The sequence below is a fragment of the Megalops cyprinoides genome, chromosome 9 (assembly GCF_013368585.1).
Source record: "Megalops cyprinoides isolate fMegCyp1 chromosome 9, fMegCyp1.pri, whole genome shotgun sequence".
Classification (NCBI taxonomy): Eukaryota; Metazoa; Chordata; class Actinopteri; order Elopiformes; family Megalopidae; genus Megalops; species Megalops cyprinoides.
The window spans coordinates 38,210,788-38,282,876 of record NC_050591.1 but is presented as its reverse complement, the minus strand read 5'-3'; the positions used below and the strand labels follow the sequence as shown (position 1 = coordinate 38,282,876).

At 46.4% G+C, this 72,089-nt stretch overlaps 2 protein-coding genes across 3 annotated transcripts in view; both read right to left on the bottom strand.

Annotated features, from left to right (window-relative positions):
* Positions 1-51,313: 51,313 nt before the first annotated feature.
* LOC118782554 (zinc finger and BTB domain-containing protein 44-like) lies at positions 51,314-67,219 on the bottom strand. Of its 2 annotated transcripts, none has more exons than XM_036535900.1 (6): positions 66,890-67,219; positions 59,057-60,051; positions 58,350-58,434; positions 57,647-57,798; positions 54,525-54,825; positions 51,314-51,887 (listed from the first exon to the last, which is right to left on the bottom strand). In XM_036535900.1, the coding sequence occupies exons 2-6, from the start codon at positions 60,006-60,008 to the stop codon at positions 51,575-51,577; spliced, it is 1,803 nt and encodes a 600-aa protein (XP_036391793.1). In that variant the 5' UTR covers positions 60,009-60,051; positions 66,890-67,219; the 3' UTR covers positions 51,314-51,574. The 2 variants fall into 2 exon arrangements, with proteins under 2 accessions (XP_036391793.1, XP_036391794.1); XM_036535901.1 differs by having other exon boundaries at positions 51,802-51,887; positions 54,742-54,825.
* A 3,950-nt stretch (positions 67,220-71,169) lies between these two features.
* LOC118782790 (A disintegrin and metalloproteinase with thrombospondin motifs 8-like) overlaps positions 71,170-72,089 on the bottom strand; it is a 13,742-nt gene continuing 12,822 nt past the window's right edge. Inside the window, exon 9 of the mRNA XM_036536350.1 lies at positions 71,170-72,067. Coding sequence (XP_036392243.1) covers positions 71,335-72,067 — 733 coding nt within the window. The 3' untranslated portion in view covers positions 71,170-71,334. The remainder of the gene's footprint in view (positions 72,068-72,089) is intronic.

The window sequence follows — 72,089 nt, the reverse complement described above, 5'->3', positions numbered from 1 at the left end:
GCTCATCTCGGGCTCCGGCCTTTGTTTGCTGTGTAAAGGAGGATCTGTTGGCCGTTGTGTTGTTTTCGATACAGTGCCGTAAAGCCAAAGCCTCTGGCCCTGTGAACAGCCCTGTGCTGCTGTGTGGTCTGCACAGGGAGAGGCTGCTGTCGATCAGGGCAGCCGGTGAGGAAGAGGAAGGACTGTTCCACACGGGCCCAAACCCCGGCCACATTCAGCATGCTGCGGGACTGTGCTCCCACACGTCCCTCTCACTCAGATTCATTCAGAATCAGTCTGCGTATCGATTGTGTAACGATGTTTGTGTAACGATGATTCATTCAGAATGGGTTTGTGTAACGATGATTCATTCGGAATGAGTGTGTAACGATGATTCATTTGGAATCAATTTGTATATGGTTGACATTAGATGTATTCATTTTTTGTGCTAGAGCATTACCATACGTGAATCTGACAGTATTCAGTGGTTTATTTATTGTTAATATTTGGTTTTACTGCTGCATCTAATTACATCTTAAAAATTTTAACATTTTTTGCAAAACACTTTTATTTCACCTGCATGTTTGCCATTTTGAAATGCATTTTGGGTAATTTCTCCCTTCCTTGGATTTAAGTACATAGTGACACATGTAATCTTTATTCAAGCAAAACGCTTTGACAAAACAGTTCTTTAAAATGTGTTTTGCCATTAGCCCTGAGACAAAAAGTGTTTTGCTGAGACAGACATCAGAATATGTTCATTTGAATAAAATTTGACAGAATTAAATACAATGTTTCTTTGATCATGAAAGCAGGAAGATAAAACGTGTAGGAATGCCAGATCTTGGCATATTGGTAAAGAGAATTATTGGACAGGGGAATATGTAAATACTGGTGTTTACTACAGGGCAGAGGAATCTGGCCGCGTGCCGGATAGGAAACGCTGCTACAACCCCGCCATTCACAAATTACATCCCAACGTGACAGGAAGGGCCAGCTCCACACAGAATGGAAGGATTCCTCGTACAAAAGGCAGAATAGCGAGGTGTTCCTGCACTCAGGTCAGGGCTCTCAGGGCAACAACACAATACCGACCTCTAGTGGACATATCTGAACAGCGTCATCCTCAACAGCGCTGGCAGTTGGTACGGTTTAACACATACAGTATAATGGCTTACAATAGGTGGCGAGCGATCAAAACGAAACTTCTGAGCTTAAATTTAACACGGCTTAGAATAGTAATATGTTTTTATAAATTATAAGTATTTATAAATATTTATTTTATTTGCTTGTTTATTTCGCTAAAAACAACTTTGTGAATTTTTGGAACACTGAACCAAGGATTTACATTAGAAATTAATTTTATTCATTTAAAGTAGTTTTTTTACAGTACAACATTAACAAAAATTTAAATGATATGAATGACAAATTATGGTGTTCAATTCCACATCGAGACTCTCCTTTAGATCCCTCCGAAGACTGGTGATAAGGCTCGTTTTGTTTGAACTGTGACGATTCCCGTTTAAATCCATAGGGGGCAGCAAAACACAGTCTGCGCAACTCGACAGCAAAAAACACGTCGCTTCCAAATTCAAACCCTTTCAGAATTATGGCCTTACAGGCAGTCAAATTACAATGACGACAGCCGAGGACGTTAAATTCTTATTTTTGAAATAACTTTGAGGAATGTTTTCATAATGAATTCATATGTTGATATATGAGCATCTTTACAATTTGCTTTTATAATGTTTCAAACAGCCTGAACATGGCTACTGTGGCTGTGTCACAATAATATGGAAATATACTGTCAGTAAATGAGGGGGCTAACGCAGCTCCCGTAACTACAGAGTTCCCAGCTGTGTTTGTCACATAAATTAAATCATTTTAAATGACATTATTATGACACCGAACACATTTTTGCATTCGTATGAGCCTTGTATAGTAATCTGCTAGATTGGTAGCGGGGGGGGGGGGGGGGGGGGGCGGATTGTGTCCAGATTCTCTGGGGCGGCTGACAGCTCCATTAATGGCGTTCGGCCCCTGCCACTTGTCTGTGTTTGAGCCGTCCCTCCATGGCCGGTACAGGCTGTGCACATTCCTGTCCGCTGTTTTTGAGGGAGATGCTCCTCTGGCAGAGACCCCGCAGCCTCCCCCGGCTCTAGTCTTACATAAAAGCAGTGTGTGTGGAGCCACACCTCGAACCCGGAGCCCGACCCACGTCTGAGGCCCCTGCCCCCTGACTCAGAGGTGTGTCAGACGTCTCCGCTCGGCTCTCTCGGTAAACCGCTAAAACAGACGTGCAGGAGACGGTGCAGGCCAGCTGTGAGGAAGCCCTGTGTCCGCCCTGCGCGCACGGCTGGCGTAGCGGCTGTCCGCCCCGCGCGCACGGCTGGCGTAGCGGCTGTCCAGTCAGCAGCCACCTCTGCTAAATCACACTCCGTGCCACTCCAAAGTCACTCTCTGTTATTTTTCTCTCAGTCACTCTCTGCAGTAACGCACTTATCACAATGTACTCTCTCAGCCAGCACAGCGGAATTTTCCAGAAGAGAGGGTGTCCCCGGAGCCACATGCCGATGGGCTTATGCTTGGAGGCTCATTTTGCAGGGCCGGGCAGGTGCCAAATTACTCAAGATTATCGCAAATTATTTCGATCTCAATTTCAATCCCCTGGTTAGTGGACAGTTAGTGTGACATATAATATTGACCGAAAATTTGACTGAAAACATTTCATGTGATATATATGCTGTATATAATATATTTGAGCTGTCCTCCGTGCTGTTTGTTGTGATGACCATCAGTAGTAATTTAAATATGTCATATTTCAGGAGGAGGGTGATAATGATGATGCTGATGGTGATGATAGTGATAATTGTCACTGAAATGTAGCCATTGACATGGCTACACCCATGCTGATTTGGTGAGTCTTCATGTAAACTCTGAATGCTCAGTTTTTACCCCAAAGCTCTGACTGGTGCTGGCAGCTGGGGTTGCACTGCTCTGCAGGAGCACCATGGACTGATCTCTGCAGCCCTGTCCCAGCCTGGGCCTCCTTTAAAAGGCTCTGGGAACCGAACACAGAGAAGACGTGCCCCTCACACTCAGAGCTGCCCCTGCCAGCCATCCTGCTGATCCCTGCGCAGGGGCAGCAGAGGGTCAGAGCTACCCTGGGACGTGGGGTGTGTGGTTAAGGGGTATTTCGGGGTGTTTTGGAGAGACACGTAGCAGACAAGGAGGAGTGATTTACAGGATGACAGAGCTTCTCAGAACCAAGATTTTATGCGCTGAGTCATTTTTTATTGGCAGCTTTTATCGCGGTTTCATGACTGATACAGCGCATTGTGTGTTTGTGAGAGAACAGCCACACCCAGACTGCTCTTCCGGTCTCTCAGGTGGACAGAAACCGCAGACCATTCCCACACTCCGCACACCGCTGCTCCACGGTGAGACTGCAGTCACAGGGCAGGGTGGGGGGGTGGGGGGGGTTGGGGGGGGGGGGGTGCGACCGTCTCCTCGGTCACAGTGAGCCCAGAACAGACCGGCCTTTGATGGGTGCTGTGTGGAGGTAGGCTGTCAGCACTCTTAATTAGACAGAGGAACCGGCACCCTGGCATGGGCCCCCACCGATGGCTATCAGCACAGGCAGGAAGCGGACCCAGACAGGCCTGTGACAGTGCCGGTGCTTTGAGGCCCGGCCCGCGCCCGGCGCTCACACAGATGACCTGGAGAGCACACCAAAGGGCCGTCGGTGGGGTGCACCCGAAATCTGCGTCCAAGTCCCTTTGTGTCTGTTCGGTTGGGGCAAGCGGGCGGCAAACTATGCGATTGTTTTACTTCCAAAAGCGGCAGATGAAAGCGGGTTTGAATTTGATCAGATGCGACATGAATAATAAAAATGTGTCATTTTTATCAGGGCATCGCTCTCTCACCCTGGTGTTTGATACTCTGTGATTGGATGATGGTGCGTGATGTCATAAGGGGCAGAGTGCGCGGCCCCTGGCTGGACAGGGCATCTGCGTTTGTGGTCTGTCTGTGCGTGTGGGGGTGTCCGGGGGTGGCCTGCGAGGGCCCCCCACCCTGATCCCTTTCACCCCGGCTCAAAGAGTGACAGGAGGAACGTGGGAACACCCCCTGCCCTCGGTGACAGTGTGGGAATGGCACCCACTCCCTGTGGCCGCTCGCACGCTCCGTCCCTCAGCCACTGAGCCCTGATTAGCGGATTAGGGGCGTGTCTGCGTGTCTCCCGCACAAACTGATGATCATATGGCCACAGATCTTCCTGCAGGTCACACAGGGGTAGATGCTCACTCTGGAGTGCTGCACTAGCGGCGGCACCCTGAGCAGCAGTCTGAGCAGCACAGTCACACGCTGCCCGCACAGCCCGGCTGCTCTGAGTATCAGATAAACTGCAGGGAGTACGTGTTCAAAGTGAAGTGGAGGGAGTTTCGCTGTGGTGTCAGAGGGGCTTGCAGAAGAATGCTAATGTTGGACAGGGAGTGGATGTTGTTTAGCTGGCCCTGCTCCAGTGAAAGCCTCCCTCTGTCTCTCTCTCCTGCAGGACAATGAGAGCCAAATTCCCGCCAACGCCAAGGGCTTGACCTGCCCACCCCTCGCCCACCGCGGTGTTACCACGGTGACCGAAGCGGCTGCTATGCATTTGCGTACGTGTGTGTGTGTGTGTGTGTGTGTGTGCGTGTGTGCGTGTGTGAGTACTACGTGGCAGCAGTGTGGTGTAGTGGTAAGGAGCAGGGCTTGTAACCTTAAGGTTGTCAGTTTGATTCTCTTGTGGGTCACTGCTCTTGTACCCTGGAGAAGCTTCTGTACTGTACTGCCTCAGTAAATATCCGTCTGTAGAAATGAAGCAGTCCCTCTGGATAAGCAAATGTGATTTGTGTGTGTTTGCGCACGAGTGTGTGTGCGTGTATTCGTGCCCCTCAGTCTTTAATGTGTGAAAGGCTGCTGTCTCCGTGGGCCTCCCTGACCCCCCCCACCCCCGCCCCACACCCTGTGACAGGGCAGTGTGGATGAATTTTGTATTCTTTCAGGCAGCCCTTTGAAGTGTCCATCATTCACGTGTGCGATGCAGAGAGCAGTGGAAGAATGAGAGGCTGAAAGAGCCAGCATTAATCCAGTCAGGCCACCCAGCTCCCAGCATCCCCGGCTCTAAAGAGGCCCGCAGGCCCTCACAGGGGCTTAGCTGCCACTTAGCAATGAATGATGGGAAAGCTTTAGGGCTGCCCAGCCGTCCCTAACGAGGCTCCCTCTCAGAGCGCTATTTAGGCCACACTGACAGGTTGAAACAATCTCTTTGCGAGGCCATGCAGCTGGATCTGAAATGCCAGGCCTTTGCATGTCACAGACATTATGAATGAGTGACTGATTACTGACACCTCATTAGGAAACATCCGGGACACCATTATGTCCTGTCTTTCCCATCAGGGCTACAAAAACACACCACTCTCACTCACTATATTCATTTATGGCCTCTGAAAGCATATATCGTGTATGTTCTGGATCTGAAGGAGGTCTGTTTCTCCAATTAGCTGGAATATGCCAGTCTGCTCACCTCACATAAACCTTTAAATTCTGATCCCTTCACTCTTACAGTCTGAGAGAAGTTTGAACCTTCAAATATATTCATTACTGAAATGGCACAGATATTCTAAAATACAATGAGAATTTTAGATTTTATAAGTTACAGGTATCGGGTTTCTCTATGTAACATTATAGATTTCTCTAAATACCTTTGTATCTTATGACACCTAATTTCTTATTTCAAAAACATTATTTTATAATCTATATTGTTTTTATTTAATCAAATAAACTCACGTTTCTCTCATTTGCCGACAACTGCAGTGCATGATGGGTATATCTCTGATCTTCGAAGATCATCTGACGTAGGCTAGCCATTTAGTTCAGACAGACAGAGACCGAACAGAGAGCAGTGATCGTGTGAAGCTGAACAATGTTTAAAAGCAAAAGTGGTGCTCAAAAAAGAAAGGAAAAGAAAGTTAAAGAGGAGGAAAAGTCCAAACTCCCAAAGTTGGACTCTTTTTTCATCGTGCCTACTCCCATTGAAACTTTCGATGATGCTTTGCCTTGCAATAGCAGAGGAGAGAATACTCAGGCTAGCGAAAGCCATGTAGGGGGGGGTGAGGAAAGGGATATAGCAAGCATAGTTCAGGGTGATCTCCCAGACCATGTTAATTTCCCTGAAAACATAAATGTGCCTACTCCTGCTGAAACGCACGATGACCATGCTTTGCCCTGTAGAGTAGAGGTTAACACTCAGGTCAGCGAAAATAATGTACAGGAGGGTGAGAAAGAACGTAGGGAACTAGCAAAAACAATTCCGAATGACTTCCCAACAGACCGTGCAAATTTCCCTGAAAACATAACAGATGCAAATGTTAAAAGGTACATCCTTAAAACTGGTCCATGTAAGTTTAAGGGTCCTTTTCCAGTTACGGGAAATCGAAGCTTTTCAGCCCATTATTTCATGTCCACCACTAAAGCTGGTATGAAATTGCCACGTAGCTGGTTGTGCTACTCCCCTAAACTTGACTGCGCATATTGCGAGCCATGCTGGCTCTTCGCAAATCGGCAAAGTCCCTCATATAACAATGCCTGGGTAAATGGAGTTCGAGATTGGAAACACATCTCTTCCAAAATCGCGGTCCATGAATCTACGCAGATTCATCTCAGTGCATGTGTTGTATATGAACAGTGGAAAGTTCATGGCACAATAGATGCTGATATGGAGAGAGACGTTCGTAATGCGGCTAACTTTTGGAGGCAAGTGTTAGAGCGCATTGTGAATGTCACCCTTACATTAGCGGCCTGCAACATGGCATTTAGGGGGTATCGAGAAACCATTGGACAGGGAAATGCAGGGAATTTTCTGTCCATAATTGAGCTTTTGGCCCGCTACGACCCTGTCTTGAAAGAATTGATCAGTCGACCAGAAGGATCCGTAAAATATCTGAGTCATGCAATTCAAGATGAGATCATTTACATATTATCACAGAGAGTTAAGAGCAACATAATAAATGGGATAAACGCATCCCCGTCATAGGCGGGGTTGGGGCCAGGGGGCCCTTGACCAATTTCTGCCCCAGGGCCCTTTGTAAAGTTGTTCCGCCACTGCGTCTGTGTATGTGTGTGTGTGTGTATGTGTATGTGTGTGTGCGTGTGTGTGTGTATGTGTGTGTGTGCACGCATGTGTACATGTGTATTCATGCATGTGTGCATGTGAGTGAGGTGTATGCATGTGCATTCATGTGAATGTGCATATGTGTTCATGCATGTGTGTGTGTGTGCATTTATTATAGGTGTGCATGTGTACATGTGGATTCATGCATGTGTGTGTATGTGTGTGTGTTGTGGGCGCAAGTGCCTCCCCATATGGTTCCTGGAAAGATGCTGTCAACACCACACAACCCTACAATGACTAAAATCTCCAAGAACAATGAAAAGCTTTTTGGTTAACATAGTTTCCTGATTGAATTATCTTAGCTAAAAGGATACATGTGTTTACTGACTAATACAGATGGGTTTAGGCATTTATTGGCAAGTATGTGTATTTATACTAATGCTAGTGGTTTTAGACATTTATTGTCATTATAGTGTAAATTATTAATCTAATTAATCTACCCTAAATGAATTACATTTTTGCATGTGTCAGAATATCTCAGGCATAAACACTCTTGTTTTAACTGCATTTATACTACTGTAGTTGTAAGAATACATGTTCTGAATTATTAGGGCTTGATTAACTTATTTTTGGGAAGAAGGATCACATGACATTCCACTCCTTGCAGCAGTCATTCTTGTACATAGCCCCCCCTTCCCAGCTCTGATTGGCTGTCACTGCCTCCCCCGCCCTTCCCAGCACCCCTCTCTTTCTCCTGATGGCCAGTGAGAATGCTCCTCTTTGAGGCTGTAAAAACCTCATGTGTTTGATCAGCTCACACCAGATATTACAGATATTATTATTAGCTGTAATTATATCATTATGTGTCATTAACTGGCTGTTTGATCTACTAAGCTAACACTATTGAAAAATAATTCATTACATTACATACCTTCTGCAACCACGGGGCAGCTGACGGTCCCATCCTAACAGGGTGGCTCCTCTCAGACACACACAGTTACTGTCTGTACTCGTCCCTCAGTGGTGGAATGAACTCCCCACTGGGGTCAGGACAGCAGAATCGCTGGCCATCTTCCGACGCAAGACCCACCTCTTCAGACTGCATATCGGTCCCACCTCAATCCTCACCCCCAAACACCTGCCGCCTCTGGTATTTGATGTTTAATTCACATGTAGTGCTGTGATGTATTTTATGTTCTGTGATCTAGGGACTGATGTACGGTAGTATACCTGGCTTCCGTTGCCTAGTCAGCTTGCACAGGTTAACTTGTGGTAGGGCTTGAATAGTGTCTGTGAGTGTTAGCCTGGTCTGACACTGTTGCTCATTTAACTTGAATGGTTACACTTCTGTTATATTGTGCTGGAGGTCACTCTGGATAAGAGCATCTGCTAAATGCATGTAATGTAATGTACATTCATTACAAATTCTTTATATACATAAATATGTATAAGTATATGCTCAGTGATTATGAGCATAGATAATATGCTAGAAGAAAGCCAGCCAAAGACAGTTGTGTTGCTAGCAACATTACCTACTTTTGGAAACAAGTAAATGGAAAAGGAAGCATCTTTTGCTGAGATGGCACATCTGCTGTGTGCAGCCGTGGGGGCATGTGGGAGACTCCCAGCCTGAGCCGTTCAGGTGGCTGCACCTGCGATCCTCCCACTCACAGACGCATCGCTGGGTGATTTCACCTCCCCGCCTCCTCGCAGAGCCCCGAGCGCTCTGCTACAGGTAAGCCTTTGTCTTCGGTGAGACACTGGGTGGACATGCCGCTAGGCTATGTTTACACACATTAGCGCTGGCTTTGTTCAGAGGCAGAAAGGCCTGAATGAGCATAATTCATAATCAGTAATTATAGATCATATATCTCTCCCGGAAAGAGAGTGAGCCATGCAACAACCACTTCTAAAAGCATTTTTGGCTCCGGGTTCCTGCCAGCTTCCAGGCCCTTAATTTATAGGTTCTGGTAATGTTTGTGTATTAAACTACTTTATATGTCACACATACAGTGTTTGTAACTTATGAGGTCAGGTTGAGGATATCTGAATAGTAAATAATGAATTGCCATTTTCTTTTTTTTCCTGTGTGTCAATGGACAGCTCTGTGTAGTCACACAAAAAGCATCACCTGCTTAACAGAGGGCCTTTTGTCTCCCTGCCACAACAAAGAGCTCGCAGGCAATAGGCGCTTTGTTCTCATTGGCTCCTGTCCAGGTTGCTAAGATACTCTTATGAGATGCTTAAGTCTTTCCTTATGAATGGAGACAGATGAGGCCTGGGCTACTGTAACTTTTCAAAGCTGACTTCTCCTTTTGATTTCATTAATCAGCACTCAGATCTGCCTTTTCTTTGATGGGTTCTGCTGTTGCTGATGTACATGCTCAAATCTGAGGTTTGTTTGTCAAATGTCACTTGTCAGTTTTTTATTCAGTAAGATGGCCATTGCTCTGGCATACTGCTGTAAAAAGTTTAATATTGTACAACAGTTAGGAATTGATTAAAATGACTCAGATATTGCTATGCAGTTGACCATATTCCATACTCCATTCCATCATTTCTGCACAGTAAATACGTGCACATTTGGTTTGCATACTTGGTGCATAAATAGCATGTCAGCTGGAAAAAGAGACTGTGCTGGGAGACATTACCAATGCCTTTTAGCTGTCTGCTGTGTTATACAGACTGGATGCTTTTCAGTGGGTTAAACAGGACCTTTGTCACGTCTGATTTGGCTTCGCTCTGTGACATGCAGTTCCATTTCTCTCTCTCTTTTTGTTCAGCTGAGGCTGAATTCAGTCAACGTCAAACTGTCATTTCCTGCAGTCCATATGGAAGAGATTGTGCCAGTACAGTTAGATATTTATTATGCTGTGGAACAATTGACATTTGCTCCATTGTTGCGTAATTTTCCCTAACAGAGCAGGTACTTTATGTGGCACGTTCTTCAGTTCGAAGAAGAACTTTTCCTTTTTAAAGCGCACATACAGCAAGACTTGTGCTGAGAGTCCCTTACATTTGAAAGAGTTTACCCTCCAATGTCTAAAAAGAGATGCTCAATCTAAATGTAATAAAGACCTGCTTTTAGCACGTTGCATATTTATAATATGGGACATAACAGGATATTAATATAGTGCAACATAATAAAAAAAATGTCATATCACATTTAATTTGTAATATGCTAGAGTGCATTCCACCTTATGTATGCATATAATACACCTCTGCACAGATGTAGGAGCACTCAGCTCCTCTGAGGTCTGTCTCAGGGCATAAAGAGGGATTTTAGGCACAGTGCTTCCTGGGGCTGTGAGGGTTGCCAGGTTTGGCTTTTGCAGCCAAATCGGCTGAATAGTCACTGATTTCACATGCACTGAAAATCCAGCTGGCATTTTGGCTTAGCCTGGCCCTTTTGATTGTCAGAAGTCACACCAGTTTAGCAAAAATGTGTACTTCGTGTTATAATCACAAGATAGCCTTGTTCCTGAGCAGATAGAGGTCTTTTGGCATGGTGTTTCCAAAGACAGCCATTACTGAGAAAGCTGGCTGTGTAGCGTCATGGTGTTGGCTCTGTTTGGCTGGAGGATGACATCACTTTGGCCTGGGGTGCCCTGATTGGGTTTCAATCTGCAGTGGGTTCCTGCGGTTACAACAGCATTTCCGTAAGCGTTGTTTTTAAATCATTATATTTTCACTGTTAGTGGGCAGAGCGTTTTAAAATATGGGATGAGAACATATTCAGAGGTGCTGTTAAATCCATGGTTTAATAAATTAAGGAAATGAGTACAGTATGTTCTGTGCTTATATCTGGGTCAGTCTCAGCCTTGGAGTTCAGTGTAGATATGGAGTCAGTGTGGAGTATATGTTGGATTATTCTGTCTGGATCTTGTAATTTTTGCTGTGACAGTTAGAGGTTACTAAAGGTTAACTGTGTTTAAAATACATTCTTATAATAGCAACACACCTCAGAGACATCAGATGACCACCATGTAAAGGAAACACCAAAATTATGAATATTTATTAACTAATTTCTTGTGGGATGTTGGATGATTATTCTAGAAGGAAAGCCTCTATGAGAGACGAAGAAGGTAGACATGCCAGAACTTCTCATAAAGGTTCAATGATCCTGTGATTGGGGAGGTGATGGGTAGTGTTTCACTTCATCCTGGTGTTCACCTCTGTGGTAATTTTTGAGGCTGTTGTCTTTTTGGCGACCTGGAACCACCGTTCCTCTTTTCTCATGTGGTTTTTCTTCGTTCAGCGTATGCCAACAGGATTTTTGATACTGTTCCCCTTGACACATTAAATATATACACCCTTACAGGAGCTAGCTTGCAGCTGGCCAACCTTCAGGGCTGTGCGTCATCATCAACAGCTGCTTCTTCGGCTGTTTCACAGGCTGACATCAGGCGAAGGTGCCAGTGCTGAACCCCAAATCCACCTTCAGGCGAAGGCCTGGCCAATCACACAGCCAAAGCCGCTGGTCGATGGGTGAGCGCTCCCCACTCAAACAGGACGTGAATGAAAGGATCCCCTGTGTGCCTGTGTGCAGAAGCACTGACGTCACTCCGCCGAACCCGTGTCTGAGGTGGTGGCAGAGCCCTGCAGAGTTCCAGAGTGCACAGGTGTGTGTATGTGTGAGAGAGGTGTGAGAGAGGTGTGTGTCTGTGAGGTGTTTGTATGAAGTGTGTGTGTGTGAGAGATGTGTCTGTGAGGTGTGTGTCTGTGAGGTGTGTGTATGAAGTGTGTGTGCGGGTGTGTGTGTGTGTGTGTGTGTGTATGAGTGAGAGTGTGTGTGTGTGTGTGTGTGTGTGTGTGTGTGTCTGTGTGTGTGTGTGTGTGTGGGGTGTGTGTGTGTGTGTGTGTATGAGTGAGAGTGTGTGTGTGCGTGTGTGTGCGTCTGTGTGCGTCTGTGTGTGTCTGTGTGTGTCTGTGTGTGTGTGTGTGTGTGTGTGTGTGTGTGTGTGTGTGTGTGTGTGTGTGTGTGAGAGAGAGGTGTGTCTGTGAGGTGTGTGTGTGAGAGGTGTGTGTCTGTGAGGTGTGTGTATGAAGTGTGTGTGCGGGTGTGTGTGTGTGTGTGTGTGTGTGTGTGTGTGTGTGTGTGTGTGTGTGTGTGGGGTGTGTGTGTGTTTGTATGAGGTGTGTCTGTGAGGTGTGTGTGTATGAAGTGTGTGTGCGGGTGTGTGTTTACCACGGCCGGGTTGCTATATGAACACTGTTTAACACCGACACAGCAGGTGCATTGAGTGTCAGTCTTACTCATATCATCTGTTCCATCAGCTCATCTGGCTTTGGGCAGATCCAGGGGGATGGGCTGGATGTGCGGTTTCACAGGGATACACAAACACACGTCACACGGGTTAACAATAGAAATGTCATCAGAAATCATGTCCAAACTGACTCATATCGAAACCCAGCTAATAATGCCTAATCAAATAACACACAATTTGTCATGTAGTTTATACATCACTGTTTCTTTAGACTCTGAAGATGCTGAACCTTTTACAGAACCTCACATCCCAGTTTGCTCTGCCCGTAGTGAGACCGAACTTTGTCCTCCTTCATAACGAACTCATTTCCTTTTCTGATCGATCATTTTCCAATTCAAGGTCCTGTAGTCACTCGCTTTCCAGACATCGCTGCAGGACAGTTACGGGTAGCTTCATGTGAAGGGCTCAGTGATGATGCAGAAAGAATTGTAGCAAACTGCGTCTTGCTCCATGGTATTCCTCCACAGCCACTCTCTGCCTCTCCACACCTCACTACACCTCCCTAAACCTCACTATGCCTCCCTAAACCTCACTGTGCCTCCCTAAGCCTCACTACACCTCCCTAAACCTCACTACACTTCCCTAAACCTCACTGCACCTCCCTGAACCTCACTGCACCTCCCTGAACCTCACTGTGCCTCCCTAAGCCTCACTGTGCCTCCCTAAGCCTCACTGTGCCTCTCCACACCTCACTGTGCCTCTCCACACCTCACTATGCCTCCCTAAGCCTCACTACGCCTCCCTAAACCTCACTACGCCTCTCCACACCTCACTACACCTCCCTAAACCTCACTACGCCTCCCTAAACCTCACTACACCTCCCTAAACCTCACTATGCCTCCCTAAACCTCACTACACCCCTCTAAGCCTCACTATGTGCTTTCCATAACTAATGTAAACTTTCTCTTCTGTTCTTTTTTCGGGTTTTATGGGTGCATTTATATAAAAGCTCATTGATATGACACATGGCATATGAAACCAGGAAAGCACATATACTATGCTACACTATGCTATGCTGTACTGTACTATACCTCGCTGTGCTATACTGGGTTTATTAATGTCTTTGCTTGTAAAATTAGGTGCATGCCAGTTCTGCCACCATGCCAGGAGTAGCCCTTCTGTGCGTTTCAGTGGTCCCATGTCTCACTTCCTGTTCCAGTTCAGCAAATCTTGGAGAAATGCATTTCCAAAGGTCACTTTGACACGGAATCATAAGTCAGAAATCATCTGTAAAACTCTCCAAACAACAAGCGTACACCAATCCAAGCTTTTAATCAACCCAACATGTATGTGTAGAGGAAGCTCTCTGAGTAACGGCTGCCGAGTGGTCACTGTCTCCCTGTTGCAGTGCAGCAGAGGCACAGCCGGAGCCACAACTGCGTGTGTCTGCAGAGTCAGGCTGCTGCGCGGCTACACTCACCTCAGTATCCATGACAACAGTCTGGTAAACACTGATGTCATCCTGCCGGAGGCGTCGCCCACCTAAAGCGCCACGCAGGTGCTGCGCCCTGCATTAGCAGCGCCCAGCAGGGGCCACCTGAGCTCTGCTGGGAAAGTGATAACCTGGCACAGCCACTGTTTGTGTATATGTGTTTATAATCTTATACCTCACTGGTGCAGGTGGGGATGGGGAAACAGAGCATAGTTATTCAGTGACCTCCACTGTGTCATTTCAGCTGCGAAGGCAAGCAGCAGCCAGCGTCAGGCCGACGGGCCCAGGCAGCAGCCAGCGTGAGGCCCAGGCAGCAGCCAGCGTGAGGCCGACGGGCCCAGGCAGCAGCCAGTGTGAGGCCGACGGGCCCAGGCAGCAGCCAGCGTGAGGCCCAGGCAGCAGCCAGCGTGAGGCCTAGGCAGCAGCCAGCGTGAGGCCGACGGGCCCAGGCAGCAGCCAGTGTGAGGCCGACGGGCCCAGGCAGCAGCCAGCGTGAGGCCCAGGCAGCAGCCAGCGTGAGACCGACGGGCCCAGGCAGCAGCCAGTGTGAGGCCGACGGGCCCAGGCAGCAGCCAGTGTGAGGCCAGCGTGAGGCCCAGGCGGCAGCCAGCGTGAGGCCCAGGCAGCAGCCAGCGTGAGGCCCAGGCAGCAGCCAGCGTGAGGCCAACGGGTCCAGGCAGCAGCCAGCATGAGGCCGACGGGCCCAGGCAGCAGCCAGCGTGAGGCCCAGGCGGTAGCCAGCGTGAGGCCGACGGGCCCAGGCGGTAGCCAGCGTGAGGCCCAGGCGGTAGCCAGCGTGAGGCCGACGGGCCCAGGCGGTAGCCAGCGTGAGGCCCAGGCGGTAGCCAGCGTGAGGCCGACGGGCCCAGGCGGTAGCCAGCGTGAGGCCCAGGCGGTAGCCAGCGTGAGGCCGACGGGTCCAGGCAGCAGGGCCCCATCCGTGACTCTCAGAATCTGCATGCTACGAACATAACAGCCTCTCACTGGAAGTCAGGGGACTTCTGCTTTATCTTATATAAGCATTGGCTGGAAGGATGCCACATTGCTGTGCTTTTTCCAGTTTAGTGATGAAAGCCGCATTTTGGCCAGTTGGCCACGACGCCAGAACTGCAATGTGTATAAATTAATGTATTGGAAGTTTTGCCAGGAAAAAGAGAATAGTATAATCTACTCATGTGTACAGCTCTAAATACCAAAGTTATGTACAGTTAAAAATATGGGTTTATGTATGTTCCCTTTGTGACCCCATCCCAGAGGAGGGCGGGTTAGAACACAATAAGCAGTTAGAAATATCTGCATTTAATAATCATTGAGTAATTACGTTTGTTTAAATCAGCGCATTACAAAGTGTGCATCTGCAAGGTATGTGCCTTTATAAGGCCTTCATAACATATAAATAACACTATTATGGAAATTATTTCAAATGTATAGGCATTTCTTCTGACTATAGATGTCTCCCAAAATAGTTGTGAGATAATCATAGTCAGAAAGTTGTCCACAATCAAACTCCATATTTTCTAACTAGTAAGTCCCCCCTACATAATACCTTCATTAACATGGCATTACCAGGTTATAAGGTAGTTATAAACAAATTTTTGGTTTTGTCTCAGCAGACATTGATGGATTTTCCTTAGAATGTTCAGTGGGCTATATGGACACACTGTGTAATTAGGTGAAATAAGTAAATATAAGGATAAGATATAAATACGGATTGGACAGTTTACCAATGGACTTTTTTATTGTATGATTTATATATTTTTGTGGGCTGTGAAGCATGTAGTAACCTCTGAATGTATTATGCAGCTGTTATGCGTAATGGGACTAATGGTAGTAGTAGTGTTACTATTAACAGTAATACTAATAATGATCTCTATGGGTGCTGTTCCTTGGTGCTTCTGGTTAGGCTGTCATCGTTGTTGTCTTTAGTCTCCTCCAAGAAAAGTGGAAATGATCTGATACAGGATTTTAAAGAGTTTATTTTTGGTTTGAAAGTGGGAGTTATCCGCAAGAGTAACTGAACTCTAGGAATTGATCTGACCAGCAAGGGATAGGATTTACTAAATCATGAATAAAATCTAGTTCATCGTGTGCTAGCGTTGGCATAAATCTGTGCTCAAATAAATCATTGTAATTATGCATTGAACTTGTTACCCCATTAATCCCTGAGAAAGCGGAAAGCACTTGATGTTTAAAGGAATATCAATCAGACCACATACCAGATCCCAGCTGGTGGGGTTAAGTTCATATTTTATTTAGACGTTAATACAAAGGTCAATGTCCTGTTCACACACTCCCCTCCACCCACACACACACACACACACACACACACACACACACACACACATGCGTGCACACGCACACAAAAATGTGGTGATCTCATCTCGAGGAATTCCAGTCATATTTCAGTGCATGTATTACTACAGCAGCCCAAAGATGGGCTAGAAGCCGGGGATTGGGGTGTCCGTGCAGTAGCCCATAGCTGGGGCTGACTGACCCGCAGTCAGTGACCAGCACTCCGTCAGCAGCTTGGCTCAGGGGCTGAGACAGGAGGTGAAATCAGGACATGAGGATGGGAGGAGATTCGGTTTCACCTCATCTTTCAAGCATGGATGAACCTCAGCTCCAAAACAATGGCTGCATTCATGCTCTGCCTCCCTCCCACCCCCACGGCCTTGTCCGTTTATTTGTCTCGAATGGCAGAGCGCTCGGTGCTGTAATCAGGTCTGTGCGAATGCGGCACCCACTCCGCTCTGAGCTGCACAGCTGCTGGTCCCTCTCTGCTGGAGCCCCTGATCTGGAATCAGCTCCCCTCCAGATGAGCCTTAAAGCACAGCCTTACGTAAGGGCTGCACCAGGACGGTACGGGGGAACAGCGAGTCTCTCTGCTCCGCTGTCATTTCAGGTCACGGTGGGTGAAATGGCCCCCAGGTTTTCAAATGGCATTTAAATTAACACTTGACAAAAGTGTCAGACAGAAATATATCAAGTTAAATGAGCTAACGTCACAAACTGAACTAACAACACAAATAAGCTAGGGTGACAAGCGAAGCGTGCTGACGTCTCAAGCTAGCATCATGAGCTGAACAGTTAATATGACAAGTTAAACCCAACAGTTCCACAGCCCACTTACAAAAATAAAATCTGAAGACCTGATAATGTTAAAAAGAAAAAAATATGCAATATACATGTCTCAGGAGTTAGTGAACGTCAATGAAAATGTGGTCTCAAGGGCCTCCTGACCACTGTAAGCTGCTCATTAAGACCACCAGAGAGTAGGTGTGTTCCAGTTGGTCATGAAGAGCACTTTGTTGGCCCACAGAAACACAGAGCCTAATTCATTAGCTGCATGAATACAGCTCCCATGAGCATGTATGAAAATGGCAGGCCAGTTTACCCCACTTCAGCTGCAGGGATCCTGTTTGTTTGATTGATGAAATGAAAACAGTGTCTGTGCTGAAACGCAGCAGTGTGAGGTGGCCTGACACACCTGTCTGGACCTGCCTTCTGTTTGCGCTGAACAGGTGCAGTAGCAACGGGCAGAATGGCCCATGCTGTTTGCTATGACATCATAGAGCTGGAGAGAAACCAAGAAGGGGATGACATCATCCACTTGTGTTTAAAATCTGTCTATTCACTGTTTCCTTTGGCGGTAAAATTCAATTTCACAAAAAGAACAGAGCTTAGAGTTTATTCAGAGGGAGGGAGAAAAGTGCTTTACCTGCTGCTGGAAAAAAAATGCTTTTCTGTATACACTGCAGACCTTCATCCTGGCAAGAGGCAGGCGAGACAGCATTTAAACACTGTACTGATAATCAGGAATGAAACGGGTCGATTAAAAAACCCAACAAATATTATGAACTCAAGTATATTCAGTGCAAAGTGCTGAAATTGTGATTTATTAAAAGTTAATATTTCGTTAAGCACATCTTTCCATCACAATTATCAGACAGTTTGAGTGAAATGAGGAGGAGGCTGCAGAAGTGATCAAAGGCAGTGTAACTGTGCAGGTGGGAGTGTCGTTAGTTTTCCTCTCTCTGCGGCTGATTTTGAGTTTAGTAACATAAGGAGGTGTCTTATTTACGACAGGAAAGCGCTGCTCCAGGCTCGTCTCCAGAGGCAGGACGGGAACCAGGCGAGCGATTTGACCGCTGTTTCAGGTCCTGTGATGAAATTGCGATTTTGCTCTGCAGTTTTCCTCTGGATTTGAGGTTGATGATGGGGGGTGAGGACAGCGGCAAACAGAGGCAAGCAGCTGATCTGCCGCTTTCACGTCCGTCACAGGGGGGCGGGGACGGGGGGGGGGGGCACACCCATCAGCCAACACTGAGAACCGCTTTAAACTTTAATGTCTTTTTTCACCTGAATGGTACCTACAGTTTTGCAGATGTACTGTATATTACATTATTCAGTGTGTGTTCATTCAGTGTTATGTGATACACAGCTAAAATTGAGTGTAAGAAATTAATCAGATGGTTCTATTCTCTGAAATAAGCACATTGTTTTAAAATGTTTAGCTGAAAGGTGCAGTGCTTCACTGACTGCACCATCGTGCCGATCTTCCTGTAAACACTCAACGCAAACAAAGGGTGAGAGGAATGGAAAGAATGTAAAAAAAGCATTTTAGGAAACAACTGGACCCTAAACTGCATTCTAGAGTGATAAAATATCAACAAATTTTCCCAAATAAAGAAGAGAAAGCCTGGATGCGTTCCGCGGCCTGCGGTGGTGGAGGGGTGTGGTTCGGGGGTTCGGGGCAGGGAGGGCGAGAGGAGCCCCCAGCTTCTGTCTCCTCTTTGTGCAGCGTAATGGCTGACGTCAAAGGCGCTGGATCCTGACTCGCATTCCTTTCAGAGAGAGAACCCAGTATCTCATCCCACTCACACACACACGTCATCCCTGAGCCGATCCAAGCCGCGCTCCGTCATATATCTCCCTCACTCTGAGTCTCCAGGGATCACAGGAGGCAGAGCAAGTCTGATCACAGCAGCCCGGACTCACTGGAACTTTCATTTTTTGTGTGTTTCCTGGTAAAGATAGCCTAATCAGCCCAGACAGACCTTTTGCCATTAAGATCATTTCTTCATGCTTTTAAAAACTCAGTCAAAACGTTGCAAAGAGCAGCAGTTAAAGCTGTAGCCATTTCAGTGATAGCCTAAATCTGGCTCAGTGCATGAAACCAGCAGTTTCAAAGCCCATGTCTTTTATTTCTTAAATATTTTTCAATACAGACCTTACTCATTATATCCTATAATCTTTTCTGGATGCAAAGGAAAATTAATAAATTATCAAAAACTAAATAACCCAGTACTGACCTGAGATTTGCACATAGTAAAATCCCTCAGTGTTGAGCTGATCTCCTACTGGACACCTGATGAGTGGGATGGTAGAGGAGAGTGACACAGCCAGTCTAATGAACGGCACAGAGGACCACAGAGCTCCTGAGATTCAAACCTCTATTCTCACCACGGGCCACAGAGCTCCTGAGATTCAAACCTCTATTCTCACCACGGGCCACAGAGCTCCTGAGATTCAAACCTCTATTCTCACCACGGGCCACAGAGCTCCCGAGATTCAACCCTCTATTCTCACCACGGGCCACAGAGCTCCTGAGATTCAAACCTCTATTCTCACCACGGGCCACAGAGCTCCCGAGATTCAACCCTCTATTCTCACCACGGAAGACAGTCTAATCACTAATGTCGCTACCAGTTCCGCAAAAGGCAATTTGCCCCTCGCTCCACAGGCAACGATGCTACCTAACCAAAGTCTCAAGGAGACTACCTGCTACCATACTGGCTGTGTGCAGGACTCACATGCTGCTAATTTAAGCTCTGCTAGACCAGTCTGTTATATAATGTGACTAATATTATTTTAGTGTTTGAGTAGATCCTTTAATTTTGTATGTCAATCACAGCCTCTTGAGTAAAAATAAGCAGAATTCTTGTATGGTAGGCCCAGTGCAGATGGATTTGAACGTCTTTCTCAGTGCTGAAGGTGTGACCAGTAGCCCAGGCACTGTGCTGTGTCACTGCTGGCTGGTTATACAAAGCAGACGCAGCCCAGCGAGTTATGGCCCACAAACCCCCCCGCCTGGGAGAGCAGGGAAGCCTGCGGCCGGCTCGCTTTTTAGGGAAAACGCTATATATGGCGAGCAGTGCGAACAAGCTCCAGGAGGAAAGCTCGCCGTCTCACTCTGAAAGCTCTTGTACGTTCTGTGATTCTGTTTGAAAGTTTCAGATCCAAAATGTACCAGATAGCCACACATCTAGACAGTACAAATTCCCACGGGAAAAGAAAAAAAAAACAAAAACTTTGGGGTTGCCAGCCATGCCATGTGTGGCGTTTTAACTGCTAGAGATAAAACAGGGTTTGTCTCATTGCACACTGAGAGTTTAACACAGGGTAGGCTTGTCTTGTGCAAAGGTGGGTCTATAGTAATGTTAACAAAGTGAATGTTAACAAAGTGAAAACAGTAATAACAACTAAAACTACAACAAAAAAGTTGTAGTCAGTAGCAGCAGACTGTCCATAGTAAGAGTGATGCTGCTCTGTGTGGAGTGACCTGTGACCTCAGAATAATGTCACATGACCATCTATTTGACATGGAGGTGAAATAGCCCACAGCCGCACACAGACATCCCGCATGTGCAGTTAAGGAGCTCAGGGAGGCCTGCACAGCTGCCAGCTGCTCTTTTATTAAAAATGATGTGTGTGGAGACCCTCATTTCAATGAATCAGTGTATGTAGCTGGAATATTCTGGAACATCCCAGCCCCTCCTGTACTCACACAGCACACACAGATGCCAAGTTATATGACTTCGACTGGAATGGAAAATGACCTTCTGAAATGGTGAAAAAATACAGATTTATTGGCAAAGGCACAGTACTTACGCAGAGGAACATAATTAATAGTGACACTAACCCTATTCTTTTATGAGAGGAGCGCAATTTGCAATCTTTCCACCTGCTCCCCCACCCTCCCCTCAGTGTGGCCAGGAATGATATGGCCTTTTGAACTGGGCTAATTATCTCCATGCTCTCAAAAAAAAAAAAAAAAAAAAATGTCAAAGCTGTTTTCAAAACGTATTCTTTCTATTCATTTCCAAAGGTGTTGCCTGAGAGCAGACGGCCACATTCTGCAGCCTTTGTCAGTGTTCCACCAGGACATCAGAAGTTTATGTTGTGATTTTTATCTGCTAAATGTTTCATGAAGAGTGAAGTAATGTGAAAACATCAGATGCATATTCTGTGTCGTAAACTCTGTCTGACCAAAGCCCATTCCGCAGGGGCAAGCTGCTCGTGGATCACATGATCAGAAGATACTCATGACCTCATTTTTTTTTGCCCTTTGTATGATGAAGTGAAGGTGTCAGATTTCACAGTTCATTTCCTCTTGAGTTTATTCTTCTGGAAATCAGCATTAACAAGCCTGTGCCTGAGGTGCTATTTTAAAAGAAATAGGCTAATTTTTCACAAAAAAATCATAAAAATGTCTTAACAATAAATAGCTAATACAGTCCTTTTTGATTTTTTAACTTAAACATGCTCGCATTAAATGGAATGGTTCTAGGTAGATCTTCTGTCCCTTGAACTTCCAGAGGTTTCAATAAAACATATATCTGTACTTTTATGACGGCCAGTATGATTCAGAGCATTCATTTATGTAACATTTAAATAAACACGCGATGAAACACTACTATAAAATTTGGATGTTGTGAATGAAAGAAATGAAGTTAATATGGAATGTTTGTGACCCCTATCATCACCAAATAAACAGCCTACTCTCCAGCATCTCTGAGTTTATTGACACAATTATGGTAATTGCACTAATTTATTGTAAATCTATTATAATGTAGTGTAGTAGTTAGTCTGGTTTCAATTAGCTCTTCTGTTTTGCAGTTTATATGAAAGCTTGACATGGCGCCAAACAAAATGGAGTGCTTGTCTTCTCTGCTCTCGAGCCACGCTTATGAACCTGAGTAAAAAGCACAGTGTTTGGGAAATAACTCTGACATTAACTTTCATTTGTTTTTTTGAGAGCTGGGATCAAACAGATGAGATAATCAATTCATGATTCATTGGGTCAGCACACCAAGGAAGCAGCACCGACTTGCTGAGTTTCAGACTCGTTTCGCTGCACTGAAAGTTCATAGCTTTTGACGAAAGCAGCAAATGTTTATGCCAGCAGAAAGTAATTGGCAAGTAGGGTTGTCCTAATTAGGTGCTGAGAGATACTATTAGGATATACAAATGAGATAATGCTTCAGATTCAGACTGAATGACTGTATCACTGAATTAGCACATCATGCAAACATGATGAATCTGCATGGAAACACATTGCTGCCATTTTTTGAATATTTGTCCTTTTTCTACTGTGAAATTTTAGTGTTTTTTAATTTTATTTCCATGAATAAAGGCAGAGATGGCATTGCAGACACAGGGCCCAAACAGAGTGGAATGAATGTGATTATTTGCTCTCTGATCATCCTCCAGCTCATCATGGCATGTTTGGCTTTCTGATTACGCTTCCCTGGAAAATGTAATGGCTGTTTTTCCAAAAAAGATGGACTTACAGTTTCCAACACACCACGTTCCACACTGCTTTTAGGGAACATAAACTTTAATTGCATACATTACAGGGCCAGTAAATCAGCTTGTAAATACTTCTCTTACTCTCATTGAGACTCACCCCCACCCCTTCCAAAAACACCCTTCCTGGGAGGGGACCTGTCCCCCGGCCCAACAAAGGTCATTCCTGTTTTCCCCCATCCAGAGTACAGCTGGAAACATCAGTGCAGAGTTTGAAATGCCCCTCGCAATGTGCAAGCACAGCACACTCTGCTCGTACGCTTCTCATTCACGGTTACATTAACGCAAAGATAACAAACCAAACCTTACATCATAAAACCCATTTATAACATTCACTCAGGTCTGTATGACTTATCACTGAATATACTGCAATATATGTATTAATTTATAACTCCTGTGTTTGAACACTTAGGTAGCAGTGAGCTGTGTTTGGCAGGGTTATGATGGACGATCCCTTGGGTCTAACAGGGGGCTTTGGCAAGGCAAGTTTTCTTTAAACATATTGTACAGCATGCTTTCAATATAACTGCTCAGAGAGGATTGCCTTTCACATACTGTACAGTATATTTTTAATATAACTGCTGAGAGGATTGCCCTAAACATACTGTACAGTATATTTTTAATATAACTGCTCAGAGAGGATTGCCCTAAACACACTGTACAGTATATTTTTAATCTAACTGCTCAGAGAGGATTGCCTTAAACATACTGTACCATATATTTTAATTATACTTTTAATCTGACAGAGCTGAGCACTGTTTTCTCCTGCTAGATGTGTCCAGAGCTGTGAACCAGGAACTCCTGTCGAGGAGGTAATATTTTAGCCCTGCAACATTTACCCATCATATTTCTCTGGATCAGCATTTCCCAAACCTCTCCTGGAGGCCCCCTGCCCTGCATGTTTTAGATCTCTCCCTGCTTCAACACTGCTGATTCAAATGATCAGTTTGTTATTAAGCAGCTTCAGGAGTTCATAACGAGTTGATCATTGAATCAGCTGAGTTGGAGCAGGGAGAGATCTAAAACATGCAGGACAAGGGGTCCTCCAGGAGAGGTTTGAAAAACGCTGCTCTAGATCAGGGTAATACAGGTCAGGCTTGCAAAAACACCAAAATCAGATCAAATCTGTTGTAAGGAAATTTTAAGGCAACTTTTCCAAAACACCTGGAATTACTTTTCTTATTTTGGTCATTTGTGCGAGTCAGAGTGTAAATTAGCTCATTAAACCATTAATTGTGTGCTTTAATTGACCTCCTGTTGTTACTGTATTTCTCTGTAAACATTGATGCCTTCTGTGATTCCACGCTCTCTCATATTGTGTTGTGAAACCCTTGAAAACACGTTGTCTTTCCTCTTACAGATTATTTTGTTTTTAGCAAGATTTTCCATAAAAAACAACTTTGTTGAACAACTTCCATTTGCCCAGGAAAATAATAGGTAATGAAGCTTGACAATAGAAGTATTCTTCAACATGTGGTCTGGGTATGTCTTTTTGTATTTCAAATACATTTTTATTTATGCTATACTGATTACCTACAATAATTAATATCCATTAATATCCCATTCTGAGATCATAATCATACAAGAATCAACACAAGACTTTGAAATTTTCACAAACCTACATATCCATTCACAACATGTATATCTAAATATGCTTATAATAATGACTGTAGGCTGTCCTTTTGAAAATGGAAATAGGTAGGTATTTGCACAGGAATACTGGAAGGTGGCCAGTGGTCATAATGCTTTGCTCTTTCACACACTCATGACGAATGGATTTATTCAGTTTACTGGAACTCAGTGAAAGGCCAGCTGTGGGGGGCACAGAAGAGGTTTGCTCTGCCGCCAGCACAGCTGTTGTGTGGTATATGCGTTGTGCTCTTTATGCGGTAGAATAAGGTCATATTCCTACGGTCTCTCACTACATTACATTATATGCATTTAGCAGACGCTCTTATCCAGAGCGACTTCCAGCCCAATAGAATGCCTCAGAAAAAAGAAGGCCTTTCACCATGATTCTTGTAAATTACACGCAAACCAAAGTGGGCCACTGCTGACACAAACTGGCCACATCTCCTGGCAGACATCAGGATGGCTGGAAAGTGTCATAGGTGTCACTGCTGTCGTTGGGATTGTACTGTCACTGTCGTCAGGCTGAGCTTTCCGTTTCTTCCCAAAAATGCAGTGGAAACAGTTTGCTGTGAAAGAATGGAAAAACGGCTCAGACCTCTGTGGGTTTAAGCCTTTTTTTGTCTGACTTTGCTGACGCTCGGCCAAGATAAGAGTTTGGCAAATCTGCTAATCACAAAGTTTGTCTTTGTTTACCAGCTGGACGAGTCAGTCAGATTTTTAAAATTGATATTTACAGAATGGTTTTCAAGGTTTGGTAAACCCTGTTTTTATCCTTTAATCTGATTTTCCTCCAGCTGAAGTTCTCTGTTGTATTTGTTTTGATTTGATTTGTGAGTGTTAACATATAGATTAACATGTTTATGCTCCATGTTGGATGTGATACATTTATTGAACATTTTTATTTCAAAATAAGAACAAAAAGTCATTCTGAGTGCAATACCTCAAAAGGCCTAACAAAAATCATTAAACCTGCATCATTTCAAAACTTCTGACAGATAACCAAGTAATCTGAAGTAAACAGCAGCAATAATCAATACAAAATATATTCATCTTCCACATTTGCATTTACTGCGCAAAAATATACATTTTTGTCTCCTGCTCCTCTGCTGCCTGCTTCTGATAGTGCTGAGAGAACGCAGCATTTCAGACCTGCTTTATACTCACACAGCAGTGTTTAAACAAGACATCTGGATACTGGCCAGGAGATGTTACCGCCTTCACCTCTGCTCATGCCTGCTATACCTCTCTCCACTTCCCACAGTCATTCATGTGCTATCTCCTCAGTTACCATAACTCACATGGAGTTCTCCTCACTAAAAAGCCTCTCTAGTTGCGAGAACTTGCCCAGTTGATCTGGGTTAAAAGTTTAAGGCAGTCAGAAAAATGGTCTATCATAATTTGTCCTCAGGGTGATAAGGAAAAAAAGGTGTTGTTTGAGAGAGAGTTCTCTGTGACCCAGGCAAATGTAATCCTTTCCATCTTTAAAGATTACATCCAGAGATAAGACCACTTCCCAGCCAAATTTATATTCAGTTCCAAGCCAAACTACGTGGACAGTGTCCTTAGCAACGGCAATAAACAGAACGCCACTATGCGAGTGAGACTCGTACAGTCGAGGATGCTGCCAAGAACTTGATCCCAGTGTTGTTGCAGAAATTAAACATTCTTGGAGATGAGTGTGAATACTAAATAACTGATTCATCATTTCATCTTTCCCTCTAGTTTTCTAAATAAAATCTTTTTACACCTTTTCACAACTGATATGACCTATTTCTAGAGTGTTTTTCATTGTTAAAATGTCAGATGTTAAAATGACGTGTGGCATGCCTGTTTTCAGACAGGTGAATCATACACACGAAGGTGATGTGATCACATCCTACCTGTCTGATGCTTCTAGATAATCTGAAGAGGCTGTATCTCAGCTTCGCATGTTTATGACTGGGGTACCCCAGGGACCAGTCCTTGTTCTCTTCCTGTTCTCCCTTCACATAAAATCCAAGAATTCTATTAACTACTGTGGCATACTTGGTAAATATACAGAAACACTGTATAGCGATCTGATTTTATATAAAAATTAAGACCCTCAGAATTGTTTTATAAATCTGCATCTACTTGAATGTATATCAGAAGAATGCAGTGCTTACAGTATGCCTGCTTCCTACCATTGGAAACAATAACTGTAGTTCTTACGTAAGGGAAGTGTGATATGGCAGCACCTGCAGCTGATGGAGGTATTCGACACTCTGCAGGCCAAAGAGCAACTTTAGTGCTCTCACATTGTTTTAAACACCATCTGTGAAACTCACTGTGGTTGTGTCACATCCACCAGTTTCAGTCTGGATCTGTTGCTCAAACATCACTGCTGATAAATGGGAGGAGCAAGACGAAGAGGCAAATCTGGCCTACTGTTACAAACAGCACAGTGTCCTCTCTCCTCTCTCAGAAACAGCACAGCATCCTCTCTCCCCTCTCAGAAACAGCACAGCGTCCTCTCCTCTCTCAGAAACAGCACAGCGTCCTCTCCCCTCTCTCAGAAACAGCACAGCATCCTCTCCCCTCTCAGAAACAGCACAGCGTCCTCTCTCCCCTCTCAGAAACAGCACAGCATCCTCTCCCCTCTCTCAGAAACAGCACAGCGTCCTCTCCTCTCTCAGAAACAGCACAGCGTCCTCTCCTCTCTCAGAAACAGCACAGCGTCCTCTCTCCCCTCTCAGAAACAGCACAGCATCCTCTCTCCTCTCTCAGAAACAGCACAGCATCCTCTCCTCTCCTCTCTCAGAAACAGCACAGCGTCCTCTCTCCCCTCTCAGAAACAGCACAGCATCCTCTCCTCTCCTCTCTCAGAAACAGCACAGCGTCCTCTCTCCCCTCTCAGAAACAGCACAGCGTCCTCTCCTCTCTCAGAAACAGCACAGCGTCCTCTCCTCTCTCAGAAACAGCACAGCATCCTCTCCTCTCTCAGAAACAGCACAGCGTCCTCTCCCCTCTCAGAAACAGCACAGCATCCTCTCTCCCTTCTCAGAAACAGCACAGCGTCCTCTCTCCCCTCTCAGAAACAGCACAGCATCCTCTCCTCTCTCAGAAACAGCACAGCATCCTCTCCTCTCCTCTCTCAGAAACAGCACAGCATCCTCTCCCCTCTCAGAAACAGCACAGCGTCCTCTCTCCCCTCTCAGAAACAGCACAGCGTCCTCTCTCCTCTCTCAGAAACAGCACAGCGTCCTCTCTCCCCTCTCAGAAACAGCACAGCATCCTCTCCTCTCCTCTCTCAGAAACAGCACAGCATCCTCTCCTCTCTCAGAAACAGCACAGCGTCCTCTCCCCTCTCAGAAACAGCACAGCATCCTCTCCTCTCCCCTCTCAGAAACAGCACAGCATCCTCTCCTCTCTCAGAAACAGCACAGCGTCCTCTCTCCCCTCTCAGAAACAGCACAGCGTCCTCTCTCCCCTCTTAGAAACAAGCACAGTCTCAGTTTCTCACGACTGGTAATCACTGCATACACAAGCCAGCTTTCCCCTGCCTTGTATAGTAGTAACTTGCCCATGAAAATGCTTGTGAATACTTTCATCCTGAAATGTCATTGAATGTCACACTGACCTTCTAATGCTGGGAAAAATGATCCAAATATTTTATAAAAGAAAAAGTCTCATTGTTACTAATTATTACAGTTTTTTATTATTTTTTTTTAGCTAATAAAATGTGTCCACCTTTCTTTCTAACACAGTATCGTTCTATAGTATCTGTCAGTGTCTCAGTGTACTGCTGTCACTAACTGGCTAGCTTATTTGCATGTTAAAATATGCCCACTACCAAAAAACCATGAAGTCTTCAAGTATACATCTATGTAGAGTCAAAACATTTTGAAAGCAATCTCAAGAAGTACTTTACCCCTTGCAATTCTATTGTCAAAGTATCCAAATTTTTGAGATTTTAACTATTGAAGCAATAAAAATCACACATTTCATTTTAAACATGCATTAAAGAGTCAGTGGAGCATAAATCTGCTTTGAGGGAGGAATTTGGTGCCGCATGCAGTTCCCTCTGCCTCCAGCAGGGGAAGTGTCTCCATCCTGACTTCCTATCCCTTTTAGTACAGCACAGGCTGAGCCAATGAGGAAGCTCCGTAAGACGCTGTCATTCCCGTCATCCAATCACAGTGGCACAGCTATCATAGGAACCAGACCCATAATCACTCCACTTTCCAAAACAAATCTGGTTTTGTGGGTCAGTTATGTTTTCCATTTGCAGCTGCGATATAAAACTAAGCAAAACCAATAACTCATGCAATTATTGATAAATATGACATGCCAGGGTTTATTCTGGTTTAATATTCTGGAAATGGATTTTTTCATCATACTCATTTGGCTGAGAGTTTTTTTATAACTGCATTTCTCTAAATGGAACTGGACATTAAAATGTGTTTAGCGTATTTGCTGAAATGGGATTTGACAGGGTTAAAGGGATTTAAATAGCTGCGGTTTGGGGCATCTCTGGGTTGGAGTCCACACTGAGAAGGACACCTGGCCATCCATATGAGACTGTTTAACTTGACTTCATGTAGTGGGAATCTGAAGGAACATTTGGAGGTGCTTGAAAAGGGGCCGGATTCAGGAAGGTGAAGGAACTTGGGTTTTACACAGGATCAGAGAGCAGTTTATCTGGGAAGGATTGTCTGAAAACAGTTTTCTCTTAAACTTTTTAAAAAGTCCATTACATGTAAAACAGGTGTATGAGAGAATGATTACACAGAATAGCCATAGAGTATGAAATGTTTCACTTTTCAACTGATCATTCAAAAAGATTGCATTGTTTTTTTCAAATAAGAGTCAGAAACTTATTTTATTCATAATTATCCTCATTACAGCTCCTGTTCGTTAGAGCTCCTTGCTCCACAGACTCTGTTTAGCCATGACCGTTTCAAAGACTCCAGTTTTGTGATGAGCACCTGCAATCATATTAAACTCTTATAAATAATAACAACTTTCACACTCTTCATGTGAATATCAGACATGATAAGTTTTCCAAGCAAAATAACTGAATCTCAGATAATTACTAATAAATGATTTAATACACTATTTTTATACGTAGTGTGAACTTTTACCAAAATACATTTTTTGTTTTACAGGCATGACCTCTCCTCCTGAATGGTCAGTCCACTGGAGATTATGTTTATGATACAGGCTTTAAAAATGACATTTTAAAACTCAGGTAAATCAGATTCACTCACAGGCTTAACAGAGTGATTTCAAACACACTTTTCAACGGGTTAATAGAGCCACTTAGTCCTCAGGGCTTAGTATATTAAATCCAACTTGCTTATTGTTGCAATGGAAAGCTGCCTTAAATCAGGGATGATGCCTCTGCTAATTTAACTGTCACTGAATTTCCTTTGACATCATTATCCATCTTGTAAAATTCCTCTTTGTATAAAGAAAATAACTTTTCCATAGTTTATAACCTTACCTTGCATCACTTTTAAATTACAGCAGTAAAATATCTGTCTGCCACATTCATATGGTAACCATGTGTCAAGCATCTCGCTTTGCCGCGGCTGGGAGACGGCACATTTGGAACTCTGGTCCCCTGGATGTGACGGATTCAGCTCCGTAAGGCTCAGGCTGCAGTCAGAGGCTGAGCGACGCTGGCACCAGGGCTGCAGGCTGCGGTCGTAAATGGGATGCAGTGTTTACAGAGGACAGCCTCCGCGGAACAGAGCGAATCTCCAAACGCGTCATCAGGAAACGGAGGGATGGAAGACGGAAGGGCAGGGAAGAGGAGGGCCAGGTGACTGGGGAAAGTAACGTGTATAAAAAGGCAGGACTGTAATGTGTGTTCAGAGCTGCATGGTGCATATGGTGTTCTCTGTATTTGTTTAATGCGACCATGAGGGAATGAACCACAAAACCACATCTTTCCAGAAGGAAGACTGGCAGAATTTAAATTGGATGATACTGTTAATGAAAAATCCCCTCCCTCAGTCTCAGCTAAGCCCCTCCCTCACCCTCTCTCCTACTCACTGCACACGCTCAATAAACAGCGACTGCTTTTTTCCCATGCGTTTTGCAGAAAGAGTATATATTAATATAATGTAGTATAACTGCAGATAATAACTCTAATATACTCATAATATAACTGTAAATGATTACAGGGTTGTGGTTGCGGTTGGAGGAGAATGTCTAACACTAGAATTGGTTCTCCTGTTGTTAATTTTGTCCTACATGGAGAATTGCCTCATAGAAACTTCCTGTATTTGTTTGCGGGTAAAACTGTGCAGTCCCAGGCATTTAGGAGCTGCAGGCCTGGTAAGAGTTTATGGTGCTCTAGCTTATCGCTTCATTCAAAGTTTAAACGTTTTCTTGGGTCTGAAGGGGCCGTTGACATGCTGAATCTGCAGGTCTGAAACAGCAGATGTGCTGTGAGCTGGCGTCTGCATCAGCCCCGGCAGACCCACGCGTGGCAGGACTGAGGACTCTTGGGGAGTAATTACTGTTCTTTACCAGATGCAGCAGGGCACTCAGGACTCATGCTTCCCTTCCTGAAGGCTCTCTGAGTCACAAGGAAACATGACCAAGCTCCCCGGAACTATGGTGAAGCACATTTTCCCTCTGAACCTCACAATGCAGAGTAAACAAACTGGCCGTTCACGCTCAGCTGGAGACAGATGGACTGCTGAGTGGTGCACCCGGCATCTTTTTGAATTGAGCTCAAGGAGAGGTCCTTTTACTGTGTAATCTAAACCACAAGACCAGGCGTATGTTGATGTTTGTCCTGCAGGTTTGCAGATGGATGGATTGATATTTGAGAATAGTTAATGGTGGTTTCTCTTCCTTTAAAATAGCAAACCCTGGAAGCACTATACTCACTGTTTCTGTTTCACTGTTCCTGTAACGCGGCCAAGCACTTCCTGTCTTCCAAGCATTTCCTGTTTCTACCTTCCAGGTGAAAACACTGCCGATAAGTTGCAGGTGTGGCTGGTTAACAGTTTGTTGTTAGCAGCTAATTGCTTTCGCCTGTCGCCTGCTGCCACTCATCACCAGATCAGAGACACCTGTTTCACGGCTCCTCTCGGAGCCACCCTGTGTGTGCCGGCCGGGACCTTCAGCGGCAAACACTGTAAGTGTTTTGGGTCTCTTTTGGAAGGCCTTATTGTTTAAACTGATATAATCATATAATAAGTTAATGAATGGAGTAGTGATGGTTTTAAATGCCATAATCCAGAATGAACACTTCATATAGGCATCCGTGTGGTTATGTGAGCGTAATGTGATTTGCCTATGGTCAGTGCTGTTATTATTGACTGTAAATTTAGAGCCAGCTCTAGGCAAGCCCATATTTCACATATTATCATAAGTCAATGATATAAATGATAACATCAATGTCTGTAAACTATCCATTACATAAACTAAAAGGTTTGGGTTACAGTCGCGCTGGGATTTGCTGTGGGGAGCTGAGAGGTTCTGTCCCGTCTAAGTGGATCTTTGGCTTCCACTCTGGCCTCCGACGTCAGTGGAAACAAACGCTAAAGGCAGCTCCTGTCATTCACACTTAATCGGGCCGGACGGGCTAATATGAGGGGCAGGCAGCGCGTTTGGGCACGAGCCTGACGTGCCGGGCTTTCTGTGTGTTTGGACAGGCCTCTCCTGAGCGGAACAGGCTGTGTTCAAGTTTTTGTTTGTCTGGTTTTGTTTACTTTCTGTTTGATGGTGAGAACGCAGCAGGGCAGCCAGACGCGTTCGGGGATGTTAACAAACACTTCGGCATGCGGCGTGACGTGGGCCGTCGGGTCTCCACGCCGCCCCGTAGCCTGAGGGGAGGGAGGGGGAGACCACGGCCGTAAAACAGGTCTTCATTAAAGAGGGCCTGTGATTTAACCTGAAGCCCTGTTCAGGGGTTCCCATTACCGTGGCTGAATAGCAGACACCCTGCTGTTTAAAAGGGGTTTGCCTTTCATTCTCTCTGTGTTTAAAGCACCGTTCACATGGCACCAGGAAAACAATCAGCTTTCGGGTTTGACGTAAATGGAGGACCCCAGCACTGGTGAAGAACCTTTTATGACCCTGCGGGTCATACCCTCATTAAGAGAGGAAGACCTCAGTGAATTAGGCCAGCCCTCTCTGCCCAGGCCTGGTCACATTGGTAAAGCCCTGCTGTCCTTTAGAGTCCAGCTCTCTGCGTCTCTGCTGTTTCTGAGGGCCCTCATTGGCTAGCGGGCTGTCCGATCTGTGTCCTGATTGGTGCACTTCTATTGCCCCGTTCCATTCCAAGTCCAACAAAATCTGCTCTCATATGACCAGCACGAGACCGCTGTGGAAGAGCGAAGAGTGAACCAAGAAAAGGAATGAACTAGTTTTTTTCAAGTCTACATTAAAGTGTGTAATCCTGGTGGAGCTGCGTAGCAAGCTGGAATCAGTGTGGTTCAGGATGCTCACAGAGGATCTGTTTGTAAATTACACCGGTGGCTGCACTTGTGGGTAATTATTCTTTAACGAATTATCATTGTAATAGTTTTCAATTTTTCACATGCCCTGATGAAGAAATCTATTCATTAAATATTGTAATGATAATAATAACATATCTGATGCTTCTGGACATTATGGCATTGCAAAAATATGATTCCCTAGCAATGAAACCCGAAATGGGTGCAGCCATGCTGCTTACGTGAAATGAAAGACTTTGAGATTGAATGCAAGAGAAATGTAACATGTAAGACTGAAAAGACTTTGAAAACTGGAGACCTCTTCTGTGATCGGTCAAAGTGGGCATATCTTTTTTTGCCTTTTATGGGTTGCTTTTTAATTCCAAACTTTGGTCTTTTCATGCCTCTGGCCTGTGAGTAGAGAGCCTTGCTGGCCCTCTGAGGCCTGCTGCTGTTTCCACAGCGTCAGACCCAGCTGTAAGTCAGTCCTCATGCCTGTCGGGGATGGGAGCACGCCTGCAGGCTTCAGGAAGAAGTTCAGCTCCTTTTTTCCTGGGGGTGTCCTGCGGGGAGCGGGCTGGGGCACCTGGCTTTTCCACTACTCTCTTGCTGTAGTGGACAGCAGGAGATCTTTAAACGTTGATTGTCTTGTCAGAGCGGAGTGCTCCTTACAGCCCTCCCTGCAGAAACCTCAGATTCTTCCCTTCAAATCAAAATGGAGTGAATCCAAAGAACGGAACACATGGAAAGTCATTTGAAGATGAGACCCCTGTCAAACGGTCATAAATATACTCAAATGCACATGGGCATACACAGGAGTAATGGGCATAACACATACATAACTAATAGACCTGAAAAAGTCTGCCGTAGTATCTGATATACTCAGACCACTCGGATTAATGACTAATAGAACAGCTTTTGGCAGATCTGTGATAAGGATTGGAAACCAAAGCCAGCACAAGTTAAATGTACCTATTCTGAGGGCAGGCAAGCTGTAGCTGTGGGCACTCTTCAGTGGCGCTTGATCAGAAGAGCTGTGATTTGTGATCTGTGATCATTTAATGAGTGGAAAAGGGACAGTTTCTGTTCTAACATTATTGCAGCATGCTTTGCAAACACTCCCAGACTACAATACACAGCTTACAGTCTTTACATGCTACAGTTTACACAGCTAGAGACTCAGTGAGGGAACACAGGCTGAGCTCTCTGAGGTGCAGAAGCGGTGCCACACTGGGGAATCGAACCAGCCACATTCAGGTTACATCCTGCTCTTTGCCCACTGTACCAGCCGGCCCGGAATGGCGCCAGCCGGCCCGGAATGGCACCAGCTTTCTGCAGCACTCCTCTCTCAGATGCTCCCATGTGATGTCAGTTTGATTGTAAGGAGCAGTAAATCAGATGAAAGTTGACTGACTCAAAGGTTGACATCCATCAGAAATAAAAAAATGCTCTCTGCACTCGCTACTTGGATCAGGACCATGAAATCAGGCCGCATGCTTCTCTCCCCGAGCTTTCTAAGGTTTATGGCGTACTCTTTCTCCCTGGAAATGAAACGATGATAAAAAAAAAAAAACCCACAGACGCCTCCATTCCTGTTTATTTTCTGAAGGCTGGGATCAAACAGCTCTCCAGAAAGACTGATTACAGGCTTTTACTGGGATTTCCAATGTCTTAGATAAAGACATTTTGAAAGCACACCATATTCCTTACCATTTAAAGAGACAGGACATCATTTAAACACACCCAGTCGCATCCATCAGAGCTGTCATGCCAAACCTGATGGAAACACAGATACATGATACCAAAAACAATTATAAAGTACACAATGCTAACATTGCTGTACATTCTCCTGATATTAGCTAGCATTACCACTGTAGTAGGGAACTGGAGACCAGACCATTTGGGGCTCAGCTTTACTATGGTGTGATTCTACCTTATTCTTTCCTGGGTGTGTTACTTGTGTTACATCATTGATTATTTACAGTCTCGGTTTCATCAGATAGATTACCAAGGTCAGAGGTGATGCACCATGTCTACACTCTTACCTGCGTGGGAGGAAGGGGCCTGTGGTTTCACAGTAATTTATCTGTTTATAAGACAGTCTGACAGCTGGATACAGCAGTTTTAAACACATACAGATTCAGCCCCAGGTGGCACTTTTCTTTATTCCGGCTCAAAACACATCTGGTCTCTTTCCTCACACATTTCCAGGGTTCCTTTATGGACCCATGTCCAGCGGGACTTATATTCTCTCCCATGGCTGGATATTCACTCAAATGCTTTAGGGCAATACCTGACCTATCGGTAGGGCAACAGTGTCCTGTCTAGGATTCAAACCCACAACCTTTTGGTTATAACCCTGCATCTCGAAGTGCCACTGTGCACTCCTCTGGAAGCATTAATCTGAAGAGCAGAGAAAAGAGACAGAACACAAGGCATGTTTCCACAAAAAGCCTTTCCCATCTGCACTCACTGGGAAAAACAACAATAAATTAGGCAGGTTTGTCTGTCAGTGCTCCTGAGCTTCTGAGTCAGACAACAGCAAGAACCTGCATGTGCACACTGACACACACACACACACACAGACAGAGTTATCACTGGGTCCGAATGAATGTAATGTAATGAATCTCAGTATATTGTGTGCAAATCCTTTTGTTTCATTGATAAAGCACTTGCTGCTGACATCATCAAGCAGTTCGATGCAGGCCCTCTTCCAGGTAAGCCTATCCAGGTGAGTCGCTGACCGGAAGAGGAGGGAGAGGAAAATACAGCTCCATGGTGGCAACTGTAAACTTGGGGGAGAAATCTGTTGTGTATTTATTTGCTGCAGTCTGGATGGGGAGACCAGCAGTCACCTTTGTTGGGGTTAAAAATGAGGTTGATCGTTTCTGTACTGCTGTTTTGCTTTTTTAGGCCCTACAGTGACTGTAGCGCTTGGTCACTCTGCTATACTGTTGTGTCGCTGTTACATGCAAAACAGCATTTTTGAGAAACCGATTTGCTTTTAGTTCCCTGAGGTTGTGATTGAAATTATCGCCTTTGCACCATCATTTTTTTAAAATAAACAAATAAACTGAACAAACCACCAATGTGGCTTCGGTGGCTGTGAAGCGTACAAGTCAGCTGGCCTGCGAGGAGATCCCCAGAGAAGGTAGGTTCACCTTTTGCTACCTTACCTGCCCTTCACACAACGCATGATCAGGTAATGCTGTCTGTTCATTTCACTGTAGTTTTCATCGTTGATGTTGAGCCACAGAGGGCTAGTCGCAGCAGCACATACGCACTGTTGCACACATGCGGAGAGAAACTCTGGAATGCATTACGCCATGAACGGTCCATGCAGTAGCTATTAATTAAACCCATCTCACACACACACACACACACACACACCAGAATGTGATGTCCTCATTAGCTACCTTCCCTTGCAATGACAATTAGAAACTCTGATTGTGCTCATTTTTGTGTCATCCCTGATTTTGCTTATTATCTGTCTGCAGAAACTTTTGTGCCGAAGGGAGATAATCACATCCAGCCCTCAGAGCGTGCTGTACGGAGTGTTTAAAAGACGTGCAGAAAGCCGCTGTTTGAGAAGACTGCGCTTATGCACACAATCCTCCCCTCACAAATCACTCGGCCTTACGTAACGCTGCATGTGGGTGCACTGAATGCACATGTGTGCGTTTTTATAAACCTGTCACAAGCACGTTGCCCGGTACAGCCTGTAAGGAAACACTCCCATATGATCAGTGACCATGAGAGTGTACCCGTGCCTGAATGGGATTTGGGGGGGGTCACTCTGTTGCCGCTGGGTTACAGCAGAGTATTGCGGGGGCTGGGGGTGGCAGATGCACGGTGAGGGTACCCACCCAGCCATACCATTCACACCTATTACAGCTGGGAATTCAGCTGCTTAAACAGAATTGTTCACATCACTTGAATAGATGATATGTTTGAAGACCTGCAGTGTGTGTGTGATTTCTGTAGTCCTGATGCTCTGGCCGCAGCGTCAGTGAGGGGAGCTGGGCGGGTCTGAACATGGACCTGGCTGGACTCTGTGAGTGTGCTGCTCTGCGTGTTGTCTGAGTAAGCAAACCTATTATAATACATTTTTAAAACCACCAATAAATCACCCTGTGCAACATCTGCTGCTTTGCGAAGTCCAGGGTAAAATGTGATTCAGGCTGTTTTCCCCTCCGCAGATGAGAAGTGAAATATCAAATGCTCATCTCCTGGCAGCCAGGCTGTCTGCTGAGCAGGGAAAGTGCTCCTGATGATATCCATCTCATGAAATTCTGCTTATGTTTCTGCCATACAGTGTGACTGCTGCTAAGCAACTGACAGCCACTGAGCTGTGTGCCTGTGAGATGGCATTATGGGATGGGAGTGACTGGAGTGTGTGTTCTGATTGACGGTGTAATAACGGCACATTGCCAGTCCTGCAAGGCCAGGCTGCGGATCTGCTGTGGTTCCGTTGATAACGGATGACGTGTATGACGCGGATCTGCTGTGGTTCCGTTGATAACGGATGACGTGTATGATCCATATAATGGCCCAGAACTTACTAGTAGATAATACTACTAATACTTATGATATTATTAACACCTATAATACTGCTAAATTCTGCTCTTAATACTACTGATATTTACAATACCGCTAATACTGCTAATCCCACTAAAGCTGGTAATACTGCGATCACTTTGGCTGCGGGTACGAGACAGACAGAAGCTGATCTGGCAGCGTTGCACCCAAACGGTCTCCCTCCTGCTGTGGGCCCCGGGCCCCTGCAAATCTCCCCTGAAAGCAGCAGCCCTTTCTGCAGCTCCACCAGGTAGCTGCTTTCCACAGCGCTTCCCAGGATCAGGCCTCCTGAGTCTGTCTCTCGTAGCTCCTGTGAGGGAACGTGGCCAGCCATGCCGCTGAAGCACACTGACCCCACAGCACAAGCTTTCTCTAAAACACACCAGTGCTGTCAGTTCTGTAAGTGATTGTATTGTGTCTTTAGCAGGAACCGTACTGGCTGGACAGCCTCATGTGGTCACACGTTGCTGCGGAACAGGCAGAAATCCTCAGCGTGGTAAGGTGTGTATAACCTCTGTGGCTCTGTGCTGCTCAGGTAGCATATCTCCACTTCTTGGCACCTCAAACCTGGGAAACTATGACTCCATGTTGCATCATATGCCCTCTACAGTTTTCCTGAACACTCCTGAAATCTACTATAATAGCAGCTTGAGCTCTGTTTCCATACACTGGCTCTGTGCTTTCCTACCCAGCATAGTAAAGGATTTTTATATCTCGATCTGGAGAAGGCCTTCCTTTGGACTACCATGTTAGCTACCAGGTAGCTAATTATATAATTGTTGATTTAAGTTATCCACGGTGTGGCCATAGTACAATACTGACCTGTATTAGGATGCCGTTTCCGAGCCATTGTCCAATGACAATGGCTGGTTTCTGCCCCCCTCCTTCCCCCAGCCTTGCTCTGAGGTGTGTGACTGACAGCATCATCATGACCACCATCGGACACCTTCAGACAGAAGCATGGAGTGTGTCAGGGCCAGACCTGACCTGCATGAGCCTCTGCAGGTGGGTGTGTGCACACGCAGGTGGGTGTGTGCATGGTGTCAGCAGCACAGGCCAGCTCTGTCCCTGAGCCACGGAGAGGCAGATGGCTAAAGCAGCATAAAGTAACAGCCCTTCAAAATCATCATTCTGCAAATCTCACACCAACCATTGCAATAGATACAAAGTTAGAAAAGATACAGTAACACACTCCTGCCTGTGTTCTGTAGATACAGTAACGCACTCCTGCCTGTGTTCTGTAGATACAGTAACGCACTCCTGCCTGTGTTCTGTAGATACAGTAACATACTCCTGCCTGTGTTCTGTAGATACAGTAACGCATTCCTGCCTGTGTTCTGTAGATACAGTAACACACTCCTGCCTGTGTTCTGTAGATACAGTAACGCATTCCTGCCTGTGTTCTGTAGATACAGTAACGCATTCCTGCCTGTGTTCTGTAGATACAGTAACACACTCCTGCCTAGTTTGTGTTCATTCAGCTGGTCTTCAATGCCTGGAAATCAAATAATTTCTGGCATGAAAGACAGACTTTGTCATAATGAGGCCTAACAAAGATGGATCCTCTCAGTGAGTGGTTCACTCTGTGGCATTCTGTGTTTGGTGCTGCCAACTGCCCAGTTTCAGCTAATCACTTCACTCATTGCTGGTCTTGGGCTGAATCATGTCCAAATCTGATTGGTTATTTGTTTGGTAATCCACGAGCAGCAGCGTGTGCTGTATTTGATTAGTTTTCAATGATGTAACCCTGTCAGAGCGTTGAGTGTTAGCAGCTGCATCTGGGGAAATATGGCTGATTCAGACAGCATTTTCTCTTTACTTATCATGAGACCTGATTTTAGGCATTTTCTTGGAAAAGTTAAAAATCGTGCCAGGACCCGCTTCAGGTTCAGGCTGAGGGTTAAGCTCTAGACGTATGAGCCAGACAGCATTTAAACATTTTAAAAAGACAGAAAAGCAATGCTAAGATTGCTGAAATCATGTTTTTATTTCATCCCGGGCTCTTGGGTCTCTTGTTGGCAGTGGAAAGGGTCTGCAGGTTTTTTGGAGTCGTTAACCACTGTTTTTGTTTTTCTGTTTTTTTTCTACATTAAATCAATTCAGGCACGCCTCCTTTTGAGCAGTGTGATTGTGTAGCTCTTATTTGTTGGCACACACAGGTTTTCTCAGGTGGTGCTGGGTAAAAGCAGGTGTGGAGCGTTGCTGCAGCCAGCAATGCTTCTCAGTGCTGGGTGTGGATCGCTCTGTGGACCTCTTTATGTTCCAGCTGAGCTCAGATAATGAGCCTTGGTTGAGCTGTTCATTGATGGAAAGTGAAGGTTGATAATCACTGTAATTCATCTGCAATAAAATCAGTAAGATAACTGTGCTGTTGGAGATGTGTTCATGTAAATCAGATCAGATCAGTCAGATCCAGATCAGTTAACAGCAGTTAACAACAATGAACCAGTCAGTGTAAGAGATGGCATACAGGGACAGCACTATGCCCTGTGCCCTCAGCTGTGACCTGGTCAGACCTGTGCACGTGACTGCTACGTTATCACAGGCACTTATTTCGGGTGCCTTGGCTCCCAGCTGACAGAAACTGAGTTGAACGTTGGAATTTCCAGTATAGGGCACTGAGTTTGTACCTCCCTCCCATTTCTAAAGAACCAGTTCTTCTCTTCCAGGTCGCTGATGTCTGACATGTGAGTTCCTGCATGTCTGTGTGACTCATGAAATACAGCAATGGTTGTGTAATCACAACAATAGAAACCACCCAAACACAGAGGAACTGTGTCACTCCGCTCCGTTTCTGCAGCTGACGAGGCCCCTGCTGTGACATCCCACAGCCAAAATATTATCTCCGTTTGCTGCTGAAGTGTGGCGGGTTTGAGCCTGTGTCTCTGAGGCAGAGAGGCACAGCAAAAACGAGCAGCTATAAAGCCCCGAGGAGCATCGATGGAGGACCTTATAAGGCAATAATCTGGAGGAGTACGAGCACAGGCTCCTGCCAGACAGTGAGAGAGGCCCATCTGAAAGTTCTGGCACATTTACAATTACAGATACAGATCAGTTGTTCAGGGCCACAGTTATGACTTTTAGATATTAGTCTGATACTAGATACTAGTCTGATATACTAGTTATATGGAATTCATGATTATGTTTTCTAATTTCCTTTCTTGGTACTTGCAATCAAAAAAGAGTCTTCCACAGCATGTGCATTGTCTTTTTTGTTAAATAGTTTTATTTGTCATTACATTATAGTACATCAACTGCTTATTTAATGTAGTACTAGTACTAATACTGATGAGTATCTCCCAATATCCCCCCACAGGTTACCCTCATTTCTTCCTGCTGATTCCCGTTCACTCTCTACTTGCTCACTCCTTTCATGGTACTGCTGAGGATGAAGCACCATAGCACTGGTATAACCTTATAACCTCATGTGGCAGGGTCACATCTGCTTTAGTGAATAATTCATTTTAATAACTAACTAGCTGTCTTACCTGTAATTCATCAGATACTAACCTGATGTGCATAATTAGGTATGATGCATGTCTGAAAAGGTGCTGTGTGTGTGTGTGTGTGTGTTGGTTGTGGAGCACGTGCAGTGTGGCTTTTGCCAGATTGGATAAAATCACAGGACATAAGCCCTTACATAGGATCTCTGATGATTTCAGGCTTATTTCTACAGTGTGAGGTAGTACGTGCACAGAGGGACAGAGCAGATTCGGGACAGGGAATAACACTGAGCTTTAGCTGGATCTGCTGAACACTCTCATCTCTGGCCTCAGTTAAAGTCTGCAGAACATCCAGCTGAACTGAGTTTGTTGCTCCACTGCACCATTCTGGTTGTTTCTGCTGCCTGTAATTTACACCAAATAACCAGAGGAGCCAGATCTGGCTGAAAGTGCAGGATTGCGTAATCCTGGCTTGACTGGCCCCATAAAGCATTTCATATGAGCGTCAGTGTTCGCTGGATGCCTGAGGGGTAAAATACGAGTGTCCTTTAACCTTAACACATGCGCTAGCAGCTGAAGCAGGAGCATGTGGAGCACCTCGCTCTTACTGAGCACAAAGGCAGACCTGAGTACTGGCTCGACAAAGACTCCGATAGAATAGAATGGATCCTCTGGGCAGGGCAGGTGTGCAGGTCTGCCCTCAAACATCAGAACTGCCCACGAATGTAACAGCTGCCCTCAGATGCAAGCACAAATGTAACAACTACCCTCAAATGCAGTAGCTGTCTGCAAATGTATTATGTACCCACTAATGGAACAGCTGTACTCAAATGTAATAACAAATGTAATAACTGATGTACACAGGATATACATCCACACAACAAACTATTAGTCACCAAATGAGAATAAAAAACAAAAAGGGGAAAAAACTTGAAATATAAATATATGAGATATTTATATCGCATTATATGTAAGGGTATAATTGTAGACTGAATGTGAAAATAATTTAATATCGGAATTTGGAATGGAGTAACTTTACTGTGTTATAAAGGCTGAAATTGTGATCGCTCTAATTTCCCTCGCTGTGTCGCCTCATTCCTTTAGGCCGGAAGCGTGTTTTTCTCTTTAAGGTTCGTCATCTGTCTGATTTCCCTCCGCCAGACTCCTGATTTGACGTTATCACATCCCGTCTGACTGGCCCTGCGACTGCTGCGGATTCCATCACTCCTCCAAAAGCGTGAACCCTGGGCCACCCTCTCTGCCTCCCCGCCAGAATATCTGAGGCGTCTTAAAGCCGCCTGCCTCCCTCCTGACTGCTCACTGACTGCATCGGTGAAAAGGTGGCAGAGCTCACCTGGAGTGGCATAGCACACTGCAGCAGCCAATCAGACGAGAGTTCAGGCCTGCCCACTGTCTGCCTCTTGTGCTGTCTGGAAAATGCACTTGCAGCTGCCAGGCTTGGTAAGGCAGGAGGGCAGTGTTGGGTACAGCTGGTATTGACCCTCTAAGCCTCCTCAATCCTGCTCTCAATCCTCTCCTGTGAGGAGTAAAGCTCAACAGCTATGGCTGCCAAACAGACCTAGCTGAAATTATACAAGTTTGTCTTTTGCCATGTGTATCAGTTACACAAGTTTCACTGAAACATGAAACATTCGAGCGGACGTCACCGCTGGAATCTGGCACAGAGAATGAAAATAATCACCCCAGCCAACAGGCCAGTATTTATTCCAGAATACTCCAAAACCCGAAAACTCCACGCACGTCTGAGCCATGCTTGCTCCTCCCAGTCTTCACCTGTGGTGTGCTGTGCTTGTTGTGTTTTTGCTGTACAGGGACGAAGCTCTGGCTGAAATGGGTGCTCGTGCCCGCCCCCCCCCGCCCCGACACTGGACACGCCGAGCGTGTTTCCGCTGCCAGAGGAATGCTGGGAGCTTCACTGAAACGCCCTGGCACGCCTGGCACAGAGCCACAGCCGGCAGAGTTCAGGCGACAGAAAGCCCACAGCTCCTGTCCCTGCTAACAGTTTACCCACCACAGTGCTCCACGGCCAGGACCAGGACGCTAAGGTTACTGAAGCATCATGTGGTAAAGTGTGAGCTCATAAAATCTTCATTTTCTTGGTAATGAAATTATTAAATATTATTTACCAATAACCAATATGACAGGCATGTCTGAGGTCTAGAATGTACTTGAAGGTTGTGAAAATTTCACCGCTTTACTGAGTTTTACAGACGGGTTCGCTGCAGAGTGCATTCATCACTGCACACATAGCAGTGCTAACCTCCAGGGTGAAGCCAGCAGCCAGTTATGGAAGGAGAATGTCCTGTGTACTCGCCACCTACGTGGTCACCTTTGCCTCCTGTCCCCGCCTCCAGGAGTCACATGTGCATTCGGTGGAATGCGAACTGCGCTGTCTGGAACGTCTTTCCATTTTTGGCAGAACGGAAGGTTTTCCAGGGAGAGAGAACTGAGCCCTGAGCCGTAGTGGAAAGAATTAAAGAGCAAATTGAGTTATTGAGCCCAGTGAAAATTGGTGGAAACAAACGTAAGTGAGTGTATTCCCTTAATACCAGGGGCACCTCACTGAGGCACTCAGAGCCGGTCCCCTCCCGCCTCGGCCTCTAATCGAGGCACCTCACTGAGGCACTCAGAGCCGGTCCCCTCCCGTCTCAGCCTCTAATCGAGGCACAGCACACTGAGGCACTCAGAGCCGGTCCCCTCCCGCCTCGGCCTCTAATCGAGGCACAGCACACTGAGGCACTCAGAGCCGGTCCCCTCCCGTCTCGGCCTCTAATCGAGGCACAGCACACTGAGGCACTCAGAGCCGGTCCCCTCCCGCCTCGGCCTCTAATCGAGGCACAGCACACTGAGGCACTCAGAGCCGGTCCCCTCCCGTCTCAGCCTCTAATCGAGGCACAGCACACTGAGGCACTCAGAGCCGGTCCCCTCCCGTCTCAGCTTCTAATCGAGGCACAGCACACTGAGGCACTCAGAGCCGGTCCCCTCCCGTCTCAGCCTCTAATCGAGGCACAGCACACTGAGGCACTCAGAGCCGGTGCCCTCCCGCCTCGGCCTCTAATCGAGGCACCTCACTGAGGCACTCAGAGCCGGTCCCCTCCCGCCTCGGCCTCTAATCGAGGCACAGCCACCCAAACCACTGCATTAGACACTCCTACCGTTATCTCAGTAAAGCGAAGAACATAAAATGTAAGATTAAATTACCGTTTACATTAAAGTTTCATCATAGTCTATGCCGTTTTCACTTTTACTCCTCTTACATTAAATGGTCTGATACAGTAATTCATGTTACTTGTATAGTAATTTGTATATTAAGTTTATTAGCATCTCAATGACCTGGACATATGACCAGGCACATAAGGAATGAATATTGATTTCATCCATTTATTAATTGTCAAGTAGAAATTGTCAATTTGGAAAAAAGACCTTCCTTGAGCACAGAATATATGTGGAACATATTTTGTGAACAGATTATTGACTCAATGAACGTGGACTAAGTTTGTGAACTAATTTACCATTGATTGAGCATTTGATATAAATATTAGTGCTTTCTCTTTAAGGTGATGGTATCTGGGTCTTTATCTGGGAAAGGCACACGTTACTGTACCTCGAGTGTGAGGCCGTACATCACTGAAGCCCTAATGGAGCAAACCAACAGCCATGTGCTTCCATTCCACAGTGGAACAGCAGCTGTACGTCTCAATGTAGCATGAGCTGAGGGCAGCTGTATACATTATAGACGTAACGCAGAAACATCTGACACAGTAAAAAGAATGTTTACGTATATTGTACAAGTAAAATTTGTAATGTTGATATGGAAGTTCATTATCTGTTCATTTGTGAATATATAAAGCTAAGGGAATAACATGAGGACAAAATAGCATTGCTGATTCACAGTCCACTAAAGACCCTTAATAACTCATAACTACATTTCTGCACATTCCAGACACCCCCGTAAAAGTTTATTGAAACAAAGTGACAGCCTGGTTTTATGGAAGTACTGTTTTAATGGAGTGTCCATGGGGACAAACAATCTGCCTCTTAGAATATTTAACAAAGTGTGTCATTAGTCCTGGGACTTCAAAGCTGATAAATGAAGGATTGCATGCATCTATACTGCCATGCAGATTCACATCGATTAAGCGTCTTTACGGTTTAATTTCTTACTTTGTTTAAATTGTATCTTGGCAAAAATGAGGTGACAAGCTGGAACCGATCTCAGAAACCATCATGTGATTTACTATCAAAACCTGTTTACAACTGAGATACTGGTCTCTTGAATAACACTGAATTGTCCTGTATCTTGAGTGTCTTAGTAAAAGTTCTGTTCTTATAATGGTTTAAGAATGAGACGGTTTTTATAACTGCGTTACGTGAGGCAAATCAAATGTGGCCCCACATTCAGCAGGCAGAAAGTGCACACATTTTATCTGCGGAGGCGAGCTCTCTGTTGTGTCTGTGAGCTGTGCGTGATGAGGCCGGCTTTTGGCACAGAAAGCAGGGCAGGTATAAGGTAAGCTTGGCCTGAACAGCCCCATTTATAATTCGGATAATTCGGATCACATGTGGATGGCCGTGAGTAATGGTGTGTTTGGAGAGCCTGCCATGTGTCTGACGTCACTGTTACAGGCAGCAGAAGTGAGAGAGACCTGCATTTTTCCACACAGAGCTGCTGGGGGGACCAGCTCTCCAAACAGCTCTTCAAATTAAACATCTCACACATGTCACAGAAAAGTACTCACAGCCAGACCAGCAAATGCTACTCTACTGTTTTAAGACATTTTAAACACACTGTGGAGTAGTGTTAGGCCTTGCTGTTTCCTCTTTGAACTTATGACTCTCTCTGTTTGTCTTTATAAAGAAAGAGAGAAGGGGGCATAGTAATTGTAGCTGGTCTTGAAACGTAATCCATCCACAAAGTAACGACTTTGATGAGCTAAGCTACATTGACGCTGACCTAATTTTCATCTAAAGTAACGCTAATGCTAACTGTAAAAACAAAAGAACACTGAATCATTAGCAGGTGCATCGAGTCTCTTCACATGGTCAGTAAATCTCCCTGACTGCTGCAGTCCGCAGTGTTGGCATCACATCACGCTGTCAGAGAGCTGGCAGGTCCAGCTGCTCATCCCGCCTGTGAAAAGAGTCACGGTGCTCCGTTTAAAGACGAGATGCCCTCCTTATGAAGAACACAGGTACAACTGCAACATTACAGCCATTGTATCAGATTCACAGATTCGTGTGATGCCAGAGTTTTGCAAGAATATAGCGCTGTGTTCTTATAGAAGGTATTTTTCCTGAAAGTCCAGATGTTTTACGTTACTATGGTCTGAAATTTAAACACACACACTGCTGAATATAACAGTCATGCAATAATATAATCAGTAGGTAAAATAAGTATTTAGCAGACTGGCAGTGTGATGAGGTGCAGATGCTGTGGCCTGTGGAGTATTTGGGGGTTTTAGTTTGGGGGTTCACCCCACAGGTGGCCTGAGATGGGTTCATACGGATGCTGGGGTCGTAAATGTCTGCTGTCCTGATGGCAGAGGTCTCGGGGAGCGCGGGGGGGGGGGGGGGGGGGGGGGGGCAGTGTTTGGGTGAAACGGGAGAGGTTTTACGAGTGTTTCTCACTCATTAGGGGCTTCACCTACAGCAGTGTGTGTGGGCACGGGCTTGCTCCGACACCCCTGCTGTACGCGCTTTATTAAGCCTGACTGAGGCTCCGAGGCTGGCGAAAGGTAACCAACCCCTTCAGGGTGCTCTCACGCGCTGTGGAAAAATAACCCAGAGAAAACAAGTGGAACTTTCCAGACCAAGGAGTCAGTGAACTCACGTCTTAATGCATCAGGGCATCCCAGTTGGGTGTCAGCATTTTTATTTCGAGTGCAGTTGAAGAGAGGCGATCATTTTTGTTAAAAAACATTGAGATGATTTTTTCATTGCCTTTAAGACTGATTTACAGTGATTTGGTAGTGAGAAACAGATTTTCAGTTACTCAGATCCTGATTAAAGGTGTAATTGTGAGATGAAATGCCGATGACATATTTCCTCCTGCTTTCCTGGGATAAGGACAATCATTATAACCACCAATCAGGTTCCACTGACTCACTGTGTCGTGGTGATGCAGTTAGTCAGTACTGCATCAGACAGCACCGTAAACTGACATACTGGAAGCTAAGACTGTGTTTCCTCTAAATCATATTTCCCAGCAGAACGTAAGCTATGCCCAGACTCTGACAGCACAGCAGTCCTGCCTGGAGTGAAATGTGCTGTTGTGTTGAGCACTAGCTTGCACCAGGTTTATGCACCTGTTCTGGTAAACGCTTGAACCCTAGCTAAATGCATATGCTGATGCTGATGCTGTTCTGTTCATATCTACTTTCTTCCTGCAGCTCCTACCAGATGCTCGGTACAGTATGTCTTCTGCCATGATGTCTTGGAAGCTGCCCTGCACAGGAGCGTCAAATGCGTAAAGAAAAGGTAGCTTTAAAAAGGCCCTCCTTGTCTATCTGTTGTCTTCATACAGTTACAAACAGTGCAGTCAGACTCTGGGCTCAGAGGGACCAACCATTCACTAGTGGGGTTCAATGTATTCTTTTATTCTTTTTTTTTTTTTTTTCCAGTATAAAACACCCCCTTTTAATATGCCTGCAATCCCAAAAACACCACAGCTGACCAGATTTAAAGGCATCCAGTAATCGAGAGGAAAAACAAAAATATATTTTATTCTGAATGATCCATTTAAAAAATGCTCTAGAAAAACAAAAACAGTCTAGTACAGCACTCAAAACAAGTCTATGCTGTCTGGAAATGACAAGCTTTTACACCTTTATAATGTGCAAATCCTATTACTATATTTTAAAACGATCTGAACAAACTACTGATTGAATATCAAAAGTAACACAATGCAATGTTTTGTTCATCAAGTCAAGCTTGGTTTTAGCTTGATGAAACTATAAAGCATACCATATGTACAAGGCAAACGGTCACAAAGTGAACTGAGAGGCTCAGAATAACGCCATTCACATTGATAACAGTGTCCAAAGAAGACATATTCATCCAACAGCAATTGAAATACAAAAGATCACAAAAATATATAGTGACATTGAACTGTTCTTTTACCTTTTTGATAAACACTACAGACCAGAAAAATGTATATCATACATACAAAAACCAGATACTGTATTATAATCAGAGGATAAATGTAAAAAAAAAAAAAAACATCTTGCACATCAAAAGCAACATTATATAAAACCAAGAAAAAAAAAAAAACAGCATCCTCATGCTAAACCGTAGCAGAGAGAGCAGGGTGTGGCTGAGGCCAAAGGAAGCATCTTCTCATTCCCACACGCCCGTATCCCGCTGGTAACACCTTCCACATAAACCCTCCCCTCAACACAGATCAAAAACAAAAAAAGCCCAGTTTTTCGATTTGTGGTTTTTATGCAGAAGACACGTGTCACAGGGTGGGAGAATTGTTCACCAGTTTTCCTCATTTCCACTGTCAGTCACATAGCATCTGAACAACAGTACAAAACAGTACATTCTTTTCCACCGAGATTCAGAAACAGTCGCAAACGGACCTCATAACTTTATTTATTGCACACAGAAGGTCCACTGAAATGTTCTGGGCACTTTATCAGTTTTTTATGTATTCACCATACAGCAGCATTTAGTTATAAACCCTAATACATATGACACACCACTCGCACACATATACACACTTATATACTTATTCATATATGTATACCTCATATATACACACACATACATATCTGTGCACAAATATACATTTAATAACAGCTTGGATTAATAACAGATTCAGGTTTTCTTCTTGTTCACAGTCCCAAAATCACAACAGAAACACTGTATGTTTGTTCTGGTGATATGTGGTGATGGAGGATGGTGATGTTGGATATGCAGCATCTCTGTCTCAGGGTAGCCGCTGACCGCCCTGCTGGAAGCACACTGCACGCTGCTGTGACCTCTGACCTCTGACCTCTGACCACACCCCTCAGGCCAGCACACAGCCTGCAGCCAAAGCTCTCCTCTGACTCTAAGTGTCCAGAATAATGATGCCCTCATCTGTGCTTAAACACATCTTAGAAATATCTGATAGTAGAGATCCACCCTCAGGGTCTCAGCTGCCTCACACCTTCCACACCTGCCACTCATACAATCTACTTTCACTTTCATGCTGCTCTGTATAGTGTTTTCAAATCACTCCCTTCCACCAGGGAGTAGCTGTGGTATTACACATATAGGGATACATATTGCTTATGTATAACACAGAAAACACACAACTGGGGGGGGGGGGGATTAATAGAACTGGATTTGTTTTACAGAGAAAGCAGATTGTCTGTGAGGATTCAGTTTCCTGTGCACCGAGTGGACGACACAACAGTGCTCATCATGTAGCTCCCTTCCTGCAGGTCTGCCACGCGGTCTCAAAGCAGCGCCTAAACGCAGCACCTAAAGGCACCATCAGGACCTTTTCACCACCTCTCTAAGAAAAACAGGGCTTTCAGTAAAGCAGACAGGGTTAACCTCTCCAGAGGGCTAAGTGAGTTGCAGCTATCTCTGCTTTCAGTAACGCCAGCATCACAGGAAGCGCTCACATCGGGATCATCGGGCCCTGAGGGTTAGGGACACAGGTGAAGATCCCTTCACCCCAAACACAGCCATGCTGCAGCCAGCATCTAAACCCCGCCCCTCCACAAACCCCATGCTCTCCAAACAGCAGGTCAAGGAGTGATTGGCACAAGCAGGTAAATTATTTAAGACTAATTAGGACATAAAAATGTTTTTTGCTGGATGTCCAAACCACTGGAAATTGTGCTTTGACGAAAAATATCCTTGTGATTTAATGGAAACAGATGGAATCAGTGAAGGCATGAAGCCCGTGCCTGCTGCAGCTCCGTCTCCGACAGACTGCACACTCTACATGTGCTCATCTACAACAAAAACTGTCCACACTTTACCTCTGCATGTGGTGTCCTACACTGGTAGAAACACAGCAATGTTTTCAATGCCATCTTGTTTCCTATGTTTCACAGCTAAGCGCACACATTCGTCTAAAACCGGTTTTTTCCTCGCGCTCTTTGCCAGTGTGCGGCACGCTGCCAGTCCAGCCACATTTTTGGTCTAGTTCACATGTTTATGTTTCTCTCACTGCCTTCAACTCCAACAAACTGAAGTCTGAAATGACTGATGTCACCATGGTGACTGACACAGGCTACAGTACAGCCACATCACCATGTCAAAGAGCAGTGCTGATCTCATAGAACACAACTACTGCTTTAGGGGGGGGAGGGGGGGGGGGGGGGGGGGGGGGGGGTGAGTCTTCATCTTAAAACTCATTTCTGCCCGATATGTAAGCTGTGCTAACTGTGGCCACAGTCTTTCCAGGATTCAGTTTCCTTCAACAATAAGTCAACCATCTAACAGAAAACTTCTACTTCACTACTTAATGCAACATTATTTTACACTATTTTCACAGCAATGGTAGAAGCACTGTTCCTCTGAACAGTGACATTTAAGTCACCTGATCCTTGGAAGCAGCTAACAGTCAGCACTTTGTCACAGCAAAACGTACCTTTGTGACATCACTCTGCGGAGGCACACGCGCGTTCCTGTTCCGGAACACAACTTCCTGTTAGATCCCAGGTCTCCATGGTAACGCTAACTGAAGGAAGTGAAACAGGGGCATGGAGGGCAGCAGGACAGATTCAACCAGCTCGACTGAGGACTCAGAGTCAGCTTGACCATAATCCCAGGTGTGGGACATCAGGTGAATAAATAAGATGGAATAAAATGAAAGCCCTTTTTTACAACACAGTTACAAAACGCCGTTTCTAACACAAATTTACCCCGACGTGTGAAAGGAGCGTGGTTAGCACTGGAGATCCTCTCTGTGTCTGCTCTACTCCAGCACACACACACTGCACCATCACAAAGCAGCACTGCTATCAGAGCAAACAGCAGAATGCAGGTTCACACACACTGGGAAACACAGGAATAGCACTGCCCAGACACTGCAGTGAGGGCTTTTTGGTCCATTTCTCCTCTGTGTAACATAAGAGTTGTACGCTCTACAAGGACACCTATTGCCACTGTGTTTGCAGGCTTGTTCACACCCTGACTGTGCCCTACGACACTCAGACTTAGCCTAGCACCCCACTAGCTCTCTAAGGTGCTCAGTACATGATAGTCACACCATGCAGGACTGTCTGAATGATCTCATCGTTCACACAGCCAATCACATTTCAGTACAGGCCACAGTGTCACAGACTGCATTTGCCCTTTCACTCTTGCGTGAGACAGGCTGTGCTAACAGCTCATAACACCTGTGCTAACGTATCGCAGTGCTGGGCGGCCCGATAAAGACCAGACCCCCCCCCAATCCACACACAACACGCAGCTCAACCTCACAAGCAGCGTTAGCAGGGTCTGTGATTTCTTACCATGTAAAGACAAGGCCATTTCAAGTTTACCATGTTTCGTATTAACATATGTATATATAAGTATATATACATATGTATGTGTATGTATACACACACACACACACACACACACACACACACACACACACTTTTAAGTAATGTATTCATATTCAAAGGGAAGATAATGCACACATACAGATGCACACACACAACTCACATCACAAATATCCAAACAGGAATTCAAACAAGGCCAGACAACAAGCCGTCACCATAGTTTCACTCTATAAACATCAACTGCAGCCACAGCACTCTAAAAATGAAATAAAAATGATGAAACCACAGCTTTTGTTAGTTGTACAAAATACAAATTAAGTTAAATTCAGCACATAGAAAAAAGAAAGTTGTTGCTTATTGTTCAAGTTGTGACCTGGAAAGATGTCAGGTTTTGACCTCATTACAATGGAGCTTCTGAAGGTCACAGAAAGGAATTCAGGCACTTTCCAAAGGTGGGGTTTGTGGTGAAGGAGGCGGGGCTTGTGTTGAGGGCGGGGCTTATGTCAAAAGTGACTGGGCTTATGATGAAGGGGGTGGGGCTTGTGTGGAAGGGGGTGGGGCTTTGAGGGACTGTTACTCGATTGTGATGGACTCCAGTTCCTTTGTCTGATGGCTCTCCTCCTCAGAGACATCTGGGGGGCTGCCACTGGCGACAGTCTTTGGCTCCTCTGACCCTGCCCCCTCTTCCTCATCTTCCTCTTCCTCCTCCTTGTCAGTCAGCGGACCCAAAGGGAAGGTGTTTTCACAGTTCTGGGTAGAGGAGGAGACCTGGGAGATGACTGGCATCTGGACAGCAGCGTTCCCTTCGAAGCTCTGACCCACCAGCTCGTACTGCCCTAGAGCCTCCTCCTGCACCTGGCTCAGGTAGTCGGGCAGGAGGAAGTCACTGCACACCCACAGGAGGAGAGAGAAACCAGAGAGAGAGCATGGATCAGTACACCTTCTCCAACATACTGCAAGCACCCATACACACTCACACAGCTTAACACACAGAGCTCACTGTGACCACCCTAAAAACACAGCTAAACGCACTGCGCTTCCAGCAAGGTGGCGGGAGTTTGAAATAAATGGATCTGGTCTGTCATGTATGCTCAAGTTTTAATCAGAGCTCAATTTCACTGTCTGTTTTCATCTGGTCTGAAGGAATTCTGGGATCTTAATCTCAAAATATTACCCTGACTGAGGAATTCAGGGGTGAAGGGTCAGAGAGGTAAACACGGAGTTAATGTTCCCAGACGTCCCCCCAAAGTTCCCTCTGCTCTGTGCCGGAGACGGTTCGGCTTCTTCCAAACTAGACTGCCCAGGAAGTTTCCATACCATGTAATGGTCTCAGGCTTAGACTGTGAGCTTATAAAAGTCTCTATGTTAACGGTCCATTTGAGTCCTACCACCTTGTGCGGGCTTGAGTTGATTAAGAAGTGGAAAAGTCCAGAATATAAAACTATATTTCTGTTTTATGTAGAATTAGATTAAGTGCTGTGAGCAATGCACTTGAAGGCTTGCCAAAGTGTTTAAAGACAGGAGAAAATCAACATGGAAAGTAAGAAGAAGAAAAAAAACAGTAATGACAAGCACTGGTCCTCAAGCTAAAGCAAACGTGGGCAACATTAATTACATTATTGCCTACTCTGCGAAGCATTCTAAACACAACCTGACAGGCAGGCAGCCTTGTCTAAAATAGAAAAAGTAATCTTAATGCTCAATTACCCTCAATTAACATGCAATTACTCAATTGCCTCGGCTAAAATCTGATATGGTTTTAATGGTGATGAGATGAGTGTTCCAGGCGTGTGGGGAGGCCCAGCGGCTCAGCGGGTCAGGCTAACCCCCGCGCTCACAACCGCCCCACAGCAGCTAACGCATGTGCTCACACCCGCGCTCACACCCACCCCACAGCAGCTAACGCATGTGCTCACACCCGCCCCACAGCAGCTAACGTATGCGCTCTCCCCCGCGCTCTCCCCCGCACTCTCCCCCGCGCTCACCCCCGCGCTCACCCCCGCGCTCACACCCGCCCCACAGCAGCTAACGCGTGCAACTGAGGCTGTGCTGCCACCTTAGGGACACGCCACGGAGACTTAGCAAGCGGGGGGGGGGGGGGAATGGGCTGTACCATCTCAGCTTTACCACGGGGTGCTGCAAAAAAAGTACGGACTATGGCATCTGGCACACCTCTCTGCTCCTGAACGCCACTCCCCCAGACATCAGCCGGAGGAAAGAATATTCTCTGAGAGCCAAAATATGGTGTGGAAATATTTAAGTACGGTGCTACCTATAAATTCATCATTTTTTCCACATATCTGGTAAATACTGCAGCGTATAAAATAAAGGGGGCTTCAGGAGCCTAGCACCACGCACAGACACCTGTGCAGGGGGACAGAGCTGTGTGGAGCACAGTGCAGCAGACCGGTCTGCATGCCCAGGGGAATTATGGGAGCGTTAAACACAGCAGCTAACACGCCACTGATTCCGATGGGGTTACTGTTTTATGTGATGAAGTGAAGTTGAATGAAGTTCCCCGTTGGCCCAGGTGGGGTTTGGGGTTTGGGGTTTGGGGTTTAACGGGGGTGGGGGGGGCGGGGTTGGGGGATGGTGAGGGAGGTGACAGGCATTCTGGAGTGGATAGATATGTGCGCACACAGGGCTGTGTGTGAACCCCCTCACAGAGGCAGGGGTGACACAGTCACACACATACCGCACCACTGTGAGAAATGTCCCTGTGAAATCATCCCTGCAATACCTCTCCCGGAAATTAACCCCTAGACTGTAATACTGCTGATCTCAGAACAGCTACCCATCTGCTTTTAAACAGGAAGCAACCAGCAGCCAGTGGGAGTTACGAGTGATTTTAATCCCAATTTTAATCACAGAAATTGCTTTCTCTGTATCTTTAGTGGAATTAGCCAGATTAACATTAAAATCCTTTGACAGAAAAATTCCACATATATTTTCCTGACCTTTTCTCTCTATACTGTAAATGCTATTTCTGTGCAGGCCATAGAAATCTTAATTTTCATTTCACTTATGTGCAGCAGTGCTATGGCTGTTGAAAACCTCCATCAGGGAAAAATGCAGCTGACTATATGATAACAAACACAGTCAGTGCAGTAACAGACACATTCTGGCACAAAGTGAATGAAGCGTGTTCTGTTCTGTGTTCTGTTTCATGCCAACATTTCAGAGATGCTGGTGTCTGAAGGGGAGTGCTGGTGTCATGTAGTGTGATCAGTGGTTACTGTCTATGAAGGGTCCATAAAGAGCTACATAAAGCCTTCACAGGCACTACAGAACACTCTCATGACTAGTCAGTGCAGTGCAGGGTATGTAAGTCCCCTGAGTGTTGGGTAGTGTAACTCCCCTGAGTGTTGGGTAGTGTAACTCCCCTGAGTGTTGGGTGCGGGCTGTGTGGGTATTTCTGTGTGCAGTAACTCCCCTGAGTGTTGGGTGCGGGGTGTGTGGGTATTTCTGTGTGCAGTAACTCCCCTGAGTGTTGGGTGCGGGGTGTGTGGGTAGTTGTCCTCACCTGCTCTGGAAGTAGTTTGCTAGCTCGGACGCCTCATGGTTCAGACTCCTCAGGTGTACGATTAAATTGCCAGAGTTGGTAAACATGGCTCCGCACGTTTTGCACTCGTAAATCCGCGGCTTGCGGATTATGTGGCGGGACACCCTCATGTGGTGCTTATATTCACCGAAGGAAGTGAAAGTGGCGCTACAGATCTGGCACCGGAAACAGCGTTTACCTTCGTGCTTCAGACGGTGCATCTTTAGCGAGTAGGCCCTTGTGAACTTTTTCCCACAGCGATCACATTGGAAGGGCTTAATGCCTGCGGCAGAGGAACAGCAAAGATTACAGGGCAAAGTACACAACACAACACAAAATACAACACAAAACACAAAACAATGCAAATCACTCAACACAAAATAAACAACAGTGCACAGCCAATAAAAACACACATATTCAGAAGACTTCAATCAACACAATCAGAGTGATCAGTCAAATGGAGAAAACAGGGTGAAGAAAAGGGTTGAAGAACGACCAATAAAGAGCAGGGTCTGTCAATCGATCAGTGATTATACCTGACGTCATTAAAAACACACCCTGTGACACGCAGGTCACGGTGTATCCAGGCTCTCATGCTGCATGTTTGAAAGTGCTTTATTGTTGCTCTGTTTGTGTAAGTGCACTCTGACAGCAGCTGCACACATGAAGCACCACCTCCTTCTCCTCCTCAAAATGCCGTGGGCTAACAGTTCCACCAGCTCTCCAGCTAGCTGGAGTGATCTCTAGTACTAGTACCACTAGCAGCAATAATAATAACTATAACAATAATAAAGAGTCCCTGGGCCTCCTGACTGTCCTGTGTGAGACAGGAGCTGCACCGCACGCATCGTATGAAACATGCTTCTGAATGCGGGATTAAGGAGCACAGAGTGGAGTGAAATGAACTTGGCCCAGCAGCGGTGTTTCCATGAATGCGGTGCCTGAGGAGCATAGAAACAGGGTCTCGCCGTGAGCCGGTTATTTACGGCCCTCATAAACCTGCCCTGACGGAAAGATTAAGTCCAAACTTTTTTTTCCAATAAAAAATATATATATAAAAATATTTCTGTGGCTCATTCCAGAAGCAAAGCAGAAGCAGATAAAATGTATGTGACATATATACACACTGGAGCAGATAAAGTATATGTGAGATATATACACACTGGAGGAGATAAAGTATATGTGAGATATATCCACACTGGAGCAGATAAAGTATATGTGAGATATATACACACTGGAGGAGATAAAGTATATGTGAGATACATACACACTGGAGCAGATAAAGTATATGTGACATATATACACACTGGAGGAGATAAAGTATATGTGAGATATATCCACACTGGAGGAGATAAAGTATATGTGACATATATACACACTGGAGCAGATAAAGTATATGTGAGATATATCCACACTGGAGCAGATAAAGTATATGTGAGATATATACACACTGGAGGAGATAAAGTATATGTGAGATATATACACACTGGAGCAGATAAAGTATATGTGACATATATACACACTGGAGCAGATAAAGTATATGTGAGATATATACACACTGGAGCAGATAAAGTATATGTGAGATATATCCACACTGGAGCAGATAAAGTATATGAGCGATATATGTACTAGAGCAGATAAAGTATATGAAATATATATACACACTGGAGCAGATAAAGTAAATGAGAGATATATACACACTGGAGCAGATACAGGAGATGGTCGGGGATCAGGCTAGAAGGGTATATGGTGAGGCACAGCAGACATTAAACAGACAAAGCTCTCTGTTCTGCCTCCACATTTGAAGCCAGGCTAACCAATCACAGCTCGCTTAGCTGTACAGTAACCAATCACCAGCCTGGAGCTGTGCTTCAGAGAGAGCACACAGACCAACAAGCAGGAGCACATGAAGGGTCCTCCAGCAGCACTCCAGCACCAACTCTGAAGCTCAGGATTGGCTGGGGCCCTCCTGCACGGCCGTATCTGGGGCTTAGGATTGGCTGGGGCCCTCCTGCACGGCCGTATCTGGGGCTTAGGATTGGCTATGGCCCTCCTGCACGGCCGTATCTGGGGCTTAGGATTGGCTGGGGCCCTCCTGCACGGCCGTATCTGGGGCTTAGGATTGGCTGGGGCCCTCCTGCACGGCCGTATCTGGGGCTTAGGATTGGCTATGGCCCTCCTGCACGGCCGTATCTGGGGCTTAGGACTGGCTGGGGCCCTCCTGCATGGCCGTATCTAGGGCTTAGGATTGGCTGGAGCCCTCCTGCACGGCCGTATCTAGGATTTAGGATTGGCTGGGGCCCTCCTGCACGGCCATATCTGGGGCTTAGGATTGGCTGTGGCCCTCTTGCACGGCCGTGTCCGGGGTTTAGGATTGGCTGGGGCCCTCCTGCACGGCCGTATTTGGGCCTTAGGATTGGCTGTGGCCCTCTTGCATCATAGTGAGGACCACCAGAGCATCTGCTCATTAACGCCGAGCACACACGTGGAGCAGGGCTTTACAGGGTGCTATTTCTGTACTGGAGACGGGACACGCCCGCTGCCCTGGGGTCAGCACCCCTCGTCTGTTAACAGAGGCCCCCAAAACTGTGCTTGCCCTTGCAGCCAGAGCCCCCCCGTCATGCAGAAGGTAGCATTGTGCAAGATCAGCCAGCATGTCATTATGTTTTTGGGGGGTTGGGGGGTGGTGGGGGGTGCAGCAGGGAGCTGTGTGCTATGAGCTCGCGCGTGTGCGTGCACCAGACCCAGCCCTCTGAAAGCCACAGACGCACACGCGCTACCAGACATCATGCTCTCCGGTATGCACTGCAGGCCTGTCCTCTCAGCCATGACTCACTGATTAAAATCTCATTCCTTCCATTAATTACAGCTCAGCTTTGACCAAAACATAAAGGACTAACATATGGACTAATGTAAATACAGGTCACCCTGAAGGTATTTTCCAGACAGAGATCTACAGTGCATTTCCCTGTTGCTAGCACAGGGCTAATGTCTGTGCTATGATACACAGTATATTTCCCCGTGGCTAGTGCAGGGATAATGCCTACACTATGATATACAGCATGTTTCTATGGCCGGTGCTAACGAGCGGGTGGGGTGCTCACCTGAGTGGATAAGCATGTGCTGTTTCAGGTTCTGGATGCGGGTGAACCGCACTCCGCAGGTGGGGCACTGAAAGGGCTTGTCGGGTCCGTTCGTCCCCAGTCGGGCCAAGGGGCTGATGTACAGGTGGTACGGGTACTGAACGCTCTCTAACCTGAAAAACGACACCAAGGCAGGGTTACGCTCCGTTACAAATACACTCAGCAAAAAAAACACACAGCCATGATGTCAGAGTGTGAAAACTATTTAAAGCATGGTCTCTGACTCATGTCTCTGAGCGGAAGGCCTGTCTGGGTTTTACTCTGGAGTTCCACATGTGATCCAGGCATGCGGTTGTGGGCTGTCCTACATATACAGCACAAACACCGGTTTACTGAAGCAGTCTGTACCAGCTAACCCAGGCCTCTCCCCATTTACCATGCTACATACATGTTTATTCCATTACTCTGTTTCCTATGGAGGAGCCAGGGAAACGCTGGCATCTTCATCACAGAGACAGAGAATGGAAGTAAACTGGGCTGTAGAGATGTCAGGTTCCCTCAGCTTTCTGTGAGCTCCTTCATCTTTCTGCGAGCTTCCTCAGGTTTCTGTGAGCTCCCCCGGCTTTCTGTGAGCTCCCCCGGCTTTCTGTGAGCTCCCTCGGCTTTCTGTGAGCTTCCTGAGACAGGAATGATCTGATCGGATCTGACCCCATAAACGCCTTACCTTTCATCCTCCTCCGCCTGGCCCCCCGGGTTCGAAGTGCCCTGCATGGAGGGCAGCCCTTCTGCCACCCCCTCATCCACGGAGCCTAAGCAAAGAGACAACATCATGTTTCCATGAGCTGTGGAGCTGTGTTGTGCTGTGGAGCTGTGCTGTGTTGTTGAGCTGTGCTGTGTTGTGGAGCTGTGCTGTGCTGTGGAGCTGTGCTGTGTTGTGGAGCTGTGCTGTGTTGTGGAGCTGTGCTGTGTTGTGGAGCTGTGCTGTGCTGTGGAGCTGTGCTGTGCTGTGGAGCTGTGCTGTGTTGTGGAGCTGTGTTGTGGAGCTGTGCTGTGTTGTGGAGCTGTGTTGTGGAGCTGTGCTGTGGAGCTGTGCTCTGCCGCATCACAGGGGCCCACCAGCGTGCTGAGATCCTGCTGTTCTTACACTCTCACACTGTTATCCTTGGCTGGTGCTGCCAGCATAAAGTTAAATGGCTCTTTAAACTAGGCTGAAGTGAAACCTCCAAAAATGAGTAAAAATTTATCATTAAAATACTTCATTAATAGCACAAATACCATTTATTTTTATTAAAGGTCTTGGCAGAGCAGCCAGCTGCCATTTTAAACCTGGCTTCATTAATTAACTGAATTTTCCTAAAGTTTCACCCGGAGCCGCCGCAGGGAGCAGGCCGCTCCTGCACGGGTGTGAGGGTACCAGGGGTGGGGGCGCACCGATAGAGGAGGACTGTGGGCTGATCAGGAGCTCCTCCTGGGGGGGGTCGCTGCCGGGGACGGTCTGCTGGTCGCTCAGGGAGCTCTGGCAGCCGCTGACGGTCTGCGACGCCTCCTCCTGCACCTCCTCATCGCTCAGACGTTCCACCTTCACCTGCACATCCTCTTCCGTCGCCAGAGAGCCATCCGAGGGGCCCGGCGCCGGCAGGTCAGGGGCCTTGGCCTTGTCGCTGTGGTAACGGCGGTCCACGCCGAACGGGAAGGTCCAGGGGAAGGCGAGCGAGGAGTCGCCGGGCTGCGCCGGGGCTTCTGGGAAGGAGGGGGAGGGGTTGGGGGCAGGCGCGCTACACTTCAGCGGGCTCTCGGGGGACGTGGCGAGGAAGGCCTTGCGCTTGCGGCGGGATTCACGGCTCGGTTCGTGGCACACGGGCAGCGCCCGCTCCACCACACTGCACTCCGACGACACGGGCGACAGGCTGCCCTCCTGCAGGGTCAGAGTGCAGGCCGCGCCGCTGTCTGGGCCCGGCTCCGCCCGCCTGTCCTGGGCCACGCCCCCTGCACTCCACAGGATGCTGGACTTCATGAATTCCGAGCAGGTGCTGGCCACAGCAAACATCTGCATGTAGCTGGCGGCGGCCAGCACATCGATGATGTTCTCGGTGTTGATGGACAGCGTGGCGGTGTAGGCATAGTCCAGCAGCGGCCTGAAGCCGCTCACCGTCACGTGGTGCAGGTCCAGCACCACCTGGTCCTGCTGCTCCGGCCGGCCCAGCAGCTGGGCCCGGAAGAAGTCGCTGCAGCAGACGAGCACCACCCGGTGCGCCAGGAAGACCTGGTCCTGCACGCGGATGGTGACGTCGCAGAGCTGGCCCTCCCTCCGCAGAGCGTTCAGCTTCTGCAGCAGCTCCTGGCTGTGGCCGGGCGAGCTGTGCGTGAAGGTTTTCACTCCCATCTCACCGTCCGGGTCCCCCGCTCCGGAAGGTAATCAGGCACACCTGGAAAAAAATAAATATATGTGTTCTGATACTTCTGTTTCTGCATTTATATCAAGTCTCAGAACAAGGGACAGCCCTCCTTCCTGTGTATTTCACATCACATCCTACCGCTCACTGATCAGGAAATTCTCATTTTGCCCAGGGAAGATCTCTGATTCACTTGGCACACGATGTTATTTCAGTAAAGACTGTTTTTTTTTGTGCTTATCAAACCGGGCGTCTTCTAAAAGCCAAACATGCTGAGGACAGCCGCGGACACTGAGGACAGCCGCTGACACACTGGAGGAGAGCTACGCATTAAAAAGGGAAGATCAGCTCCACAGGCACGATGGTGCAACACTCTGTGACAATGAGGAACTGAAGGAGTGTCTTATGTCTTATTAGCAGTGTGACACTCATATGAACAGCACAGACAGACAGGGGACACATGACAGCACCATGCTGACAGGGGAGACACTTAGGCCCACTGACTGCAGGCCTGAGGTCCTTCAGCTGGACCCTGAGTCAGAACAAAAAAACCACACACTCACGCGCGCACACACGCACACGCACGCACACGCACACACACACACACACACACACACACACACACATGCACACACGCACGCACGCACACACACACACACACACACACACACACACACACACACACACACGAGTAAACACACACAAACCACTCTTTCTCAGAAACGTGCTTTCACAGTTTGCTACGCGCCAAATCAAACTGTCACGTAACGTCTGCAGTTTATCCGTCCATCACAAGCACTGCATCTCACTGCTTACAGCCTTCGGGTTTGTGGCGTTTCTCCCTAAAATAGACGGGAACTGTCACAGCGTCCCTCCGTCCTCTGACAGAACTCAGAGCCTCGTCTCTGCAGGGACCTCCTGCCAGCAGGTAGCTGCGCTGCTGGTCTCTGCTCTGGGTTCAGGCTGCGCAGTGAAACTGTCTGACGTGATTTAAAAATAAAGGAGTAAAGTCACGCCAGCGACCACAGGCACTGTCTGGTTTTCCACAGTCGTGAGCCAGAAGCAATCTTCAGCTGTCCCTGCAGACATTTCGCTAATTAGCCATGTGCCTTTTCCATCGCTGCCTTCCGTGTTTCATTAGGTATTCACAGAAAATGTCAGTTGCCTGCAAATAATGCAACCTGACTCTCACAGGGACAGATGGACACCCCCTGCCTGCATCAGCTGGCGAGCTGGGCACAGCTTCAGCAAGAAAACCGCCATGAAATAGAAGGATTAAAAATTTACACCCCGATTATTTGCAGATAGCTATATTAATGTCTTCCTAATGTTATAAAAATCAGTCTGCGTTGAGCTCAATTAAAACATGCAGTCCGGCAGCAGTCTAGTCTTTTTACTGGTTTTGGTTCTAAAAACACTTCACTGTGGCTGTGGGCAGCTAATGATCACACCAGTGATCTCAGAAACAGTAAAAACCTCCCTCAGTTTAATGGGACAGTACTGACTTCATCAGATGCAGCTACATAGAGTGTGTATATAACCAATGAAAAGGCAAATACATCAGCAAAGCAAGACAGTAAGATTAAGTGCTGGTAACACAGAATGCAGAATAGAAATTGTATTGAACGCATTTACTTGTGCTTGCTTTCATTGCACTTGTATGATTTTTAATAATGAGACTTCTCTTCAGTAAGGTAGAGAAACATAAGAACAGAAAATTTGCAGGACAAAAAACCATGACATTTGTTCATGAGACAACAGAGTGTAGAAATAAATCTCTCATCATGCATTTTTGGATACCACATGTGCGAAGGCATTACATAAGGTTCACTCTTCATGTGACAGAAAAAAATAAATCGCAGATGAAATCTTTGGTGAAGTGACAGGCTTTGAAGCGTTCCTAAACGCTGTCATTTATTTATTTTCTTAAGCAGCGAGAGCCTGTAGAGTTCGGAGAGGAGAAAGTGGCGACACCATGCCAAGTTATGTAAGAATAATCAAAGCAGATGCATCCCGACTGAAGCCAGACTCATGCACAGTGCTCCACAGGACAGCCAGCAGCTGCTCCCTTCCACAGGAGACTTTCCATCCAGCACTGGAGGAGCTGCTAGGCTGTGGCGGGGCAGGCGCTAACGCTAACACAACGCTACAGCGAGCTCTACCTCAGGACGGAGTCACTCTGCATGGCCACACAACCAGCAACGCCCACTGAGTAACACACAGCCCACAATTTTACACAAAAAAAGAATGTGATATTCACTGTAAATTTAAAATTCCCAGCTGCTTCCAGGAGCAACTTACCAGGCTTTTCCTTTAGGGGTCACTGTTCTCGTTTCAGACAGTAAATGGGCACGTGGGGCCGTAAGGTACCGGGTTTGAAAACGATGAAGCCGCGCCTCTCGTTAGCGGAGCAGCAGTGCCTCCATGCGCTGGCACGCAGAGCCCTCTGTCTGTGTGTGGAAACGCAGCACCACGGTGGAACACTAGGGCAGTACTGAGCTCCACAGCCAGGAACCGAAACAACCTCCTCACACGTAAACACCTACACACCTCACAGGACAGGATATCCACACAACTGAGGCCCATCTGAAAAATTTCAATTTCTTTTGACTATGAGCTACATATTTTAATTTGTGAAAAAAGAATACATCGAATAGCATGATGTTGAGCCAGTGGTTTGAAAACATCGGGTTTGAAACTTAGATTGCGTGAACTTAGATTGTATAGTGACAGATAAACCACACAATGCTTAAAACTTGAAGCTGATAAACCAAATAACATTTCTAACCATTATTTACATCCCTGGCTAGAGACACAATGTGAGCTAGACATATAACGAATTAGATTATGCAATAAGTCTATCAAAAGACATGATTTATCCAATATGACTGAGACATCCTGTGCTTTTTGGGAAGGAAACATACACATTCCATCAAATCGCTAAAAGAAAAAAGATTCCACCATACTGGGAGCGGCTTCAGGCTGACTCCAGAAGTATTTTTACACACATTTATAAAGAATATCCAGTAAGCGTACCGAATTTTACAGGACTCAAAAATGTCACAATGAGTTATGCGACCCGGAGAAAAGAGGGAGAGGTGAGGGACCACTCCTGGGACTGGCTGTGATTTCAGCGTGTTGATAAAAAAGCCTTTTTCCTTTTAAAAGGTGTTATTGAATAACCAGACATGGCACCCAGCCACGGCTGCTTGGTGTGCACTCCGTGATGCTGAAGGGGATGGACAGGCTGTGTTTCAGCACAGAGGGGACTGTGCCGTGGTTTCTGCAGCCCCAGGTTAGCATCTGGGCGGGAGCTGAAGCACGCTACAGGCCTAAGGCTCCAGGGAGAGTGCACGGCACCTCCACGAGCCCTGGCTGGTCTGGGGTTAGGAGTAATTCCCCAGATCAGGGGATCTAACATTATGCACTGTTTAACAGCAGCAACAGAAGATAAGCACACACCTAAAGATCTCAGTCACTAGAATCAGTCACTATACAATTCACTCACTAAAAATTAAAAGTAAAATATTAGATATCATCTTCATCTTTAAATGCAGCTCAGCATTACCTGTTGGACCTTTTATTACAGTCAGGGTTTCAAGCATTATGGCATCATACCAACACATATGATAATCCTGCATATTCATGGGCATCATTTCAGCATAGGCAGTGTGCAGTTCCACTAATCCTTATAACATACGGATGTGATAATATTGTAATGTGTCCACTATCAGCCCATATACAGAGCATTTTGGCTGCACAGCACCTACTCTGTAGTGATCATCATGAACATGCGTTTGTCCCCCACAGTCTGGGTTAGCTAAAGGCTCCTTCACAGGTGCTGATTTAGAGAATGAGGGACCCGGGACCCCTGACCCCTGACCCCCCCCCCCCCCCCCCCCACATTTGATCATGTGATGCTGATGACCGGGGGAAATGTCAGCCTTACAACATTCCACACAAAAGCACAGAGCAAATAAAACTACCTCTGATGTTCTCTTCGAACATCAAAACTCTGGAGGGAAGCATCTCTACAATATGTGTTTGTGACAGATGTAAATGTCATTGAGAAAGCAGCCACAGGGCCAGCTCCCGGGCAGAGACAGCAGAGCAGCAGGCTGCAGCAGGGACACCCCCACTGCGGTGCCGCAGCAGGGACACCCCCTCTGCGGTGCCGCAGCGGGTTACAGCCCCGCAGTCACACTGCCAAAGCTGGCCAGTGGAAGCACCCTCTGCTCCTCAGCAAGACGAGGGGCTTCAGACAGCCAGGGCCCCTAGAACACTGCACAGACCACACAGCAAAGAGCCATCAACAGATTAATGAGACATACTCACACTGACACAGCACGTACACACACGAGCTTGAATACTCACGCATATATAAACATGATACAGAAGCCAATTCTAATTTCCCAGCAGTGGCGTCTCCCCCTGTCCGGTCTGAGCATGCTCAGTGCCTGTTGCTGCCTGCACACAGATTGGCTGTCACAGACCAATAAGCTGTCACTTCCTGCAGGCCTCTCTGCTCCACTGCCGGGGTTGGCTTAATTCCAGAGGAATGATCCATCTCTGGACACCCTGAGACACCCAGCCCTCACTCTGAGCCCCAGGATCTCTCTAGCGAGACGCCGAAGAGCAGACGAGCTGAGCCCGCCGGGTTCGTCTCGCGGGGTTCGTCTCGCGGGGTTCGTCTTGCAGAGTTCCTCTCGCCGGGCTCGTCCCCCCGGGCTCGTCCCCCCGGGCTCGTCTCGCCGGGCTCGTCCCCCCGGGCTCGTCCCCCCGGGCTCGTCCCCCCGGGCTCGTCCCCCCGGGTTCGTCTCGCTGGGCTCTGCTCCCTACGTTTCAGTGAGGCCACTCGTTTAATAGTCTCCTGTTTCACTGAGGAAATAACCCAGTGCGATGGACCTGGGCCAAATCCCGGGCTTTGGAGCAGAGTGAGCGCTATCCCCATGACAAGCTGGCCGGATAAGAGGCTGAATCACATTATAAAAGGTTAAGAAGAGCAGCTGATCCACACAGCACATGAGCTCCTGCTGAAATATAAACGTAAGCTGGTTACAGAGCGTGTAGCATCAGTGTGCACAGAGGAGCTTCTCTCCCTGACTCTCTCCATACAGCAGGGCCAGAGCTGCCATGCTCCATTTCCTGCCATGACTGCAGAAATCATTTACACATTAAAGACACGTACAATAAACACCTGCCCTGTTACTATCTGGCATTTATACGCCACTGAAAAGCAATGAAGAGCTACTCAGTTGCAGAAGACTCTCTGATGCAAGGTGTAACAGATGCACACATTAAGCTGGATGGACCAGAGCTGCAACTGCGGTTGCCTCTCAGCGCACCTGCAGGACTGACCGTGTGAGGACAGAGGCTCCGCCTCACACGCACAGACGCCCTGGCTAATAAAGCCAAACCTGCTGCTCTGAGGAGTTATGCCAAGCAGCAGAGCATGAGGGCATGACACAGGCAGCTTTTATATCCTGAAAAAAAAAACAACAAAAAAACACGCTCATTCCCCACAGGTACCCGCCAAAAAGTGCTGTGCTACAACAATGCAGGCCTATATCGAGAGCACGTATGGGTATGGCTTCTACCTGCATATTTACATTCATAAATAGGTCGACTTAAATAGATATTTCAAGATTACATACATTTAAAAAATGTAAATATACATTGTTCTACCAGAGCACTTTAGAAGTAATAATACCCCTGTAGTGAATAAAAGTTTTCTTGCAAATATAAAAGGTTGTACCACGGCATGTTTTTTTGTTTGTATTTGTCTTTATTAAAATTTACACAAATTATTGAGCTACCTGCCTATTCTGAGGAACGGTATACATAGTGGAAAGTCCAACTCAGGGTATTCTGTCAGAACAGCATGACATTGGTTTTAAAATGTCACTATTCCTCCAAGCAATCCTCCCTCCGTTCAACCTCTGTTCCAGAAACCTGTGCCCCTTGAGACGACAATGTCAGTTTGTCCAGGTAAGTTGTACACTGTTCAAAACACCAGCCTCTGCCAGGGTGCACACGCATGCTGTGCCAATGTGATTTGGCCAAACATCACCTACCACTGGGACAGTCAGCCGACACACAAGGCACACACACAGAACCCCCAAACAACTTCCATCAGTTTAAAAACAAAAAAACATGGCCAAAGAATTTCAGGAAAACGTTATTTTGCTAGTTCCTATGCACATTAGGGACAGCTACAGTTTCGCAGAGAGCTTTTGTTTGGGGGGGTGAGGGGGCGGGGGCTCGATGCTCCTTTCACTTTGTTTACAGTTTGCAGCGTGCGGACACAGTGGCCCTGCGCGCTCGGGCTCGCTGCTGCCAACGAGCCTGCGATCCAGCCAGCGTTTCTGAAAATGCACACATGTCGCCTCTTTAACCAGCCAGCAGCTAACTGCCGGTAACTACCGAGGCGTAAACATATAGGGCAATGATGGGTTAGCTGTCAAGAGAGCTTGCTAGATGTCTAAAATCGGACATGGCACCTTTACCTAGTTAGTAAGATAGATACCTCTTGTGATCAACAAAGTCTGACCTCTGTGTTAAGGTAACACAAGTATAATGGCGAGATATAGCCAGCTAGCTAACTAGCACAAGAAATTAAAGTTGACACTGGCAGTCAGATGCCAGCTAGTGACTTGATACACGCTTTCTCCCATGGTGGTTAAAACAAATTCATCTGACTGGCTACCCAGCTACTTAGCTAACGTTAGACATCCTAGCTAGCCAGCACAAGTTACTGCTCTGTCGTTAGCTAGCTCCGCTAGCGATCTAATAAACAGCATTTATCTGCATGCATTCTCCATGAATCAGTACTGCGTTCACCATCCAGCCCCTGCCTCTTCCTGGCATTTACCTGGCGCAGCAGACAGCGGGCTGATCCGGGCTGGTCCGGCCTGCTCGGAGCCTCGGGTTTGCGGAGCGGAGCGTGACCTGGGTAAACACACCGCAGCCAGGCATGCAGCGCAGGCGGAGTGTGTGGCAGGTAGGGGCAGCACGGCTGCACTCCGCGGCGGATTACAGTCCCATCGCTGGCCGCTGCACCGACGCTCCGGTACCGGCCCGTCGCGCGAGCTCTTCTGATGCTCCGATCGTCTGATCTCCGGTAGCGCGTGCGGAAGTTTACGGCAGGATCCCTTCCGCCTCGCGCCTTTGTCCCGGCCGCGTGAATATTCCCTGCACTTTAACTTTGTCCCACAATGCAACGCGCTTCACCATTCCAGCATCACCACAAGAGATGCCAATGCGTTTGGTGCAAGTTTGGTTTGCTGCTGTGGGTATCTCCCAGCGTGTCATGTTAGACACAATAATTAAATAGCTGTTGGTATTCACAACGTTTCATACTTTTATCTTATTGTAGTTACACCAAAGAAATGCTTCACTTTAGAAAAAAATGGCAGTGGTTCTCGGGGTCGGACTCTCACACTCATGTATGGTAGGAAACCACACAGTAAAACGATTATTTCTTTAAGGATCTTATAATATTTAGATTTCATTGATATTTTATTCCGTTCATAAGATGAATGGACACTGTTACTGTCTTATAATGAAACTCATCTATCCCACACTTCCCTGAGGAAAACAGGAAAAGTTCACTTCTTCGCTTCAGACATCTGTGCGATGCTTCAGAGAGTAGAGCGTCGCTATTCGCTGAGAGAGCAGCACAAGCATGCAGCTGATAGCGACGCACTGCGTCCCAGCGGAAAGGGAGGCAGTTTGGACCTCGCGAGGGAAAAAGATGTTTAATTTTGATGGTCTCATCTAACCCGTGCAATTAGTTGTGCATTTCCAGCACAGCTGAAGTTGCTCACGCAGTTTGTTATTGTTGTTCCTGACAGTGTTCTGGACTCCGCTGTGGGATGGCGCTTTGATCGTGGAGGAGCCCTGGAGAGCTTCCAGGTGATGAGGGATCCTTCAGCACTGCGGGTGCTAGCCGCTTATCTGCGGCTGCGCCGGAGCCAAAAAGCGACCAGAAGCGTGCTGACATCTGTCCCTCACCCCCTGTCTGTCCCTCTCATTAATGGGGGTAATTTTGGTTTGCTGGATGAAGTTAACGGTGGTGAATAAAGACGTCTAGAATGCAGACGTTCAACTTGGACGGCAGATGAGGGAGCCATATTAACTCCCTCATCTTACCCCTAGTACAAATGAAATGGACGTGAAATAGGTCTGCACCCCCCCCGAGTGAGATCCGAAACTCTGTTCTCGTAGCACTAAATTCTACCGGTCAGCGTCTTTGCCCATGGTTACCAGTTGAACTAAAGGCAATCTGCCCCTAACTCAATGACGCCAGCTAACCGAGTCTCGGGGAGTGACGTCACCGCTGACGTTTTTTTCTTACTATTCTTATCATTTATACTTAATTTATTACTTTAAGGCATTCAGTCAACCCACTTATTCATGAAAATTTGATTAACAGCTGCATCAAACCAGTATTTCAGGGTCAGGGTTAAGAAAACGGAGAATTCAGTGGAGAATGGAGTGTGAAGTCCTACTTTCTCTAAATGATTACATCACATTGTATGTTGTACTGTGTCAAGTTGATGAGCATCTTAAAAAAGAAGTTTGACTAAAATATGCAGGCTACTTTTAAAATGGTAAAGGAAAACATATACAGTACTTATGTACATTAAATATGTATGTAATAACTGTCCCTGCTGGCCTTATAATAACCAGCTATTCTTATGGACAAACTAATACAGTGTTGCATGAAGGCAAGTCCTCTGAAGCAGGTGCAGAAGTTCAGAAGCCCAGTGGCGATGCGCACACACACTTGGTACATATTGTGTAGTATATGGAGGAGGCTTTGACCTGACTGACCTTTGCACACTGTTATGTGCAACAGCCTGCAGATGCTTATCATTCAGGGAGGGGGAAGGAAGCCACAACAAGAGACAGTTCTGTTAATAGAGGCATCTTTATTCATTTATTTTATTTGACCATTTCGTTAATTACATATAATTCTGGAAAACAGCAGCATCTAAAAAATCATACTGTTATAATTTGAAGTCCAAACGTATAAACTTTAAAAAAATAAATAGCTTTGAAAGGAAGCTATAATAATAAAATATTTCAGTCCTTCACTGAAGGGATACAATGGCATTATGTTTTTAGTTTTTTTGTCTTTTGAACACATCCGGAATGCTACATCAAACAATTCAAAACAGAGATGTCTGAATCACAACACATGGACATAGACGAGCATTGTTTTCCGTTTGAATTACACATCTTTGCAATCAGCACAAACCTGGGGTAATAAAACGTGATGGACTTTTCTCTCTGCTGCAGACAGTGCAGTTTCCAGCGCTGTCATGCGAGGGGGACTTCAGTGCTGTCCCTTCCTCATGTGGAATCTCTTTGGCTGCATTTACACACTGTACATTTCCAGCCACACTCCCTACAGAGCTGGCAAGCCTCTCTTAAAGACACTTAAACAAGGGGTAAGTAACGCTACCAAGCAGAGGAAGGGCCTCTGCCACACTGGGTTGGATTAGATCAGACTCCTGACCAGTACTGCAAGGAGTAAGTCATTTCCTAAACTATGTTTCATTTTACTCAAGTGTAAAAAAACTCCAAACTCTTCTACAAAGGAACAGATATAAATCAGTCCCCGATACGTTCCGACTATCGTCCACTATGTCTGATGCGCTTTTGTTCCAAAGGGGAAGTATTGTTAACTGTCCATTTCTAATAATGGTGCCTGCAAATGACTTCCTGTCACATGACTTCCTGACCTTCCTCACAGGGAGTCACTGTGTACATCATCCGTCTGAAGAGGAATATCGACATTAGCTCTGACACTGGGTGGGAAAGAGGAACACTTACATATTTACAGTCTGTAAACATTAAAGTTTTTCTCTTTGGAAAAATAATCTAATGTACACAGCACTTTCACAGGACAGGAACTGAAACTGGCAAGCAAAAAACACAGCAAAAGTACAGGCATTTACAAACGTTACATAAAGCACTGGAAAGCCATGTATGTCCAGCCTACAACTGGCCACATTGCTATAACTCCTTAAAGGTCATACACAGAACCAGTTTAGTAGCATCTGTAAGGCATACTTTCATTTCTTAAAAATAGATTATTTTTGTAGCCCACAATGTATCGTTATAAAACTGCATGAGACCTGAATTTGTAAGATATTTACCCTAGCAATCTCTCACATTCCAGATGTTTGTGATAATATGTAAAACACAGCAAAATATGTATAAAATGTGAAAGAGAATCTTCAGGAAACGTTAATAAAAAGGCATGTGGCGTGTGGCTTTGGTTTGATGAGTAAAACAATCCTCTGAAAGCTTTAAACCTTTTGTTTTTATCAGGACTTGTTTTTACATTTCCTGTAATGGAGTTCAGTTAAGGATTGGATAAATCAGTGCTGTAGATACTGTGATAACCATCACAAGCGCACACTGCCTTGCTAGTTCTGAACAAAGGGCTTTTTCAGTTTGCGAGCCCATGCTCTGGTCTGTTCTCACGTTAGGACACTGATACAGGGAAGAAAGCAAACAATGCTGAGCATCTAAGGGGAATCCATAAGCCTGATCCAGCTGCTTCCAGTATAGCTGTATTCTGTTTTAAAGCTGCCCCAGTGATGGCATTCATGAGTTACTGTAATATCAGGGTGCAGGACATGCTTGCAGTAGCACTAGCCTGGAGAGGAAAGTCATTCTGAATGTTTAAGTCCCTCAGGAGCCTCATCTTTATGTGGAATTTGCTTTCTTGTGTCATTCCTTTCAAACAGAACTGAATGAAGACTGAAACATTCGGGGAGAATCCCCTCCTGGTGTCTTGCAATGGTAATGACTCATGCTGTCCGTGGAAACGGTAGGGAAGGTCAAAGCGTTAAGCTGAGAGTCCATGGTTCAGCTGGGCAGCTGATAGGAGGAGAGGTGGAGGTATTTAACACTCCAACGGTGTCGGTCAGCAGGATTCATGCAAAGGTAGCTTCCCTTTGTGGATAAAACAACACGCATACAGTATCGTCACCTAACGTCTACAAGATAACAATTTCACATCCTCTGAGGTAGATATCTATTGGGTAAAAACTTCAATAGTGGTTATTAAAAAAACAACAACAACAATAAAAGACAAAGTCAAAATGATTAAATTAATCTGTCAGACAGGCTAACGCTGGGTGATTCTGACTCCCCTCAGTTAGTGCACTCTTCTCTCCATTCCGACCCTACGGTTTCCCTGCTTGTCTGCTAAGCACGGTCGGGGGGGTGGTTAGTAGTTGGCTACTCTACTCCTCCCTGCTATTGGCTGCCCCCACTGTTGGCCCCGCCCCTCGGCCCTCAGCACTCCTGGTAGAGGCACTCTCCGGAGACGGGGGCGGGCTTCTTGGCCTGGTCGCACTTTCCGGCCTCCACCACCTTCCCGGTGTAGTCGATGCATAGGACGCTCCTCCTGCGCTCCCCCTGGCCGCAGGTTCGAGAGCAGGCAGACCAGGGGCCCATCTGCCAGATGGGGCAGGGCAGGTCGGCGCACGGCCGAATGTCCGCGGGCTTCAGGTCTCTGTCGCACAGGTGAGACAGGAAGCCGCTGTCGTCTCTGCACTCCACGTTCCTGCGGGACCAGCCGGAGCCACATGATTTGGAGCACTCCGACCACTCACCCAGCATCCACTGGGATACGCCCAGTGGCTGGATCACATGCACGGACAGCTTCTTCTCTTTGGACCTGCTGAAGGAGACATCCTTGGGGATGAAGAAGCTGTACTTGACCTTGGGGGGCGAGGCGTCGCCGGCGGTGGCCAGCAGCTGGATGGTGATTGGCTCACGGAGCTGGCGGAAGCTCTGAATTCGCTCCAGCGTGGTGGAGGAGCCGCTGTACTTCAGCACTGCCCCCAGCACCGGGATGTCCTGCTCCACCGTGGACACGGAGAAGTTCCCGTTCAGGATGTAGGCCCCGCCCTCCCTCCTCACCGCCAGGTAGTTTCCGTCGTGCGGGATTCCGCGGTGGCTGCGCTGCTTCACGTCGATGTTGGTGGCCCCGGCGGGGATGGTCACAATGTCACTGTAACCATAACTGCAGAGCGAAAAACAGCATC

Bases quoted from the DNA above. Each gene is read 5' to 3' on its own strand.
- LOC118782554 (XM_036535900.1), bottom strand. From the start codon at position 60,008: ATGGGAGTGAAAACCTTCACGCACAGCTCGCCCGGCCACAGCCAGGAG. The intron at 58,435-59,056 runs GTGCGCCCCCAC...CTCTTTGCTTAG, and splicing joins CCCACAGTCCTCCTCTATCG to GCTCCGTGGATGAGGGGGTG. The intron at 54,826-57,646 runs GTGAGCACCCCA...CCTCTGCCGCAG, and splicing joins GCACATGCTTATCCACTCAG to GCATTAAGCCCTTCCAATGT.